General features: G+C 43.4%; 2 protein-coding genes across 2 annotated transcripts in view; one reads left to right on the forward strand and one right to left on the reverse strand.

The window, feature by feature from the left end:
• Nucleotides 1-17,313: 17,313 nt before the first annotated feature.
• Nucleotides 17,314-46,634, forward strand: LOC310789221 (uncharacterized protein). Its single transcript, XM_083650809.1, has 7 exons — nucleotides 17,314-18,071; nucleotides 27,402-27,563; nucleotides 36,096-36,258; nucleotides 38,710-38,852; nucleotides 40,094-40,215; nucleotides 42,467-42,571; nucleotides 44,609-46,634. Exons 1-6 carry the CDS (start codon nucleotides 17,334-17,336, stop codon nucleotides 42,561-42,563), a joined length of 1,425 nt encoding a protein of 474 aa, XP_083506935.1. The 5' UTR covers nucleotides 17,314-17,333; the 3' UTR covers nucleotides 42,564-42,571; nucleotides 44,609-46,634.
• Nucleotides 46,635-52,102: 5,468 nt separating this feature from the next.
• Nucleotides 52,103-72,089, reverse strand: part of prkg2l (protein kinase cGMP-dependent 2, like) — a gene marked incomplete at both ends in the record, with an annotated part of 20,551 nt that continues 564 nt past the window's right edge. Inside the window, 18 exons of the mRNA XM_083650821.1 lie at nucleotides 52,103-52,198; nucleotides 53,294-53,360; nucleotides 54,537-54,599; nucleotides 55,506-55,628; nucleotides 56,137-56,300; nucleotides 56,414-56,555; nucleotides 57,029-57,118; nucleotides 59,207-59,343; nucleotides 60,203-60,350; nucleotides 61,794-61,892; nucleotides 62,732-62,800; nucleotides 63,850-63,944; nucleotides 64,167-64,244; nucleotides 64,360-64,423; nucleotides 65,607-65,712; nucleotides 67,125-67,238; nucleotides 67,846-68,012; nucleotides 70,876-71,235. Of these exons, the coding sequence (XP_083506947.1) occupies nucleotides 52,103-52,198; nucleotides 53,294-53,360; nucleotides 54,537-54,599; nucleotides 55,506-55,628; nucleotides 56,137-56,300; nucleotides 56,414-56,555; nucleotides 57,029-57,118; nucleotides 59,207-59,343; nucleotides 60,203-60,350; nucleotides 61,794-61,892; nucleotides 62,732-62,800; nucleotides 63,850-63,944; nucleotides 64,167-64,244; nucleotides 64,360-64,423; nucleotides 65,607-65,712; nucleotides 67,125-67,238; nucleotides 67,846-68,012; nucleotides 70,876-71,235 (2,182 nt within the window). The remainder of the gene's footprint in view (nucleotides 52,199-53,293; nucleotides 53,361-54,536; nucleotides 54,600-55,505; nucleotides 55,629-56,136; nucleotides 56,301-56,413; nucleotides 56,556-57,028; nucleotides 57,119-59,206; nucleotides 59,344-60,202; nucleotides 60,351-61,793; nucleotides 61,893-62,731; nucleotides 62,801-63,849; nucleotides 63,945-64,166; nucleotides 64,245-64,359; nucleotides 64,424-65,606; nucleotides 65,713-67,124; nucleotides 67,239-67,845; nucleotides 68,013-70,875; nucleotides 71,236-72,089) is intronic.

Below are 72,089 nucleotides of genomic sequence, written 5' to 3' on the forward strand. Positions count from 1 at the left end.
TCAGCTGGAGGAGATACAGTCACACACACCCTCTCCCTCTCACACACTGTCGGCAGCAGTCCCAGACAGGCCGGCAGGCAGGCAGGCAGGCGAGGAACACGGGCATCATGACCCTATTCGAGGACAACACATGCCTCTTCCACCGCTGAACTTCAGAGCAGGATACACTTCAATACTCAATGTCATGAGGAGCCTCTAAGGATTGGTTTTTTGGTTTGTTTATTTTTGTTTTTCCCAACATTTCCTGAACCTGAGGGATTATAAGCATAAAATGAGTGTGAAGAAGAGAAGAGCCGGGCTGGTCTTCAGCTGGCAGAAGTCTTTCTCCATCCTGGCACCTTGGAGGAAAGGTACAGTCACCTTTGTTCCTTTCATCATGTCTTCTTCACAGTGGCATCTCGTCCTGCCGGCTCGTCCTTCCTTCCTCACCAACCCTGTAATTTAAACGTCTGCCGGATGAGTAGCTGTGAGATGAGCCACAGCAGAGCTATCATTTCAACTCTCAAGGTGTTTTTCTCTTGATGTATGAGAACAACCAGCCAGCGCTCTATTTTAGGCTCCCCATCATCAGACAAATCCTCTCATCACAGCCTCCCCCCCCCCCCCCCCCCCATAGGCGTGAAACTGGTATTTATTTCCTCGGGCATCCGCAGGGCATTTGTCTCAGCAAACAGAGGGCTGAGTGATTAGCAGTCTGTGTGCCTCTCTGTTATGCTGACTGGCTGACAGGTTGAGCAAAGAACCTGAAGAACTTGATGCAGGTGCGTTTTCATCTCGACTGATCGTGCAGCCATCTTCAATCTGGCGTCTGGGCCTTTTGGCTGCCAGCCAAGACAGAAACTTAACTTCATACATCAACTTAACTTCACTTAATATAACATAACTTAAACCAATTCAACCTTTTAAAGATACCATTATTCATTTCTCTAAAGCAAGCCCCTTAAGGTGTAAAGACCTTCACCAACTGGTCCCCCCATATCTCACTGAGGTCCTCTCTCCCACTACCTACCAACCCTCCCTGGTCCCTCAGGCCCACCTCAGCTGGCCTTCTCTCCACCCCCACACACCCAAGGCTCTGGAACTCCCTCCCCCGAGACATCAGAGAGACTCTTGAGTCCCTCACGGTCTTTCAATCACGCCTCAAGACCCATCTCTTCTCCTCTGACCCTCACCTAACCGTGTCGCCTTCCCCGAAAAGCACTATATAAGTCCCATGTATAATAATAATAATAATAATAATAATAATAATAATAATAATAATAATAATAATAATAATAATAATACATTTATTTGTATTATTATTGTTGTTGTTAACAAAGTTCAGTTCTTTGTATGCCAGCCGAAAGGCCTTTGGCTGGAGTGGGAGCCCCAACTGAAGATTGGCGTCACATGACTCCGAGCTCGGCTCTGCTCTGTCCACTTAAAAAGAGTTTCATTGGGTTCTCACACAGCAGATTTTCTAAAGGGCAATAAAGCAAAACCACGCAAACATTCATTCCATTCGGGAGGGAGGGAGGGAGGGAGGGAGGGAGGGAGACTGCAATTAAACTTTTAAGCTCTTATTCTTCATCTGCTCAGGCTGCGGATGACTTTAAAACAAGTTTTTCTGCTGTGCATAAAAACTGTGATTTGTTACAGTAAATGAAAATGGAGAGTTGTAAAAAGTCTGTGCTGTGGTTTCCATTTAGAAACAGAGATCAAGAAGAGCACACATAGCACAGCCTCCTCCTCCATCATGTGTCTACTGTAACAGCACATACAGCACAGCCTCCTCCATCATGTGTCTACTGTAACAGCACATACAGCACAGCCTCCTCCATCATGTGTCTACTGTAACAGACAGCACAGCCTCCTCCATCATGTGTCTACTGTAACAGACAGCACAGCCTCCTCCATCATGTGTCTACTGTAACAGCACATACAGCACAGCCTCCTCCATCATGTGTCTACTGTAACAGCACATACAGCACAGCCTCCTCCATCATGTGTCTACTGTAACAGCACAGCCTCCTCCATCATGTGTCTACTGTAACAGCACAGCCTCCTCCATCATGTGTCTACTGTAACAGGAGAGCAGCATTGCCTATCTGCTTTCAAAGCATGAGGGCGAAATGTGCAGCCACTTCAAACAACAATGCAAGCCAAGGGTCCAGACTAATTGTCAGGCAACGGCGATATGTCCATCCTGTATGTCCGCTTGACAAAAAGAACCAAGACAGTTGGCGAAAGCTACATTAAACCAGTCGTGCTTGTATGATTTTGATATGTTTTAGTAAGGGTCACAAAAATAAACCAATTTCAATTACAGGCTTGTAGCCATTGATAACTCCGATGTAATCTAAAAACTGGAATAGCCCTCTATAGTAAGTAAGTAAAACATGTTTGATTTTTTTTTTTTTTTTTTTTCAGATAATGTGATTTATAATTACATTCACTGGCTATTATCGCATTCTCAGTGTTGTAACATTTAGTACATTGACAGTGTAAAGATCTTATCTGGCACTTGATTACTTTTCATGTTTTATTTGATGACCCACTGAGAGTAGCATTTTGTAACATTTTGGCAGGTTACTACATTATCAGTTGCCACAAGGCCTCATTACTTTAATTGCAGAATTAATTGTCCTAATTAAGCAGTGTCAATTATGTGGAAGTGTTATTTTCAAGTGATTTTGTCCGTGTATGACAACATCTGAAATCAATGCAAAGTGCATCAAAGTGATCCACACACAGAAAGGGCTCATTATAATGTGGGCATCAGGTTCCTCAGCATTCCACCTGTGAGAGCCTGGGTCAGACATCAGTGTACAGTGCGACCCTCCACACCCGCCGCCGGCGCTTTGTTACGCGAGGGATGATAAATCTGCTCATTGTTGCGGCCGTGAAGGAGCCTCTATGCGCTACTTTGACGGCAATCACGTTGTTTGCCAATGAGACTCCGAACAGGGACAAGAGGCCCATTGTAAAGCGAGCGCGCTTACATTGTGTACAGTACAGCGGGGGAACGGCTTCCCAGTGGTGTGTTCCTGTGTATCCCTGTTGTCATTCGATCAACGTTTGGGTTTCAGGAGGAGGCAACGAGATGATATCATCAGCCGGGATGAAATAACACTACGATTCTGCTGTCAAAGGGGACAAACAATGAGAAAACATGGAATTCGATCTTTATTCCATGAGGTGGCACAAAACCACGAAAAGCAACTAGAAATGTTTGAAAAATGACCCTTTTTAAACCCCCCCCGTTTATCAGTTTTGTGACTAATACCCAGAAATATGCCAAACTGAGCTGGATGCAGTGGAATTCTGTGATAGACAGGATTACCGTGTGGAGAAGAGCTGTCAGAGGTGATTCAGACCTCAAGAATTTAGAAGGCAGTAAGCATGTTATGTGTCACACATGTTGAAGACGGAGGAAGCGGGTTAGCTCATCGTCTGATGATCTGACCAGGCAAACCTCCGCTGCTGCTGCTGCTGCTGCTGCTGCTGCTGCTGCTGTGGCGGCACTGCTGGCGATGTTCAGTGCTTTGGAAATAACCTTTTCAAAGACATTGTCATTTTAGCTAATAATGATGGCTTAATTTGATTTAAAAGTGTACAGTACTTGTTGTTGCAGTGTGTTACAGTTTTGCGTTTGGCTCATTTAGGTTTGGGCTCGCAAACAAAAGTCACGTGGACACAAGTAGCTTGTTCATTGGTCAGAGTTTTTGGTGTGATCAGCCTTAGAGATGAAAGTTAAAAACACATACATACACAACACAGAAATAGCTAACGACAAGCTGACCACTGTGGTTTACCCTCAGTGTGTTTTGTTATGCTCGGCTTTCCAAGCATGAGGAACTGCGATGGCTATCATGTCAACAACATCAATCTCCTTATACCCACAATGCCTTTGTATTTTGGGTTGTTTTCTGCATTTTCTTTCAACGTTCTCACTCCTCCTAACGAATGGCACCACAGTTCTCTTGTTAGAGGACACCATGGTTTGATTGGCTTAATTGGTTGTGGCCAAACAAAGCAAAAATAAAGCAGTAAACGCTCCAGAGTTCCAATAAACCGCTCCCAAACATGCTTGGTGTGAACGCACCCTAAACACGGTGGGTATACAGTATATACAGGCCTTGTAGAGTGTCTAGTTGAAAACAGTTGTAGGGAAACAGGCTCCTTTTGGACCTCCATATGTCCTATATTTCGGAGGGGTGGGAAGTCAAACTTCAAACTGTCAGAGGAAATTAGCCTCGAGGAGTCTTGACTTGAGTTACAGCGCTCCTGCACATTCTTGCCTTATCCTAATGGTGTCTGATAGGAGAGAGCGGAGTTGGGGGGCCCCCCGTTAGGGGCCCCCCGTTACCGCGCGTTGATAAAAGGGGAGGGAGTCTGGTCAGCGTCCCTCCTTTGAGGGGTCGACGACGCCACGGTCAAGGAAGGAGGTGGGAAGCGGAGGGAAGATCCCGGCCGGCGGACGTGTTGAGAGACGAGCTGCTTCTCCTGGGGATAGATGGGGAGACGGGGGAGAAGGCGTGCGGTGGTATGTGCCACCTCATCGCACGTCTGGTTTGTGTCACCTGAGCTGTCCTGGCACCTTAGGGCACGAGGAGGAGAAGATGCTGCTGCTTTGTTTTGGAGTCCTTTGCCGAGCCTATAATTGCAGGTTGTGGGACCTTCATGATTAGCGCCTTCATGTTGAAAACAAAAGCTCTGGTTGATCATCTCAGTTTTGGGAATGTATTTAACAATAATAATAGTAGATTTTTGCAGCAAAAAACACTTTTTTTCCCTATAAAGTTGACAAGCCACTGACCATAACCCTAGATTTACACTTAACCTGCCATTAAAAAAAATCTTAAGAATGACTCATTGAAAAGTACTGATTTATTGCATGCTTGACGTGAACACCAATCAAATGTTGGCAAGTTCTTCTAGTCTCATTTTTCTACCAGACATTCTGGCAGGAGGCCAAGCTGTGTTTGATAAAGCAAACATAAAAACTTGTTTGACTACTAAATAAATGTCATTTGATGGCCTGAATGTAGTCGTAGGCATTACACTAACCAGGAGATGTTGTTATTCGCTTTTCTCTGCTCTAACTTTGATTTAGGAGCCCTTGAAATGTTTTACTGTGAGAACATGAGATTTATTTCACGTTCAACTGAACGGACCTTTGAAAATTGTGTTCAGCCCTGTGAGACGAGGGTAGAAACTGAGGACTAAAGACTAAAATTCATAAGTGACTTGATCCTGAATCTGTCATCGTCAGTCACTCAACAAGGACTGAAGATTAACATGGCGTTGATGTATTGAAGCAAACCAATAGCCACCCCCCCCCCCCCCCCCATTCGAAGTGTCCGGCTGGAGCTCCAGACAGAGGACCTGTGGTCAGTCTTCTTGACCAGTGACCACCCAGAGTGCTAACGGGGAGCTGACATACCCATAATCCACTTGGGCCGTAAAAATAGCCGGCTTGTCACGGCCTGTTTACGACCTCTCCGCTCAGGATCTAAGGGGCCAACTGAGCCAACAGTGTAGCCCCAGGACTTACACATGCCTTGGCTCCAGCCCCTCAGGACCTCCCAAAACCTCCTGAAACCTGTCTTCTGCATTAGGAAACAGCCAGGTGACACACCTGCTGCTGCTGCTGCGCAAAATAAACGCTAGAATGGAAAATGCTATAAAGGAGTTGAGGGAAATACGCCCATGAGTCCTCGGGCGCAACTGGAAAACTATTTCAGTGGAATGTGAAGTTTGGCTGTAGAGAGGAGAGTTTCGAATGTAGAAGGTATGATGTTATTTGCATCTGAATCTGCGCCTATACTGTACTGGCTGGTCGTTACGAAAACGGGTGTGAATGCCCAGAAATCCAGTGAAGATAGGAACAAGAGGAGCTCACACGTATAGAACCAATCAATCATCATATAGGCTAGATGCAGCAATCTTCAATCGCCGCCTGGTCCAATCAGGCGCCAGCTGGCTGCAGTTCAACCTCTTTCAGATATCATTAGTTTCTCTAAAGCAGAGGTTTTCAAAGTGGGAGGCGGGCCTCCCCAGGGGGTCTCCAAGCAGTTTCAGGGGAGGCTCAGTGAATGGAAGTGGAGAAAAAATATGACATTAGTTAAATTAGTTAGTTAGTAAAAGGAGATCACATAGAATAGCCTAAATGTGTGTGATTTGGTTAAAGAGATAGTTCAGAGATACGGTAGTTTGGGGGAATTTGTCGGTTTTTCCCACCGTCCCAGAGTCAGAAACTACGAAATGCCATCAGAAAGAGACTTTTCTATGTATTTGGTGTCGTTTGAACTAAGTATGTCAAACAGCAATATCAGACTATCTTGGCCCAATTGCTGAGTACCTGGGATCAAACAACACAATCATGATCCCATAGGCATCCAGGAATTGAGCGAGGGAGGCTCCTTTTTCCAGGCTTTGTCTTGGGGGAGGCCCACAGTCTCAGACTTTGAAAACCCCTGCTCTAAAGCAACGTCGCTTATGGTGTAACAAAGTTCATGCCTTTTAGCTGGCGGCTGAAAGACCTTCGGGCTGCAACTAACGATTATTTTCATAATCGATTAATCTGTCGATTATCTTCTTGATGAATGGATTAGTTGTTTGGTCTATAAAATGTCAGAAAATGGTAGCAAATGACGATCAGTGTTTCCCAAAGCCCAAGATGACGCCCTCAAGTGTCTTGTTTTGTCCACAACTCAAAGATAATATCAGTTTACTGTCATACAGGAGTAAAGAAACCAGAAAATATTCACATTTAAGAAGCTGGAATGAGAGAATTTTGACCTTTTCTTTTAAAATTGTACTCAACATGATTAATCCATTGTCAAAATAGTTGTCGATTAATTTTCTGTCAATCGAACTAATCGATTAATCGTTGCAGCTCTAGGCTGGGAGCACCAAGAGTGATCAAGTGCAAAACGTGCAGAACGTCCACCATCAGCGTAAAAAGCGTGCAGCATTCTTCCTCTGCTGATCTCAGTTTGAGACGTGTTTCGTTCCATCATGTGTGAGTTGGAGCTCCCTCTGCATGCAGTCATCTGTCATGTTCCACACATAAATCATATTTGTGTTGGGAGCCCAGCCATGACAGAGAAAGCAGGATTGGAATGTGGAGTCTGGCCGCAAAATCCCCTACGGGAGTTTCTATGGGCAAAGTTGTATTGCACACACACACAAATAGGGCGCGCGCACACACACACACACACACACACACACACACACACACACACACACACACACACACACACACACACACACACACACACACACATGCACTGAAACACATAGGCCTACTGTATAGCCCACCAACACTCACACATATACAGCCACATTCAATCAAGAACACACATTTAACCTATTATAATTTACGCACACTCTAGAAGAGAATATGTACTTGGCGGCCACTTTATTAGGTACGTCTAGCTAGTGGTTTTGGTTGGTCCCCGTTTTGCCTCCAGAGCAGGCTGAGCTGGTGGCTCAGTGCTTAGCACTGTTGCCTCACAGCAAGAAGGTCCCGGGTTCGAACCCCAGTCCGTCCCAGGTCGTTTCTGTGTGGAGTTTGTATGTATGTAGACATGTATGTTAGGGTTAATACTCATGTCAGTGCCCCTGACCAAGCTACTGGCAAAAATAACTGGAGTTGGTCCCCGGGCGCTGCACTGCGGCTGCCCACTGCACCTAGTTCTAGGAAGGTTCCTAGTAGAGGATGGGTCGAATGCAGAGGATGAATTTCCCCATGAGGATAAATAAACTTAACTTACCGTAACTTAACTAACTTGAATTATTCAAGGCCTGAATTCAACAAGGTGCTGGAAATGTTCCAGAAGGATCTCGGTCCATGCTGACTTGATAGCGCGTGACTCAGTTCCTTCGGTGGCCCATCCATGCGGTGAACATCCATTTCCACCTCATCCGACTGAACTAAAGTCACTTAGGTCATGTTCCTGGAAACGTCTTGAGACAATGGAGCATAAATCTGCTGGAAACATCCATTTGGCAAAGGATGGACTGGAGATGAAGGGATGCACCTGGTCAGCAACGATGCTTACTGTATGCTGATGCTCGCTTGGCCCGCAGGCTGCCTGCATGCAGCCCCCGACCTCACTGGGTCACCTCACTGCATGGGTCAATTTCTTTTCTTTCTTACAAGGCGGATGTTTTTGGTTAGGTTTACGTTAGACAACCAAAATCTGTGTTTTTATTTTACTGTACAACCCAGAACCTGGCGCTATAATGGCATTAGCATTGTCCATCCACATACTGTTTAACGTTAGCATTTGAGCTAACGCTATTGTAACAAACTATATCCAGGATGCACATTGCACATGCAACATTACTAATCTGATTAATATCACATATTTGGGTGACCCCACCAAATTGCTGTAGCGGGCAGTTTTAAAGCTAGAGCAAAGTTTCTGGTGCCATCTGAATGGAAGAATTACTCAATTTTAATCTGGAAAATATAAATGTTGCTATGATCAACTTTGATTACCAGTCCTTTTCATCAAATTAGTAGCTATAATTGGGAGTGATGGTGTTACAGTAGTAGGCTAACTGGTGGAAGTGCACGGTCACAATCTAGTAGGTAGCAAGGAATTTTTTGTGTGGCCCTCTCTATCATCAAAGTTGCCCATCCCTGACCTAGATGCTCTGAAGGTGTGAACTGTTTGCATCAATGGACTTAATACAGTGGTCTGTGAGATGTTTGTGTCCTTATTCCCAGTACCCACTGGCCTCTTTGAACCCCTGGATGCAGGCTGCGTTTTCCCACTATGAGGGAGTGGGGGGGCCTTCCAGGCAGCTTAAAGCTTTGTTCTCATAGTGTGGACCCACGCTGCAGGCATCTGAGAGGGCAACAGGCTAATCCACTGACTTTACCCAAACACCCCTATTGCTGAAAACAGGGCGAGAAAATACTCTGGCTCACTCAAACAACAATACGAGCAGTGCCTGGAATGTGAAATGCATATGATGGGAAATGGCGCAAGGTCGTTTTTAGTTAAGGTGACCAGACGTCCCAGATTTTCAGGGACAGTCCCCGTTTTTGGTCACCTGTCCCCGACTGGAGCTGTCCCCCGAAAATGTCCCCGATTTTCTACTGCCCATCGACAGCCGACATTACTACATCTTTCAGATGCTCCAGTGGGAGTGAAGATGCTTATATATCATGCAACTTTACAATCACAAACTAGAGACCTATAGGGCATTCAGGGGATGTATGTTCTTCCAAGGTATATTGACAATAAGGGGGTTTCTGAGCAATTTCCAGAACAGAAGTGGCCAGAAGCCACTCAATCACCAAAACATTCAAATGTTACAGAAATCTCCAAATGTCAAAAGTTTTTGATAGCAAATCACAGCATGAATTATTCTAATGTTCCTCAAGGGCTTGGTATCAGTCGGCTTGCACCATAGTTTATTACAGTAGTAATAAACAGTTACACAACAGTACTACAACAGTTTCATGGTCACAAAATGCATGAAACCGGAATTGTCCGCCTTTTTTGATTTCATAAAATAATATTGGATATTTTAATGATAGGCCTGTATATTGACTGCCGAACTGGAAATGTCCTCGATTTTCATTTCAGAAATCTGGTCACCTTATTTTTTAGTCAGAGAGGAGGCTTAGGATGAGTCTGGGGGGAGGGGGGGGGGGGGGGGGGGTGACCGTCGGTAATTATATGTTGTGGGATCTAGTCAGGCATAGCGACTGGAAACAGGCTGACTCAGCCACTGGAGACAATTACAGGATAGAAGATCTGTTTGTGTTTTTTTGGGGGATGGATGAGGCCAGCTGGATCAGGCCGACACCTGTACGGCTGATGGTGATTGCATGGAAGGGATTGCAGGAGGGAGGGGCGGAGATCGTATCACAATAGCGAGAAGTCAGATTACACGGCTGAGTTGGCGAGGTGACTTCAGTGTGTAATTAAAGTCAACCCGGTCTCCTTCTTATTGTTTGCCGGTAATTCACAGAAGCAGGCGGTCACACGAGGGGGAAAAAAAAGGTGCAAGAGAAGAGAAGCCAACGTGGAATCAGTGGTGTATAAAGTACTCGAAAGCCATACTTGAGAGTAAAAGTACAGATGTCTTCCCAGAAAAAGACTTTGGTAAAAGTCAAAGTCACTATTACTTGAGTAAAAGTCTTAAAGTAGCTGATATTTTCTGTACTTGAAATTTGGAGCACTGATGATTGCTTGCAGGCTACCCAATTTCTTCTGATTTTACTTTGTAACTAAGATGCTTGGGGGAAATGTAGTGGAGTAAAAGTATCCATTTTATTTGGGAAATGTAGTGGAGTAAAAGTGAAAGTTGACAGAAATATAAATACTCAAGTAAAGTACAGATACTCTGAAAAAATACTTAAGTACTGTATACTCCGTTACATTACACCACTGCGTGGAATGGAGAGGAGAGTGAAAAGTCATATGTGGAGTTTAGTCTCTTGAGGAGAAATATGGGTAACACTTTACAATACTGTAGCACAAAACATGTGTAGTTACTAAGGAACGAGTCAGGAACAAACCATTAGTTCATGAATAGTTAATAATTAGTTCATGAATAGTTAATAGGTAGTTCCTTAATGGTAGTTACTTAAGAACTGACCATTAACTGACCAGTAAGTAATGATTACTTCCTTAGAAAAAAATATATTTTCTTTCATGAGTAGTTAATGGGTAGTTCCTTAATGATCCTTAATGGTAGTTACTTAAGAAGAGACTATTAGTTACCATGTTAACAAACCAGTAAGTAATGATTACTTCCTTAGAAAAAAATATATTTTCTTTCATGAGTAGTTAATAGGTAGTTCCTTAATGACCCTTAATGGTAAGAACAGACTATTAGTTACCATATAGTTGTTACTAGGGAATGAATCATTAGTTCATGATTAGATGTTGCTATTCAGCTTGTAAACAAAATTGAGAAGGGAGCTCCTTGAATTTTTCAAAAATAGTATTTAATCCCGAAGTAATATATTCGTGTACACAGCAGTGTTACAAACAGAATATTCAACTTGTGCCACACGGCTGATTTGTCGTTTAACCTCTTATAGAGGAGCTTTTTCACATTCGCTTTCAGATTCCTGCTTTTTGGAGAAGAAATTCTTGGGGTGTGCTGTCACTGGAAATAGATCGGCTTGCTCTTAATGCTGTTAATTGGGAAAAGATGGCTTGGATATAGAGACACTATAAATGACTTCTACAGAGCTGTAGCATTACTGTATGGCAGCTGTCTTTACAGAAACCAGACACTGTGTAGACAATGTGGTCTGTTATTATGAATGAAGCATGTTAAGACTATGTCGGATTAGTCCGTTTCGGTGACAGTTTTATTGCCTCATAGTCACTCTTGACGCATTGCGAAACCAACTGAATGAAAATGAACAAAACGATCAAACGAAACTGAACATGTCCTTCTGTTGAATTGAATATTGTCAAAGTCTTGTTGTTTGACCGTAACATGATAGAAGTGTTTGAAAAACATCACCTCCTATCAGTGTTGGGGGTAACGCATTACAAAAGTAACATATTACATGTAATATATTACTTTTAGCAGTAACTCAGTAATATAAACTTATTACCAATAGGATTTCAGTAATATAATACCAGCTACTTTGTCAGTAACACAAGTTACAAATTGAGTTTTTTTTATTTTATTTTTTAAATCAAAGCACCTATTTAAATAAAGATACAATCATTTTCTAATCAAATTGTGAGGTTTTTATGCAAATAACCTGTGAGGATGGCGAACAGGAGAAGAGGCAGACTTCAAGTTCACCACAAAATGTTTATTGTGGGGAAACTGGCAATTTCCATCTTGAGTTGCAACAAAAAGGGGGAAAAAATACTAAATTGGGTTGAAAGCAAAAGACAATAACTCAGAACAAAGCCAGAATGAAGACACCAGAACTTACACTGGAACCCTTAGCCTAGGCTAAACCCATCCAAAACGTGGGCCCTAGCTATCAGGCCAGAAGTCCTGTCCATTCCTGATAATGGAAAAAGTGAATCCTCTCACACGGGTGCTTGCCTGTTAAATAGCCCAAGCCCCTCCTACAAACACAGGACCGACAATCAGTGTCAATTAAAGAACCAACAGATCAAGGATTACATTCCATACAATAATTTGTTACATTAGTACCGCTGAATAACTGGATGACCAATCAAATATATTGCAATGTCCCAATCAATGTTCTAAGACACTCAAAATAGACATACATTTTATTCTACTCAAATCACTTGGTACAATCCACTACCCCTCTCTTCCAATGAGGGTGGACTCCCCCGCCTCAGTTTCACACACCAGGCCTAAATGAAGAATTGTCAAGTGTTAATTAGCACCAACTGCACCACTGTAGTGAGACAGACTACAATGAATAAAATGTCACAAGCAAACACCAACTCAACAGTATAATTCTATAGGGCATGGGTGTCCCCATGACACAACCGTTATAGATGACAATAACAAAGGAAAAGGATAACATTTAGAATTTTGGACGATTTACACTGACTTCAAGACGGTTGACATTATTTTTCGGGATGGTTCCGGGACGGCGATGTCATTCTGCTGCTGCTGTTATTTTTGTGAAAGTAATGCAAAAGTAGTGTAATAAGTAACGAGTTGCTCTACACAGACAGTAATATTGTAAAGTTACTAGTTACTTTCAAATGAAAGTAACTAGTAAAATGTAGTGTATTACATTTTGAAAGTAACTTGCCCAACACTGCTATAAGACAGTGTGAAGGAGAAGTGGCTGTGTTCCAACTATCTCGACTGCTGAAAGATAAAATCCCGAATTAATTCAGGGGAAAAGTATGGGAAGGGGGGAAAACACATATCCATTTCATATCTGGCTAAGGTGGCCACTGACCTACATTCTGTTGTTAGTATTTTTGCACCAGCGCATGCCTCTATTATAATCATACTGCAAGGTGCTTTACAATATATTGCATTATTGAGATTCCAGGCAGCTTGGTGAGTTGCTGCTTGATCCCTCTGGTAAGAGGAATCAGATCTACAGGTTGTTAATTGAAAATCCATGGGGATTTAAAGGGACAGCTCACCCTCAAATCCAAAATACATATTTTCCCTCTCACCTGTAGTGCTGTTTATCCATCTATATCGTTTTCTATTAGTTGCCTGCGTTTTGGATATATCAGCTGCAGAGTTTCTACCTTCTCTCCAATACAATGGAACTGGATGGCACTCGGCTTGTGGTGCTCAAAGTGCCAAAGAAATACATTTGATAAACTCAACAGCAATGTCTCTTTCCAGAAACCATGCCCCCGTTACTCAAGATAATCCACAGACCTTGTTATGAGCCGTTTCACGTACAAACTATTTTCTTTTGACCGAACACCCGCTAGCTGCTAGCTAGTTGATGAGACTGCATAGGAGCAGCTAGGGCAGCAGCAGCTAGTGGAGTAGTTTGGTCAAAAGAAAATAGTTCCGACATGAAAACTGCTCACCACAAATTCTGCTGTGCATTATATTGAGTAACCGGGTCATGATTTCTGGAAAGAGAGATTGCTATTAAGTTTTTCAAATGTATTTTTTTGGTGCTTCGAGCACCACAAGTCGAGTGCCATCCAGTTCCATTGTATTGGAGAGAAGGCATCCATACGGCCGATAACTCCAAAACTCAGGCAACTAACACAAAACAATAGATGGATAAATAGCACTGCAGGTGTGAGGGAAAAATATGTATTTTGGATTTTAGGGTGAGCTGTCCCTTTAAGGATGCAGATTGCCTTCTATTCATGAACAATGATCGACCGAGTACAGCCAGCATCAAAAAGTTCTCCTTAATGAGCTGCGTTCAACAGTAACCTTCAGGTGTCACTCAATCGTTTCATAAAATTTAAAGCAGGCTGAATGACACTTCAAGTGAAGGAGCCATACTCTGGCATACATCTGGAATTTTGCAGTTTACTTGTTTGTAAATAAACCTCACTGTCAAAGGTATAAATACATGTTTAACGTATTATTTTAATGTGTGACTGTATTCAATCATCAGTTAGTTGACCACAAGTTGAGTGCAAATCTTTTAGTTGTAATTGACCAATTCCTCTCCGTGCCTGCCAGTGGTGGTTATTCTAGCTATTGCTGTTGTTCTGTTAACCCTATAATCTCCAGCCTGTGTAAAATCCAACAGTTCTCATTATACATTGATGATAACATGACGGACTGCAGGCTGACTTGATACAGCCAATTAGGAGATGATCAGGACCTGCTGGAGACGGTGGACATGATATCTCCCCTTAGGGTTTACATCCTTATCAAGGCTGTCTGTTTGCAGCAATAGACCCTTTTCACGGGGGCCATTTTGTGTCGAAAAGGCAGGGTAAACAGGTGTAAGCAAAACACTAATGAGGGTTTCCAGCTTCCACGATTGGAAGTTGGAAACCCTCATTAGTGTTTTGCTTGCAAACTGTGTTTACCCTGCCTTTCCGACACAAAATGGCCCTTGGCAAAATGGTCTATACTCCGAGAGTTGCTATAGTTAACTTTCTCCCATACTTTGTTGGTGCAGTTGCATTTAGAATTGGTTGCCATTGTTTTATTTTATACCCACTATTGCTTTGGAGAGAATGTCCATGCTTTATCCTCCTTTGGGCTGGAAGGCGTAATTTAATGTTTCCCTCTACGAATTTTGTATTTCACAACTATTGTTTGTATGTCTGATGACTCCTCTATTGAGGAACGCCATTTATATCATACTGTGGCTTTGAGGTATTTGCTCCAGAGACTGTCAATTGTGAATGACGCTGCCTTGGAAGTAAACACACAGTTGGCCGTGTCATTCATGATAAGGTAGTGAGGTCATTAGTGAGGTCATTAGGAAGCACAACAGAGCACAGTGGTGATGATGTTGCTCAAACTGTTGAACTCGCAATACTTTTTTTCCCAGAATTCAGCAAAAACAGGAAATGGGTTCTGTAGCCTCGGCAGAAACAGGAATGTTTTGAGAAACGACAGCTCAATTTGAGCCATTTGGACTTTTTCTTCCCCATATATATAGCAGCAGCAGCATGAGACAGACTCCAGCGACACAGCCTCACCACATCCAACCTCTACAAAAGACAATCAATGAGTGAAATAAATAAAATAAACACTAGACTGACTGTACAGTTCAGATAGGCCCCATCCGAACTTGAGGGAATGAAAAGGCGAAACAGCATCGAATACGCTGCCTTGATGAGGCCATGAAACAATGACACAATACAGTTACAGTCTTACGAATTCAAAATGGTATTCATTATAAAAGGCAATGTTAAAGTCTCTCATACTTTTTCTCTCCATGAAAATACAGTAATACATTCTGTTTGGTCCTGAATTGATTTTGTTAGTGTGTGCAATTTTATCTTTGGTAAACATAAGGTGTTATTCAAAACAGTGGATGTGCATATAAGCTGTTTAAAACAATGTTAAGGTCTTTTGCATTGCCTTGGACCACTCTGGGAAAACACAGGCCTTGTTTAGAATAGGAAGAGACCTGGTCCAGAACCTTTAGAAGCTGATACATCCCAACCAACCGCTGTGCTATCAGTGTTTTGGCAGAGCTGCTATCCTATCCAACAACAGCGTTATCACAACAGTTTGCGCGCGTCCGTGGTGTGTGTGTGTGTGTGTGTGTGTGTGTGTGTGTGTGTGTGTGTGCGTGCGTGTGTGCGTGCGTGCGTGCGTGCATGTGTGTGTGTGTGTGTGTGGTGGGGGGGGTGGGGGGGGGGGGGTCATGGGGGGGGGGGGTCATGGGTGCGTCACTGTTTTGTTGACAAGAGATCTTTGTCTGAACATCTGTTGCACATAAAGGTTACAGTTACAGTTATCTGATTTTCTTGCAATCAGATCAACAACAAGTGTTGTTTGATTTGTATCGGCCTCAATCAAAGACATTTCGCCGGATGACATTGTCAGTGAATCAAAACACTCTTGTGCCAAGTTACAGTCAAAGTGGTAACTGATCCTGGTGAGTGACATCACTTCCTTCCAATCAGATGGCAGCAGCCGACGTCTTGTCGGAAGTTCGAGCCAATCACGCCTGAATCATGTCTGCCTCCGCCCTCACAATCACAACATCCTGCCTCGTTTCAAACCACACGGAAGGAATTGCACCGTGATTGTCCTCTCACACACGGTGCCCCAGCTATGGATCTTTCACAGCGCAATTCTGAGTTTGCTTTGCAGCGACCTACTATCAGTAACCAAAAGACTTCCACGTCCTTTCCAATTCCCACAACATGCTTTCAGAAAATTCCCCCTTAGAGGACCCCCGTCCCCCCCCCCCCCCCCTGTTTTCTAAAGTTCCCCTCAGGAGAGGATAAAAGCGTCGGATTTACAACTTCAAAGAACATTTAATCTCATATTTGCCTTGGCCAGATCTCCACTTCACCCGGCGGGACGTCGCCAAACCCCCTCTATTGTCGAGGTGTGATCTAACAGTCTGGGATTATATTATTCCCAAAAGGTGCTTAGAACCTGCCTTTAATTTGCAGCATTAGACATTGCACACACAAAACAGCCCCAAGCTTAATCAGAACCCCAACATTTCCCAGGGGAAAGTGGGACAGCGATCTGCATTATTGAAATGTAAAAGTTTAAGACGGTAAAGAATGGCATTTGAGTGACAGCGAGACATATCAAATTGCCCACGGCGAGAAAGAGGAGAGGACACATATGACTGCTCCCTGTAATGGTATTAAGTGGAGCTGCAGATCAAAGCTGGACAGTCAGGTAGGGGGACACAGGCAAATTGTATGGGTCTCTGTGGTATTTGCGTTAAAGAATGCAGGATTGTATAAATGCCAGTCCTCAGGTTTCACGCATGCATACTCTGCTGTCACTAGATGTATATTTTGACAGCGCATCTGATCTGTGTCATTCATGGTCAAAGGGATTGGACATGCATTGTGAGTTCTTTTGAACAAAAACACCCATCGTCCCCACTCATGCAGAACATGACGGCATGGTTGAAATACTCAAGTCTTCAATTTTGTCCTTAACATATTCTTCTCGCAGGTAGAACACCCTTGAAACTGATGATAAGTCAGACAGATATTATATGATATGGCCACGTTTTAAATGCCTTCAGTCTAAAGCCTCTGGCAGGCCTAAGCAACGCTTGAACTTTGGCTCAAACTCAGGTATTTCAAGGTCTTTCATTTCATTTGAGGTAATTAAAAGAAATGTGAGTCAGTTGTGGAAACATTACAAACTGGCAGCCCAGGTAGAGTACGCAGAAGGATCTAGTAGAGTAATGCTATGTTTCTTTCTCTGTCTTAACAGGAAAAGAGGACATGGTAGTGGACGGCGAGGTTGTCCTCACCAAAATGAAGCTCTTCAACAACTTTCACGAGACGCTCTTGATGGCAGACGACTCTGCTTCCACCATCTCTACGGTGTCGGTTTCTGAGCAGGACATCTCAGAACCTGCCAAAGCCTCCCAGGTGATGAATTCCCGCCTTGACAACATGTCTGGGCAGCCTCTGCTGGACTCCAGCTCGGACTACCTGTCGACCATTTTCACAGACTCTCAGCTGCCCAGGTTGTACAAGTTTGAGTCGGAGGACTCCGGAGTGGAGCTGCCCAGTGGAGCCAACTCTCCGTCCACACCTACAGGCTCCGAGCAGAGCTTTGTGGTTCACAGCCGAGGGTCGTCCTGCGACTCCTGCCACTTGAACTGTGAACCCGAGACACTACTCACCCATGAGCAGAGCTCTGAGATGAAACGGGCAGAGGACGCAATGGATAATTCTCCAAGTACAACCATGGACACTCAGGAGAACGTGCTCATAGCATCAGGGGAACTGGATGAGGACATGAATAGGGAGCAATGCAGAGCTTTGGGAAGCACCCGTGAAACAGACGAAGAGAAGTCTGAGCAGCTGGAGGAGAGCGACAGTGTGACTGAAAGGGCCGACTCAGAAGATACAAGCCCGAGGAGCCGATCTCCAACAGGGCCCTGCGATGATGCGACGGGCAATGACTTTGAGCAACCGGCTCTAAGGAAGAGCACCACGAGTGACAGTCTTGAGGAGTACATGGAGGAATGCTGCAGGCTCAGTGAGGTGAGAAGAACCTCATGTTCAAATCATGTTTTGATCTCCAACTCTCAAATACACCACATTGATATGGCCCGTGAACACGTATAGAAGTCATTTCCCTAGGTCAGTTTCTAAGCTGCTTGAATCACTGATGTCTGAAGCTAAAGTCAGAAGATTGTGATATTGTTTTTGTTTTGATTTTTAAACTAACACTTTCAAGAGGATACCAAAAACGCATGCTATTTAAGCATACTGATCATTTGCACTCATGGATGTAACATGTCTTGTATCACAGTGCTTACAGAAGTGTTGAATTACAGAGGGATATTTATTTAGGTTTCTTCCAGACTTGAGGAAAGCCCTCAAAGATAGTTACGCCCTCTGTCATTATCTCCAATTTTAAACCCTTCCCAGCCTCTGTCACCAAATACTTATCTCACTACCAGTGAACTGCCAGGTTCTCCAAGTCAGTCTATTTCCCATTATTTCTCAGTGTGATTAAGTCTTTAAGTGCAGATCCCAAAAATTGTGGATATCTTCTCAAAACTAGCTGTTCAAGAAATGCATGTAATAAGGCTCAGCCCCTATACCCGTATTCTTGCTTTGACCTCCTCCTAACCTAGAGAGCCACGACAAAAAGCAACTGTGCTCATTGGTGAGGACCTGCAGTGGCATGTTTCCTGATCAAAGCTTGCCAATAAGGTTGGTGCTTTCATTCATGTGAGAGGAAAAAGGAGGCATTTTCTTCTTCACGTCCAAAGAGGTTTGAGAAAACAAAGTGCGCTCTACTAGGAGAGCACCTGACAGCTGGGGAGGCTGCAAAGTCATAATCACCTGTTTGATACCCTGAAAACATCATTCATAGTCAAGCCTCAGGTCTGTCTTTCATTACAGGCAGCTATTAGAATGAGAAGATGATACAGCTGTAAGCTTGTTTCCACATGAATGCTTGCTATTGTTTTAGACTTTAGTGGGACAAATCAGTATTTTATTGTGGAAATCATACTTTTGATCTGGTTCCCAAAAAAAGACAACATGATTTCGAGAGGTTTAAGAAGACGAAATTTACACCTTTGGTACATTTTTTCTATTGCCATTTTCTAACATTTTGAAGTGGTGAAGATGAATGGCCAAAATATTCTGCATTTTTTTTTCAGAAAAATGTATCCTATCATCGCATTTGGTAAAATGATGCCCATCATGATGACTTTAATAACCTTCAGCCAAGGGCACAAATGTATATTGCCTAGGCGGCCCTAGATTATATTATAGGTCCTTCCTCCTTTGACAATCAACCAATCAATCAATCAATCAATCAATCAATCAATCAATCAATCAATCAGTCTGCCGACTAAAACATTCAGTTCTGATCCTTGAGTGGGAGATTGACATCCACAGCTATGGCTATGCATTTCTCTTCAATTTCGCATCATATAATTTGAGCAGACTCAAAATAATCCTAGACCATACTTACAAAGCTATATACTTCAGCACATCCTTCCCATGTCTCCCTCAAAGACCTTTCACAACAATGTCAAGTTCAAAGGCCTCGCTGAAGACAAGGCTTTTCTTCTTGCGGCAGATCAGACACATGAAGCACGAGAGGCAGCTCCACACGCAGGCGCAGGGTGTTACAGGTTCTCATGGACCTGCGCATGTCATGCAGCACCTGTTCATCTGTGCTGAGTGACTGCGGAGATCTCCATGGTGATATTGTCGCCGACCGCCGGCCCCTCTCTCATCTGGGCCCTCCCTGTTTTCCAAGGCCAAAGCTTGGCGGTCTACCTGGACGCATCAAACAGGTGTCAAATAGCTCAAATTACTCACATATTTAGCCAGATAAAGGCCCTTTGATAGGTCCTTGGGGCCCCTGCGAGGTAACGGCGGGTGGCAGTGGTTTTCAGGGGGGCCACCATGGCCAAGTTTACAGGTAGTCAGGTGGTATGGCCCCACCGTCATCATTGTGACTTGTCACCACAGCTAATAATGTAATTCCTTTGCCTGCTAAATGGGACTCTGTGAGAAGAGAGATATTGTGAGGGACTTTTTTCCCCCTCCTGCCTCGAAGATGTGAACATCAAAGACTTTGGTGTGTCTTTATCCCCATCCCTTTCCTCTCCAGCTCTTTCCCCCTTTCTCAACATCCAGTTTTTGACAGCAAGACGGACACATGGTGGCGCCGTAGGCAGTTTACCTCTGTTACCATGACAAGAAAACGCCAACGCAAACACGTTCTGGAGGCCTCGCGGTTCAGCTGTGGAGATACTGTACACTCAGTCGTATTTCCAACATCAGGCGGAAACATATGGATCTGTTTAGCTGTACGTCTGATCTCACACTCGCTATCCATATTGGGGAAAACCACCCGGCATTCAAAGCATACTTTCCTCATCAGTGTGAAATATAGCGCAATTAAAACACAAAGCCTGGACGCTCTTTTGAAATTGCGCTTCTGGTTTACTTGAATTCCTCAGTCAGCTGGAAAACATGAATGTGAACAAACAGCGCTTGATGCGCGACGTCTGCCAGCACATTTGTTTCATTCACTTCTATGCGTAGGTGAAGAAGTGTTTTATCTGGAACACAGAAAAGCTTTTGATGGTTGCAGCCTGATGGAGGATTGGCAAACAACAACAGACAGAGAAATGGGCCTTTGTAGCGAATGCGTGATGTGTCAGAGGTGGAAGAAGCCTGGAGGAGGCGGCGCAAACACGCCTCTACTTTCTCCCACAGGTCACGTACTGACCCACTTCTCCATCCACGCTTCCCTGCAATAAATTCTCTGAAAACTTTCCCGTCAGAGCCAAAGCAAGACAAAAGAGCGAATCCAGGCACGTAGCAGCTTCTCCCCTGGGTCCTTTGAAAGATATACTGCAGGGAAGTCAGTCAAGAATACTATCTTCTCCTCCACAGATTGCGCGATGAAAAAAAACAAAACAGGGGTCTGGATGGGAGAACCCGGCAGGCGTGAACCGGTCGTACCTTTCTCCCTATCTGGATGCACAACCCACATCTGGGGCTTCATTCCTTTCCAACACTGTCATGTTTAGGAAAGTATTTTGGATGCAGCAGAGCTGATGGAAACATCTGAAAGTGAAGGCCAGAAGAGGCCTCGGTTTTCCACACTGATCTTGGATGTTGTTGTATGCTCATATTTGCTGATTTGATATGATAAGGGGGTATAAAGCCATGGTGACAGTGAGGGAATTTCACAGCATGGATGGCTGTTTATTTTGAAAAAACATCTGGGTAATGGCCACGGTAAATAAAACGCTGTATCTCGCTAATTGAAAAACAGCTTTCTTTCACACTATCACATTCCAGCGGATATGATAAAAGCAACAAAGGAGACAGTGTGAAAAATCTGCTGCCACACACAGAAAAAGGAGGCGATTTTCGTCTTAGATGTAAATCTCAGGCACAAGATAGCCACATATCGTTTAAATGTAGCCTACACTTTAATTACTAAATGTACTAAAATTACTTTTAGGCGACTTCCTGGAAAACATAGTATCTTTATTAGCTTTAAGAGCTGCTACAGGTTCCCACTTTTAAGATAATGCTATAGTGGCTGACTTTCACTCAACATAGTGTATGCTAACGTGTTAGCAAGGGGCCGACTATCACTCAACATAGTGTATGCTAATGTATTAGCAAGGGGCCGACTATCACTCAACATAGTGTATGCTAACGTGTTAGCAAGGGGCCGTCTATCACTCAACATAGTGTATGCTAAAGCAAGGGGCCGTCTATCACTCAACATAGTGTATGCTAACGTGTTAGCAAGGGGCCGTCTATCACTCAACATAGTGTATGCTAAAGCAAGGAGCCGACTATCACTCAACATAGTATATGCTAAAGTGTTAGCAAGGGGCCGACTATCACTCAACATAGTGTATGCTAATGTCTTAGCAAGGAGCCGCCTATCACTCTGTTTGCTAATGCGTTAACAAGGAGCCGACTATCACTCAACATAGTGGATGCTAACGTGTTAGCAAGGAGCCGACTATCACTCAACATAGTGGATGCTAACGTGTTAGCAAGGGACTATCACTCAACATAGTGTATGCTAAAGTGTTAGCAAGGGGCGGACTATCACTCAACATAGTGTATGCTAACGTGTTAGCAAGGAGCCGACTATCACTCAACATAGTGTACGCTAACGTGTTAGCAAGGAGCAGCTAACTATCACTCAACATAGTGTATGCTGATGTGTTAGCATGGAGCTGACTACTCAACATAGTGTATGCTAAAGTGTTAGCATGGAGCATGGACCCAGTGATCCCTCAGGGACATTGATGAATTGAGTGTCTATATTTTTCCCACCACATACCAAAAAGCCATCTCCCAAAAACCTGCTGGATTCCTGTCGGCCACATAGCCTTTGACCGAGGCCATTCCCTCATGTAACACATTGTTGTCCATATTGACTCACAGGGCGAGAGGAAATTCAGAGGAAGGGGAGCAGGGTGTGTGTGTGTTTGTTTATGTGTTTGCCTTTTCCAAAATTGGTTTGTGCGCGCAAAAGGGGGCATTCCTGGACCCCACTCTCTCTTCCCGTTCCTGGACCCCTCATCACGGCCGCAGGGTCTCTGGGGGCCTTGGATAAGATCAGCCCCTGCCCTGCTAACACTGTCCCGGGTCAGGAAGACCGTCTCATACCCCTCCCCATAACCACTAGCCCAGACAAAGAAAGGGTCATCTCCTGGAAGGGATAACTTCCTTATCTTAATAAGCCACCAATAAACTACTACAGATCTAGATCTATAGCCTAGATGTAGTAAAGAGCCCCTGGGGACTGATGGTGCACCAGGTCAGCATATCCACCTGCTAGTAATTAGAGTAAGAACGATATATCAGTTTAACAATATACAGGGCCGATTTTGGCCTTAAATGAACATTGACATTTACGATCCAGTCAGTGTTGTGACCTCTCTGACGTGATGGATATAATAATAATCATAATCATAATCATAATCATACTATTTGATTGCATTTATATAGCACCTTTCTAGATACTCAAAGCGCTTCACATATTAGGGGACCTGACTCATCCACCACCGATGAAGAAGTTTGTTTGATTATATAGGTATTATTTAAAAATTGATAAATGCTACTGGTTGTCTATGGGCAGACCTTAACCTGAATTCTAATCTCACATTTTTATTAGATTCCACACAAGAATTTGTTTGATCGTTATTATTCTTATACTAGATTTCAATGGAGAGATTTGTATCCCATGGTCTTGCCAAAGAAGAACATTTTAGGGGGAAATTCAGCAGCTTCACTAAACAAATATTGGCTATCAATAACCAAAATCAGTCTAAATCTAAAGGTATTAAACATAATACATAATCTGTCAATAAAGTTTGAAATTCAAAATGTATTTCTAAGCATAAATGCTATAGCAAATGGCAGTGTGAAAGAAAGCTATGCAATAAAAAATGATTGCAGGAACTGGTTCACGGTCAAGAGCATGTGTGATCTACAGAGGGCTTCTCCATCAGAGGAAATGAGTGATGTCAGTCTTCCAGCCTGTTATGGCTTGTGTCCCATTGTTTTCCCAGCATTTCCATCCAGCTCCCATGCTCCCCAACTGGAGTTTCACCATCAGCAACACGGGAAAGGGCCTTCCGAGGAGGGGGAAAAGACCCCGACCTGAGCTCACATCCTGCTTTTGTTGGGACACTTTTAGGAATGTTGATGGATGATATAAATATTTGCTCAAAATTTCCTTTTTGGATTTCTGAAAAATGTGAACACCTGCACCACCCGGGCGAGTGGTGGCACGCAGGACGCCACAGCAAACACAGTAGACTGTCAACCAGCTCTGAGTGATGCCGTAACAAAAACGTTTGAACTCAGCAGAGACTTTCAGTCCAGCACTGCCCGGCCAAAAGCCACTTCTTAAAGCAATATTCCACTTTAACAGGGGTGTTATTTGGCACTTGACTGCCCAGATGAGGCACAGAAATAGACTGAAAACTGACATTGAACCGTCCAATCCGTCCAATGTTTTAGAACATAATTTCACCAAATAGCATTTTTATTAGAGAACATAGACGGAGGAAACATTAGCAGAAATAGTTCCTGTTGGGAGACCAGATCTACCTTTTTTTATATTAAGTTTGGTGTAAAGCAAGGATAAAAATGCAAAATGAAGGACACATGGTTGCTTTGTTGCCTTAAAAGCAGGATGTTGTTGAATTTGTTCACCAACATGGTAAATGTCAGTTTTCAGGCTATTTCATGGCCTCATTCAACTGAATGGGAAGTAAAACATACAAACTAGTCCAGCTGCATCTGATCTTGGTGATTACAGTAGTCTACTGTGTATTGTGGTTTTCATGGTGGTTAAGTACTGAATATCCCCCATGTTAAAACTAAGTGGAATATTGCTTTAATCGTGTAACCAAATCTTACTAAAACCTATTGTAGGCTATGTTTGATCAAAGTCAAAACTTCCTCTCAATGGCAAAGTCGTCTCAAGATCATAGCCTATGTTTTTGTGTTTAAACACCTTCATTCCTTCACGGAGACGAGTCTGAATACAGGCAGGAGGTCGACCATCTGGTGACTTTGTGCAGTCAAAACAACCTGGTGCTAAATGCTCAAAAGACACAGGGGAGATGATTGTGGATTACAGGAGGAACACAGCCCCACCTTCCCCAATCACGCATGGGTGACTCCCCAGTCAACACTGTGGAGTCCTTCCGCTTGCTGGGGACCATCATCAGCCAGGACCTGAAATAGGAGCTGAACATCAGAGCTCTCATCAAGAAGGCAGAGGACAGAGGATGTACTTCGTGCAGCAGCTCAAGAAATCCAAAGTGCCAAAGGCAACGATGGTGCACTTCTACACCTCCATCGTTGAGGGCTTCCTTACCTCCTCCATCACCGCATGGGACGCTGCTGCCACTCTCAAGGACATTAACCACCGCTGTGCTGAGAAGGTGATCGGATGCAATCTGCCAACTCTTCAGGACCTGCACACCACCAGGAAATCATGGCCGATCCCTCCCACCCCGGACACAAACTCTTTGAAATGCTCCCCCTCGGCAAGAGGGTGAGGTCAGCAGCTGGACTGCACTCGCTACATTAAAGTGTTTTAGAACACGGCTCTCTCGAATACTCGATTCTGATTGGTCAATCAACAATATTCACCGGTCATTATTTCTCGACAACCGACCGCTGCTCTGCCACACCTGGATTAATCAGTTGGTAAGAGCATTTTGTCCGCAGACGCTACTAATTAGGCCAACCAGTTGCAGCTGTGGTGTCTTGTGTGCCAATTACGAATGAAACCGCTTTGTGTTGAAAACGCTATTAAAAAATCTATTTGAATAATTATTTTTGTCAGATTATTGAATGATTTAGTTGTAGGCCGTGTTCTAAGCGGGATAATGTATACTGAGCCGGTGATTACTGGAAATAATGACCTTCAGGTGAATATTAAGCCCTCCGCTGCGCGTCGGGCTAAATCATTCACCTGTCGGTCATTATTTCCACAGTAATCACCGGCTCAGTATACATTATCCCTTACATAGCTGCTTCTCCTACCAGAACTTTTTATTTATTATATTACTCTTGTTAACTACATCATGCACCGCTTGGACTGTAAATTCCTATTTAAATGCATACTCAACAATCCTCCTATATTGTATATATTGGCCTGCACTTGCAATTTTTGCAATTTTGTCTTTTACATCTTCTTTTTGTCTTCTGAATATTGATATGACCGCTACGCTGCATACTTACACTTAAATTCCTCCATGTAATCTTTACATAATTGGGGCAATAAAAGTTATTCTGATTGCGATTTCCACCATGCCTAAATGCATGTTGGTATGTGATGATTATGCAACGAAGCCAGGAGTTCACTGTGTCACTGATAAGCTTTTTCATTTCGTATCCCTCCTGGATAATGTGAGCATACTGTAGATTTATTGCGAGACTCGCTGACTGTGGCAATGGAATGCTTTTAGAAGTTCTCACACAGTAAAACTGACTTCAGGTTATGTGATTTGCTATAACAGGGTTTTTTGGAAGCCGTCACACATCCTGATAAGAAGAGTCCAACGTGCGGCAGACAACAGAATGTGTTAACGTGCTGAATAACAGTGGTTATTATCATTCCTGACAAGTTACATCAATTCTGCTGACATCACATACGAGTTCAGACAACACAATCGTTAAACTATAGGGAGCAACTCTTTGATCCCACCTCTGCTTTTTTTTTTTTTTACCTGTATTTACCCAGGACACGCTGACTAAGCACATTTCATTTTTCAACAAAACCCAGCCTTATATTTACATGCTTAGGCTATAGTCTTCTAATGTTGGCCACAGAACCGCTCTACTGCAGCAGCTGGGAGTCAGGTCAGCTGCCTTGCTCGAGGGCACCTTCATGGCAGTCGGTGGAAAAGATTTTTCCGGACTGCCTAGGTCCTCTATACCTTCCACTTCATCATTGGATGACATCAGGGGTGGACTGGGATCATAATTCAGGCCGGGCAATAGATACCAAGCAGGCCAGGCCGATACGGGCCGACGCGCGTGCCGGCGTCCGAAGGGCGGCGCCGAAAAATTTGGGCCGTTTGAAGCTCAATTTGGGCCGTTTGAAGCCAGATTTGGGCCGTTTGAAGCCCAATTTGGGTCGTTTAAAGCCAGATTTGGGCCGTTTGAAGCCCAATTTGGGCTGTTTGAAGCCCAATTTGGGCCGTTTGAAGCCCAATTTGGGCCAAGTCCAATTTTACAATGAGATGCACCCACTTTAAACCTGAATAAAGTAATAAAACCACTAGTAAACCAGTAGGCGGCGCCTGGCCTGCTGTTCAGTGAGTGGCCTGGCCTGGCCTGGCCTGCAATTATTTATTTATTTATTTATTTATTTATTTATTTATTTATTTATTTATTTATTTATTTATTTTGCAGGCCAGGCCACCGGGCATTTGCCCGACGTGCCCAATTATGCAGTCCGCCCCTGGATGACATTACTGAACTTACTTTCCGCCGGTTGCTGCTCCATCCTCTGCTGATCTGGGGAGAGCCGTAGACTAGCACCATGCTTCCGCCGACACATGCACAGTTGCCAGCCACTTCTTTTCACCTGACGGCGGGGAGCTTCACCGGCAGGACGTAGCACGTGGGAGGATCACGCTATTCCCACCAGTTCCCTTCCATTCTGAACAGGCGCCCCGACCGACCAGAGGAGGCGCTAGTGCAAGCCCATATATCATTCTAGCGTAAACGATGACTAATGGCTGTTCTACCATGGCTTGTTACTGCCGATGTAGATGTGTAGATTGTGTAGATGTACATTGTCTTGACTACTGATACGTTCTGGTTCCACAGGTACAGCAGGCGAGCTCCAACCCTCTTGGCTCAGGCCTGGGCTACCTGGAGCACATCTGCCAGCTCATCGAGAAGATTGGCCAGCTTCAGGAGACCAACCTCCATCTGCAGAGACAGATCTGTGGCCTGCAGAAGGACAACAGGATGAACAAGACTAAAGAGGTGTGTGTTCTCTAAGATCCACAGAAGAATAGAAAAGATTTTCAAAACGTTAAACTCAAACTTAAAGGCAAAGTAAAGTATCAATAATACGTTTAATTAAATAGTAAACAATATGTTGCCAGGGACAATATACTGTAGCCAAAGTGATTAAAGGGGTGAATACTTTTGAATTTACTTCACGATCATATACTGTTAGAATTCTGCTATTTTAATTTTGTACTTGGATTTCCACAAAAAGTACTTGGCACAGGTTTCAATCCCTGTGAATATGTTTTGAGTTTATTTTGTAGCTCATGAAAATGTGCAAAACTTCAAGTCGTTAAAATGCTTTTTAGAACCACTGCAGTCAGGCCGGTGATTCTGGGTCAGGGGCGTATCTACGGGTGGGCCTGGGTAGGCACAGGCCCACCCACTTCTTGCCCTGGCCCACCCCAAAATTTTTTTTTTTTTTTTTTTTTTTTTTTATTGGTTGTTTTCTAGAGGCAAACTTGCTGCTGCATTGCTAGCCAATGGTTTTGTTACTTTTGTAAAAACGCAGGGCACATCATCTCCAGAGTCTAATGCATGACAACTTCATGACATCTAGGAATTTTGTTCTCTCTGTGGATAAATAAACCAGAGGGCGTCTTGTTGAACTTGAAGCAGCCTCAGTGTTGTTATTTTTTAAACTCACAGCAGTATATGGATCAGTGGTTCTAATTTCTGTATAAAGTAACAGTATACACACAAGTATAAGCATTCATGTATGCAACATTTGGCACCTATATGTAACCTTTTAACACGTTGACTGCCACTGACGTATTAATACGTCAAAAAAAATCCAGCGGTTCACTGCCATTGACGTATTAATACGATTAATACCTAAAAATCGATTTATTTTTTTTGACGGTGCTACGTGGATCAATGCCCCCCGCGTCTCCTATGGAGATATTGGAAGTATTGAATGTGTATAATCTATTTTACCGACCAGCTAGGTGGCGACGGTCCTCTCCCGACAGAGAGAAGTCAACCAAAAGCAGCCGCCTCCCGCGGCTGCTTCCTCCATTCTCAAGGAAATGGCTTGGCGATTTTACAGTCAGAAACGAACGAGCCTCATTCTCATACTGTAGGCGGGGACGCTTTCGCGCTGCTGCGGTGGGGGGTTCCAGAAATGGTTTGGGTGGGCAGCATAAAGCCTAGAGTCGCACGGGGCTTCATCGGGGCTCTCAAACCCAAGAGACGAGTGAGACCTATCCACACTCGCTGCCAGGGAGGGAGGGTGCTCAAACTCGCTGCCAGGGAGGGAGGCTGCTCAAACTCGCTGCAGCAGCAGCAGCAGAACACTCGCTTGTGACAAACGCAGGCTGAAAGCCACTAGACACGCCTACGGAGGGAGGAGTTGAAGGAGAGGGCGTTCGGAACTATATTGTTTGGATGTCTGATCTCTCACTGATGCCAAAAATAAATGGTTAAAGTGACTGTTCTGCCTGTTTGATTGAATTTCACAAAACTGCGATTATCTCAGCTTTCACTCTCAGACGCTAAAACCATGCTGTACTCAACGGCTAATATCTACATAACTACTAACTCTACAAACTAACTCTTTTAGACAGAGAAAGCACACATTCTATTAGTACTTTTGTGAACTTTGTGTTGACAAACTCCAAGCAGAAAAGAATGCTCGGCTCTTGTAAAATGAGCCAGAATCCTCAAAAAAACGGCTTGGCAAAAGCTACCTACAGCAAAAAAAAAACGGCTGGCAGTCAATGTGTTAAGGTTGAGATAATTGTATTATTATTATATGGTCCAAATATTTCAGTAAAGCACTTGAAACACTTGAAATATTCTTGCTTGGGTGGTATCATTCTACTTGAAATGATGGTCAAATGCATTATTTTTAGTAAAATAACACATCAAATTTTTTGGGCGGCCGGCCTTTGGCCGGCCACCCGAGTGGGCCCGGCCTTTGGCCGGGCATCTGCACCCCTTCCTATCCAGGCCCACCCAATTTGATCCAGGCCCACCTATAATTCAATTTCTGCATACGCCCCTGTTCTGGGTCTTTAGACCTTCAAACATTATGTTACTCTGCCATCCTTTCCCAATGTGAACGGACGGGATAAATTAATAGAACAGCTGTGATCAGCTCGCTGTACGTCTGTTGTGCCACATATGGGACACACATTTGGTAAGCATGTTGAAGAGATGCATATGTGTTTAGTGCAACTGGAGGCAGTTAACTAACTTCCTGCCACCTGTCATGAGACATAAGCTACACATGGAGAAAATATATAATAGTGCTGATATGCTATATTTAAGTGATAATCTGTAATATATATAGAAAAATGTCTCCATCTTTGGTGTTCTGCACTGCATTTCCCGGGAACAGCCTGTCAATCACACAACATATCCAGTCTTTGAGCAAAACAGACTTTTATTTATGACTATGCCACAGATTTCTTTAACTATTAACTCAAAAAGTGCAATGCTTGATTAAACTGAGCATGTTATCTACAGCCCTCTAATTATTCCAGCAATCTCTGTCTGTGTGTGTGTGTGTGTGTGTGTGTGTGTGTGTGTGTGTGTGTGTGTGTGTGTGTGTGTGTGTGTGTGTGTGTGTGTGTGTGTGTGTGTGTGTGTGTGTGTGTGTGTGTGTGTCCTTCACAACTGTTCTTCTGATCTACTTCACACTTGGCAGTTGTAACTGCTGGGGACCTAAGGAGCAGGCTGCATTCGTAATAATTAAAATCAAATATTTATTAAATACCCATCTCCATTTCAAACTAGAAAACATTGTGTAAATCTTCCACCAATGAGTGAAAGATTTTCCATTTGGATTCATTTGTCCTATTCCAACACATTATGAAGGAGCAAAATGCTGTTCAAATTGTCATCAAAAAAGAGACAGACTAAATAAAGAGTGACTTACAACTACAACCCAGATTTTTTGAGTGAAGAAAAACTTCTGACCTATTGCAGAGAACCACCACTGTAGTAATAAACACAAAGAGAATACTTTCATGGCCTTGTAAAATTAAGTCCATGTGCTATAGAGAGCCAAAGTGGAACATCACTTCCTGCATCAGCACTGTACCAGAGATTTTCATTCTCCATTTATTTTCCCATAGACATTTAGTAAAATGCTTAGTTGTACTTGTTCAAACCAAACGGTTCAGATATACTTAAGAAACAGGAGAGATCGCATAACATTTCACTCGGACCAAAACGTAAAAGAAATGTGGGTTTAAAGAAAATAGTTTTTCAATGTTGTTTTTTACAGTTTTCTATGGTCTCTCCTGATTCTAAATATAGCTGAACCGTTTGGTTTGACCAAGTAAAACTATTTTTAAGAGCATTTTATGAAATGTCTATGGGAAAATAAATTGCGGAAGAAAATGACTGGTACAGTGCTGAAGCAGGAAGTGACGTTCACTTTGCCTCTCTTTCGAATGACATTCACCACTGCATGAAGAAATAACATCTATTGAAATGCAACGGCAAAAGCCAACATCAGCAGGGAATTAGGACAAATGTGTGTTTTTCTTTAGTAAGCAACATTAGTATTCCAGTAAGTACTCGTAAAAACGTTTTGAATTTGGCACAGTGAATGTGTGTAAGCTATAAAAATCCAAGCGCTGCAGCTGTCTTCACTCACTTGGATTGTGTTTTGTCAGAACTGTTGTTGTTGTTCTCATGCCAGCATCGTGCCAGCGTAACCCTGCGGGAGGCATTTTCAGCATGTGCGAAGAGAAAATAAAGCCTGTCGGGTTCACTGGCTCCAAAGACAAAGCTCGTCAAGTTTATCTTAGTCTCGCTGGCCAGCCTCTCTCCTTTCCGTCTGAGGAGTCTGGCGCCGCAGGTCTCCATAACTGGGATAAACCCTCCCCTGCTCTACTCTGCTCTCCCATTGGAGCGACTGTTCGGTGGCAGCCGGATGTCCGCTCCCGGCTTATTACAAGCTCTGTCATTGGCTCCGACCATGTCAATCAGAGCGGCTTCCGCTCCCTCCTCCCTGTGTGTCGCTGTAAATAGTGCCCTGCCGCCGCAGTGAAAACAGCAACGCTAACTAGCTAGCAAGCTAACGGCAGAAACCTACACGCTAGCTCGTTGCTACACGCTGAAAACGGCAAGTTGGATTGTTTGAAACTATTTTCCAAGGGCACTGCCGCTAAGCGCCGCCCATCGCAATCCCACTACGGAGACCTGCGGCGCCAGACTCCTCGGACGGAAGGGAGAGGAGGCTGGCCAGCGAGACTAAGTTGATCTAAGCTCAAACCGCCACAGAAATCTAATTTCGCACGGTCGCTTCCCACCTGGGCATCCGACACCAACATCTTGGGTCACACTGCCTTTGTTCGCGTTGTGTCATGTCTGCCTCCTCACTCTTGTGACATTGGACTGGATCTCTAAATAAGAAGAATGTTATTTTCCTCTTTGAGGTCTTTGCAGAATACAGGATCGCCGGGGACGGGGGGGACGGGGGGGGGGGGGACGGGGGGGGGGGGGGTGGTCACAAAGCCTGGACTGAAACTACCCCAGTCAGTTCGGGCCCGGGGGCCGGAAAGGCTTTCCACTGGAGCAATGGGTGAACCCAGCAGGAGTCCAGCACTTCAAAGCCTTCAAAAATGGGCCGAGAAACCAAGTGAAAGACAGAGAGAGAAAGAGAGAGACGTCTCGATTTCATTCATCTCACTTCTTACACAACCAACCTTTCTGAAGTTTATAGGGATCCTCATACCTTTACATATCTAAGGAATATCTTGACCATCACAGCCGGGTCGGCACCTCAGAGTCGAAAGTACCCTGACCCTGCCCTGGGAGATGGACCACACCGGCTGCTTTCCCAGGCCCGGGCCCCTGAGAGATGGACCACACCGGCTGCTCTCCCAGGACCCCCCCCCCCCCCCCCCCCCCCCCCCCCCCCCCCCCCCCGCCCCGCTGGGACATTCTCAATGGCAAGGCGCACGAGTAGAGACAGAGATGACACATCAAACGCTCAGGCACCGGCCCAGGCTGGGACAATGTCGGAGGTCTTTGAATGGGGCCGTACTGACAGCCGGAGCTGCTCTGACATCTCTGGTCCAGCACTCACATCAGCACCAGAAGCACAGCTGGAGACATGGATGGCAGGCAGAGGACAGACAATAACCACCTTTATGTTTTTAAGAACAGTCTAATTTGTTAGACCACTGCGGGGACATTTCAATACCATGGACATTTGAATTAGGGTTAGACAGTTAAGGGGTACTGCTAAATTCATTGCATTTCGCAAAGTATACATGAAAAAGGTTAAGGTTAAATACAGAGCTATTTAGCAGCTATATTCCAAAAGTATTGGTATCAATTGAATCAGCAGAATGGTCTAATTTCTAGACCATACAGCGGCAAAGAGCAAGTTTTCCAGGTGAGGGAAAATCGCTAACCCAAATATAGGCTACAGTGACAGATGCACTGATATGGAAATTCATTCATTGAGTGTGGATGTTAGATTAGTGATTTATCAGTGAAAAGTCTACTACACTGTGACATCAAATACAACAATGCAGTGGTCAAGAGTACATTTCCACGGTCACCAGACCTTTGCCCAAAATGTAAGATATGACTCGAGCACTGATACAGAAACACATTTAAAATGTCATATCTGACTAGAGCTCTGATACAGAAACACATTTAAAATGTCATATATGACTAGAGCTCTGATACAGATACACAATCAGCAAGGAGAAAGAATTGGCCCATTTTGGTGAATGCAGACATCCTGCTCCCCTCTTCTCAAACTTGATCTTCTCCTTCTTCTCCGTTTCCTTCACAAAGACGACTTGCCAAAAGCTGTCTCTTCAATTACTGGGGGACAGGAAGTGTTGGACGGGACATTCCATAGTGTTGCTTTCCCCTTGACTGGCTGCATAATACCTCCAACAGCCTAATCCTTCACTGAGAGGTCAAGGGTCATTGCTCAAGCGTGGGCGGCCCCTCTGAGTCTCTAAAGGTGGGATGGACCTCCTTATGAAGGCTAAGTACACACGATATTCTATCACTATCACTCCACAAACATAGTGATGCTAAAGTGTTAGCATTGCTCAACATGGACAATGGTGCTCTACTGGTGACTCATGGATGATTTTGGTGTCTGCCTGTCTGTCTGTCTGTCTGTCTGTCTGTCTGTCTGTCTGTCTGTCTGTCTGTCTGATGTCTGTCTGTCTGTCTGTCTGTCTGTCTGTCTGTCTGTAGTCTGTCTGTCTGCCTGCCTGCCTGTTTCTTTGTTTCAAGAATTTTGGCCGGCCATGCCGTTTTACGTGCGATCGGGCTGAAACTTTCAGGGGGTGTAAAGAGGATTTTTTTAATTATTAGGGCAGATTAATTGCCCTAAGGCTGATTGCCCTAAGGCTAAGGCTGATTGCCCTAAGGCTGAGGCTATAGTTCAGTGATGATGTCATCAGTGATGATCTCAGTGATGTCATCAGTCTGAGGCTAGAAGTAGTAGTAAGTAGGTAGAATCGGGGAGAGGAGAGGGAGAGAGAAATGAGGAGAGGGACCGAGGGAGAGAGAGGAGAGGGAGAGAGACTGAGGGAGAGAGAGGAGAGGGAGCGGGAGAGGGAGAGGGAGAGAGAGGGGGGAGAGACTGAGGGAGAGAGAGGAGAGGGAGCGGGAGAGGGAGAGGGAGAGAGAGAGAGGGGGGAGAGACTGAGGGAGAGAGAGAGAGGGAGACATTGGGCGTGCGCCAATAGGGCAGGCGAGGCCACGCAGCAGCCGAGCTGTGGGCGAGGCCGCGCAGCGGCCGAGCTGTGTATGCGAGCTGCAGGGCGCGCGAGCCCGTGCAGCGGGTGAGGCCTAGTTGTCTAAATGCTGTTTCAGTTCCACCCTGACAAGATCCGGTGGCAAAATTTCACGATTTGTCATTTTTGTGGAATTTTTGGGGGCATGAGAATGGTCATATTTAAAGAATCTCAGCACAAAAGCGCTCTGCAGCCTCAATGCAAAAATACTGGCGGTGGGCTTCAAAAGGCTGAATCAGTGGAACCCTGGTCCTTAGAGGGAGGAATGTTTGGTCAGAGTGAAACCTGGTCAGGGGCTTGCTTCCTGGCAGTGGGCATGTCGTAACAGAGGGAAGAGCTCGTCTACCAGAGGGACGTCCAGAGGTTTTAGAAAAACAAAAGCAGAGCAGCAGAGCATGACTCCTTACCCGCCATTTTCTGGGAATATAAACGACCAGCTTATGCAACAGTGATGGAAGACTAAGAGGGGGGCTTCAGAGCTGACACTGGGGAGTGTGAGTGTGTGTGTGTGTGTGTGTGCGCGTGTGTGTGTGAGTGTGTGTGTGTGTGTGTGTGTGTGTGTGTGTGTAGGCTGATGTGCTGACTGATATGTTGTTATAGAGGCACCTTGCCTCCACTGTAGGCGAAAGGTAACTCTAGAACAGGGAAGGAGATTATTTAGCGAAAAATCAGGAAATTACTTCACTTAAATGAGCCGCGTGGGTTGCATGTTGAAGCTGTGCAGGTGGTGTGTGTGTGTGTGTGTGTGTGTGTGTGTGTGTGTGTGTGTGTGTGTGTGTGTGTGTGTGTGTGTGTGTGTGTGTGTGTGTGTGTGTGTGTGTGTGTGTGTGCGCACAGTTGTGTGTGTTACCCACATGTGCTCACTTGACTATGACCAAGAAAAAACGTTTTCGGGCGACACTAAATATGATTCCACACAATGGAGCAGGAAAAAACACGCCTCATCCCCCTGGCTTTAATCTGCACTTCTGTGGCGCATTTGCGTAGTTTGAACTATTATGGGATTTTTCATAGAAGCGATATGTCGTAAGTTCCCTTCCAGCTAGGATGGCCGGATGTGAACTTCAATCAGATCAGCCGCTGCTCTGAAATGACTCAGTCTTTTGTTATTGTTCCCTTTGTTTTTACTCGTCACTTCAATCGAAAGAAAGAGGAAAAGACTGACCAGATGAACACACACACACACACACACACACACACACACACACACACACACACACACACACACACACACACACACACACACACACACACACACTTGATACAGACCCAGTATTGGCAGCGAAACCCAACGCAAAACAACAAAGCAAATCAGAACGATGAATCAAAACCCAAATATCACACGGGTTCTTAACAAACCTGGCTTCGGGTTCTGCTGCCAAGTTAACATAGTTGCTCATAATATGTCGCTCCTGAGTCTTTACCAGATGCTCGGCCACTCTGCCAAAATATGTTGTGTTTTGGACGACCATTGGCCGTTAAAAGAGATTTTCACTTAATGCACCTTTTGCTGCCAAAGCCCATTATAATTCCTCTTCAAACTCCATTCCAGTACCTGTAATGAACAGCAAGGCAGGCTGGCACAGCTCAGATTTCATTTTATTCATGAAAATGGAGAGAGAGAGAGAGTGCCAACTTTACATGTTGTCAATAGCTGCTCCTTCTCTCTTAATAAAAATGGCTACTTGAAATCAACAGAAATGCATTTAAAAAAAATGACTGTGTACCGCAGGTGAGATCACCATGTGACTCTTTCTTTCTTTGTCTTTCTGAATAGGACTTTTTCCAGCAGCACTGTAGCTGTGGTGCGGCCAGCCTGGCCTTCCATGATGTCCAGAAGAGACCCTCCAGAGGGGATTACCTGTCATCCAGTGGTACCCTCTCTGACCTGTCCACCATCCCCGAGATCACCCGACATCCGCTCATCTCCACCAGGAGAGGTAACGTGCCAAAGTGCTTTGCACAAGTTTGCTATATTCATGACCTGTTGCCTTACATCACTCGACATCACACTTATTGTATAGAATGTAAATAGCCGTTAACTTGCTTTATGTACCTTTGATCGCTGTCCTCTGTTTGTTCGTTTTAGCTTATATGCATACATTTTCTTTGTCCTTTCTAAGTGCATTGAGAGCAACGTACAGTATAGGCTACCAGAGACAAATTACTTGTATGTCTACATCCTTGGCCAATAAAGCTGATTCAGATTCAGATTCAGATTCTGATTCTGATTCTGATTCTGATTCTGATTCTGATTCTGATTCTGATTCTGATTCTAATTCTGATTCTGATTCTGAAACCTGGGTTCAAACATGGTGAGCAACTTCAGGGTTCTCGAATCCAATAGCATTTCCACCAAGGTCCCGGCGCATTCTGATGTATAGAATATAGTCATTGAGTTTTAGATGAGCTGTAACAGACATGTGAGCTTTAGTGCCACTTTATCAGGTACACCTATCCAGTGATCAGCTAGCTGCTCATCTGTTGCTACAGTCCTAATGGGACCAACAGCTTTGTGAGTTGTGAGGTGTTCTTTGCACACCACTGTTGTAAAAAAAAAAAAGGATGCTATTGGAGCATTTGTGGCCTTTCTGTCAGATCAGTCTAAACAAGTCTGCCCATTCTTCTCTGAGATCTCTCTGCTTTATGGCACCATGCATTGTCTGGGAGCTGCAGCTGCTTCTGTGATGTCTGAGGGCACTGGGTTAGATAGGAGTGTCGTGTCGTGTCCAGCACCAACAATCACCGCAGTCACTGTCGCTTAGATCATGCCTCTTCTAAAACTAAAGCACTTAAGTTACCATCCTTTTTGAGTTGCTGGCTCACAAGCAGGTGTACACTAATGAAGTGGCCTATATTTCGAGCTCTCTTTCAATGGACACTTCATCCACAAACTCCACTTCTATCAGGCATTTGTGGTGAGAATATAATTATACAGCGGGAGCAAAGTGACCCTAGGGGTTATTGAGACCATGCCATATTAACCTGACCATTTCATTACGAGCAGGATCAGCGCTTAATAACCTGCTCCGGCGGGACGCATCGCCACACGCCCATAAAACCACATATTCATGTTTTAGAATCAACATTTGTCCCGACGCTTTCCCGAAATGGATCTAATAGGTTTGTTTTAAAAAGCTTTCGCCCTCCTTGGGTTTCACACCCAGACCCCCCTGACCCCCGTAGCAACCCCCCACCCCCACCCCCAGGTGTGTTTTTCAGCCCGGACGTTTACCTTGTCATCGTACGCCATTCCGGGCGATGTTAGCCACTTACCAACGCCGTCATCTCCCTAAATGTTATGACGGTTGTGTTTTCGGAGCGGCTCACGTTGCCTGAGGCGGTGCCGGGTGACAAGTCGGTGGTCCCGGGGGTCCCAGGGGGGGAAGGGGGGGGACTGTGGGGGGTGCAGGAAGATGGAATTATTACTCGAGCGGGACAAGGGGGGAAATTCCTGGCATCCTGCTTATGACGGGAACATAGAATGTCCCGCGGACTCTGGAATGCCTCGCTCCTTCCTCTGATGGGCAGGAAACTGGATCTGGAGAAGAGGTTGAGGAGCGCAGGAGAGAGATGGGGCCCCCGGGCAGAGGTGCAGCCAATGTGGGAGTAGATACAGCTAGTAGTAGGCTTTCCTCTCTATGCTCAGGTTTTAATTCAGGATTGTAGGTGTTCAAGCTTTACTGCTGTCGATAGAGGAACCTATGAATTATGGAGAATTGAAGAGATGATCGTTGAGTGTTTTCTATTGGGTTTCTGTGTGTGGAGGCTTTTGTTGGAGGTGCACTTTGGTTTTATTGTTGCGGCGTTCAATGAACAAGGCACAAGTTCCTGTCGCCCCCCCCCCAAAAAAACACAAAGCATTTATTTATTTATTTATTCATTTATTCATTTATTCATTTATTCATTTATTTATTCATTCATTTATTTATTTATTTATTTATGTATTTATTTATTTATTTATTTATTTATTTATTTATTTATTTATTTATTTTAAAAACATACTCCAACATGTTTGGCCCAGGATGTGGCTTTGGTCAGTGGAAAGCGTGAGCTGTTGTGATAACAGAGGAGTGTTTGCGTGCACGTGGGAGGTGGGTAGGAGGAGGGTGCGGTTGGTGGAAACGGAGGCAAAAAGCAGGCCTCCACTGAGACCACTGATTTCCATCACCATTTGTCAAAATAGCCTTCACTCCCCTCTCCACATGCGAGCAACCTCTACAACACATGTGAACCAAATCTCCCTCTATCTGCTCATAAGTGTCCAGTTAAAGCTGTAATATGCAACTTTTTTTCTTCTTTTTTTTTTTTTGCCATCTGCTTCTTCAAAGCTTCTAACAAACTGTAACCGCTTGTTTGTCTGTGCTTTGGGTTTTTCTCCTCGTGTTCAGATGTGTGCAGTGAGGGCTTATGCCAGCCGTTGGCACCCATACCGCTGTGGAGGAGAGGGCTGAACCGGAGGAGTTACACTGAGGGGGAGGTCCGCTTCCTCGGCGACAGCACCGAGAGGCTCTCCATGCCCCACCACCGAAGGGTGAGTCATATTAAAGGTCCAGTGCAGCAAGACCAATCTCATCATATATATCTTGACAAAGATATTTTAATTTGGTCATTTTAATTTAATATTAATTACAATTTGACTGAAGTGGATATGATGAGAAAACAGTAAGGGAGTTGTATGTGAGTGAGCGAGTACGGCAGAGACTGGGAAAGAAGAGAGAGAGAGAGAGAGAGACAGAGAGACAGAGACAGAGAGAGAGAGAGAGAGAGAGAGAGAGAGACCCATATTTCTCCTTTGGCTTTTACTTTCTACTTAGCATGGAATTTGACATGTGGCATTAAAGGGATAGTTCACATTTTTTTAAACCTAGCCCCATTTGCTACTTACCAATATGATGATGTTGATTGGTAGAGTTCTTTCTCAGCACAATCCATGCTGTTCCTCATAGTGGCTCTGGAAAGTTGGGCAACAAACAAATTCAAGGTCAATGCGGGGTCACGCTCCTGTATGTACAAGCTGACTGAAGCTCACTGACATTTCCTTTGTGTGCACTGTGGGTGAAAATGTGAACTATTCCTTTAAAATGTTATAATATTTAATGATTTGCACGATTCACATACCTTTAAAAAAAAAGAAAGAAAAAAGAAAGTACTGTGAACGTTGGCTGCTTCCAACAACAAATGGGTGGTACTGAGTATGTCGACACTCCCTTAACTCACTGAAAATTAGCTGAACATAGAGAAAGAGCCACGAAAAGCAGCTGTAACAAATCAGTTGAACCATCCACAGCTGAACAAATAACACTCCTGTTCAAAATCATCGGAGTTAAATTCATCACACTGGATCATTAAGTCAGTCCCCCCCAAACTCACTGCACATTCACATCTGATGATTACAATCCAAATGGCAAAACTACAGCGGCATGAAACCTCTCGACGTGATGATACATGACGAATGCGCTAATTTATTGGCGCCGAACGGGGAGATCCTCCCTTCGCTACTGACTTGTTGACGTTTTGGAGAGAGTCGTTCACCCGGCAACAGCGATATCTTCCATGACACATGGTGGTTTCTCGGTTACTGCGCTTTCTAACAATCGAGACCCTTGCGGAGGGAGATCCCAGTAAAAACTCCTCCTAGTAATAGTTGCAGACATGACCGTTAGTTTTTCAGAGGTAGCCTACAGCTCGGTGTTTCTCTGTTGTTGTCGTAACCTATCATTATAATTAGATTGATTAAAACAAATGATCATTCCTGGGTATCTTTGTGGACAGGTGAGTGAAAACTACACATGGGGCCGAGTCAAAGACCTGGTGAAGAAAACTAAGTCGAGGAACCAGAGCAGGCTGGGACTGACCTCCACCTCGCTGAAGTTGTCCTGTCCCCAGCTCTACAGGTGAGGCAACAACAACAACAACACTGTGAATACAACACAGGCTACAGTATCATTACTGTTGTCTGAATACATCATCATTCCCATGATGCCAGGGTCTTTGCCAGGCATGGTCTCTCATCTGACCCACTATGCCCCTGTACTTCCCTTATGCCTTTATACACTGTGCATCATTGCTTCAGAATCTGAAAATATTACCCAAGCACTGATTCCTTGGCCGTTTCCTTGGTAACCGCTCATCAAATCCAAGTTGTTACTGGATGCTGGAACTTGCCCAATTCATGAATCCACTAGCATTTCAACAAAGCCATCAATTATTTCGTCATCTTTGGTGGGTTTGCCTATTACAGTTCCATTACCTCACCTAGGCTAATACAAATAATACTAATTCTTGAAAACCAAAGTATCTTTTTCCTCAGAAAGAGGAGTTTGATGTCTTTGGCAGCTTGTCAAGAGGTTTTTCTTTTCTAAAATTCTGAGATTCTTTAGAAGAGATACAAACTAGTTTTGCATTGATTGTGTGAAATCAATGACTTGAATGATATTTTTATGGATACCTTACCAATTGAGATCGTCAAAACTATCTGCATCTCATTACTTGTGCTTTGTTAAGCATTTGCTGTATTGTTTGCCAAGGGAAACACAATCCAGCTCAAGAGGCATATTTATAATTACTATGGCCAGTGAAGAAGAAAAACAACAATGACAAAGATTTATTTCCACTCCACCAAAAGTATTGTTATATTCTCAGTCTGTAAAGACATTACAGCCAATATCCTTGAACAAATATATGGTCTTGATCAAATATGATCTTTTCACATATATCAGACACTTCATGTTAACATGTTGATGTTAACATTTCTAACTACAGTATGTCCAAAATCTCACAATATGGATAGATTATAAAAACAAAACAGGCATTCCTCAGAGCTAGAGAGATAATATAAATGTTTTGACTGCCAGCGACCATCTTTCGATGCTGTATCTGCACTGAGCATGAAAACAGACTTGAATATTTTTGTCCTAATACACACACAAAATAAACCATATTAATCCTGTTGAACTCTGAAATAAGTCAGATGCTTGGAACATTGAGCAGCATTGGCAGGTGTCTTTGTTAAACATACTGTAAGTGATAAGGGATCATATGAATATGAACAACGATGGAATATCTTACCCACATTTTTGTATTGGCTTTATAGTGACAGTGGCTCCATGTTGGTAGCTCATAAGAAAAAAGTATTAGCTAATCGAAATAAGAATTGATCAAAATAAAAATAAAAACTCAGCCACGAAAGCCTCTTGTCATCCTGTTTTGATTTTAAACACTTTTCTTTCATGTTTGTGACAGGCTAATAGTCTAATCTCTTTCCAAACTGTAAAAAGCAGACCTCTGTTTTTGCGGTGGCAGTTGGTGTCTTGTACTTTTTGTTTGTTGTGGTGGCACTTTGGTGTCTTGTACCTTTGGGCTGAAATGGAAAAAGCTCCAAAAACCAGTGAAAAGGAGCTGCACTTCTCATTGATTGAAGAAAACAAAAAAGAAATGCCTAAAGCAGAAGGAATGTCAGTTATTTTACTCTGATGAATACAAGCCAGCATGATTGCAGCAAAGAGAGAGAGAGAGAGGGGGGGGGGACTTTGGGGTTATTTTGAGGTGGAAAGCGTTGACAACTTCGGTGACTTTGGGCGAGGAGCGAACCGTGACAGCTTCCTGGCAAATCATGCCTGAGGGAACAGTTCCCTCCACTTTTTTCGCCCGGGGGGAGGGCGGGTGTGTCTGTAGACGAATTGTGGTATTTCTTTGTTTGAGAGGCTGTAGTAGTACATAGGAATTTGGTGGGAGGTTGAGGGCCGCAGGAAAGAACAGTTCTCTCTCTGGCCCTTCAACATATCCTTCTATCCACGACTGGGGCTTGGCACCGACCCAGGCGAGCACTGAGCAGAGGAGGAGGAGGGGGGGTGGTCGGACTGTCAGGCCTGAGGTATGCCTGGAGGAGTAGGAGAATTGCCCCATGGATTTGAACTGAGGTCTGGTGAGATATCATGGCTGCCGGCCAGGATTCATTAGAGAGAACGCCGCCTTCCAAGAGAGAAGGTGGTCATGTCGATTTGAGATGAAACAACAATAAATGTGCTCTTGAACTCTGTTCTGTAACAGCTGAGCTGGGCTGCTTCCATGCACTTCGATAAAAGACTATGACTCCCGGAAATACTGTGGAAAGTCAGCAGTAACGGTGTCTGTTCTTCTCCGCAGGCCTGATCTGGGACCAGTGGAGCTTCCTGGTAGAAACAGAAACTCCATGATCGCCTTGGGCCACCAGAGCAAACTGGACTTCACTTGGCTACAATAACCCTGAAGGTAGAGACAGTACTACAGTACTACAGTACTACGTCTCATCTTTGCTGACAGTGCCAAATACGATGTGGCATTGTAACAGCTTAATATACACTGATATAGAGCCAATACATTCAGACCATCTAAGCTGAACATGAAAGCATTTTAGAATAGTGTTTTATTTTTATTTGAGAAAAGTAAGTGAGAATAGTGGAATAGTAATAATAGTGGAACTGGAATAAACTTCTTTATTATTTGCAAAGTAAAGTGATTCTTGTTTTGTGCCATAAAGCAAAATCTCCTGTCAAATCTGACCGACTGTCGCACAATGCAGTGTAGAGGCTGACAGTCTTCTCAGTGGTGCTCTTGTTTACGATACTTATACTAAATTCATGTGGTCATTATTTATTGATGTTAAAATGATACATACATACATACATAGCACAAGCACATTTAACTGGCTAAAATGATTGCTATTCATACTGGATTCCCCAGCATTGTTCTATGAACTGCCAAGTAAAAGGGTATATTCTGTGAAATTCCCCTAAGAAATGTTATACCAGAAATTGTAATACTATAGAGAGGAGAGGGCGAGAGAGAGGGGGTAGAGACTGAGGGAGAGATCACTGATGATGTCATCAGTGGTGTCATACATACGCATTGTGACATCACTGATGATGTCATCAGTGACAGACACACACGAGAGAGACTGAGGGAGAGAGAGGAGAGGGAGAGAGAGAGGGGGAGAGAGAGGGGGAGAGGAGAGGGAGCGAGACTGAGGGAGAGGGAGAGAGATGAGAGGGAGAGAGAGAAGGGGGGAGAGACTGAGGGAGAAAGAGAGGGAGACATTGCGCGTGCGAGGCCACGCAGCGGCCGAGCTGCAGGGCGGGCGAGCCCGCGCGGCGGGCAAGCCTAGGAATCGAGCGCGCGAGATGCCAAGTACTGAAAATTGGCAGTCCAGCTTAAAGGAACACTCTGCCCATTTTCAACCAGCTTTGTATCATTAGAACATCAGTAGTATATCAGAAAACTGTAAACGGTTTTGAAGTCTGTCATTTAATTTGACAGTTATTGAGTGTTAAAGTGTGGACCAGTGACATCACTGGTCCACACTAACTCAAATGAATAACTCATTAACTCAAATCAACTCTCAATAACTGTCAAACTAGATGAATGGTGAATAGTTTGACAGTTATTGAGAGTTGATTTGAGTTAATGAGTTATTAATTTGAGTTAGTGTGGACCAGTGATGTCACTGGTCCACACTTTAACACTCAATAACTGTCAAATTAAATGACAGACTTCAAAACCGTTTACAGTTTTCTGATATACTACTGATGTTCTAATGATACAAAGCTGGTTGAAAATGGGCGGAGTGTCCCTTTAATGCTCATAATGCTGTTGATATATGGCAAACATATTGAGGCAATGGGCACAGGCAATGTTTTCAGTTTTATGGGAGTTGGCAGATTGGTCTAAATCACTATAAGACTATAAGGAACAACATTATTTATTTATTTATTAAAAAGTACTGTATTGGCATAATAAGAATATGTGTTTTCTACTGTCTGTATAAATACTACAGTGTATATACCTAAACACTGTATACCAGCAGTCTATGCAATCTAATATATGAAGAATCCAGAAGTTCTCCTGACATGACATCATTACAATTATTTGTGTACAAAGAGTGCAGGAGTTGAATTCACAGCTAATGTGAGAAATAATAGTTTAAGTTAAAATTTCACAATAATATAACTCTTGCCTCCTTTTATTAATTACTGCCTAATAAACAGACTTTTTCCAGACAGTCTCATAGCGCGCAGCTATAGAGTGACGTGTCTCATTGGCTGAACTCGGTGCCTCCATCCAAATTGGAGATAAAACCCCTGATGTTCGCCCACCTCGCACATGAGAAGTTCAATATGGAGGCGGAGAGCGTGCATTTCACTGCCTCACTGTGATTTACTGCCCAGGTTTCTCCTGGACCTCTTCACAAGAGCGAAGAGGCAACACTTTTCTACTCTCTGCCCACACTGAGCTTCTTTGTCTGCTCCTCAGATACGCTCCAGATGGCCTCAAGTGGGAAGAGGAGGAGGAGGAGGAGGACACCATGAAGCTGTACAGAGATTCGAGACTGGAAAAGAAATGGCGGATGATGGCATGAAGAAGAGGAGGAGACAAATACGGAGGACAAAAGTTCTAGAACGAGGGATGATGTTGCACGTTAAGGGAGCAGTGGTGCGTTCATGTATATGGAAATTATTCTAAATATGATATTCTGGTGTGTGTTTTTTTTCGGTGATGCTCATATTATGAAAATAAGATGCTGATGTGTTCTCTTAGTTCATTCTGTCAAACAGTAACATCATCTAAACCAAGATATTTCTATAACTGCACTACACATACTGTAGTAGCCATTTGCAATGTTGTAATATTCATTCACCTGTAAAAAAAAAAAAAAAAAAAAAAAGCTGGTCAAATCAGATTTGTTTGAACAGTCATATGCTTTTGATACTATTTAGACATACAGGTTTCCATTAGAGTGCTGCGAAATGTAGATAAAAACCGGTCCAACTAATGTGAAACATATACATACCTGTACCTTTTCAGTTTGTATTATTGTACTCATGTGTATACTATGTACACACAAATGGTAGACTGCATTATATAGTGTGTGTGTGTGTGTGTGTGTGTGTGTGTGTGTGTGTGTGTGTGTGTGTGTGTGTGTGTGTGTGTGTGTGTGTGTGCGTGTGCGTGTGCGTGTGCGTGTGCGTGTGTGTTGTGTTGTGTAACTCAAGTGCATGTGGATTCCATGCAGAGTTAAGTGCGTCTGCATGGTGGAGCAGATATGCCCCCATGAATTCCAGCCTCTATGGATAATACATCATGTTAACATATGAGCTCAAGACAACACTTCAGATACAAACCTCAGTGCCTCAGTGCCTCTGATCTTACATAACTTTTAGCATTTTTCTCCAGATATGAAAATCTCCATCAGTCAAGCAGCAGGTTTTTGCGTAACATTTTCCTTTTTAATTTCCTACTCCTAAATGCTGACGATAGTGAGGCCGTCAAGGAACATGAATATTTTCATATGGACCAGTTGCCAGATTAAAGTGTCGGCATTGTACGTTTTTAGAATCCAAAGAAATGTAACATTATGGACGTTTATGAACAAAAGTACGTAGCATTTTTACATTTCTGGATACGTGAATAATTAACGTTACACACGACGACCTACGACATAAGTCAAAGCCGCGGTATGGGAATAGGCTTTCCCGACTTCTAACTTTCTCGTTGTCAGAGCTGGTTCGAATCCCAACACAAACCCTAACCCCAACAAAGCTGCTTTTGTTGCCTAAATCCAAGTTGTTTTATTTGCCTAAACCCAACCAAGATGTTTTACTTTGCTTGTTTTACTTACTTTTAGTCGTGGCTCCCATGACAAATTACCGGGCCGGTGGCCGGGAGTTGAGGTAGCCGAGGCTCCCGCAATTCGCTAACGGGCCGAGGCGGTAACCAGGAAGTAGCGGTGTCTTGAGGGCCTTTTCTCCACCAGGCTTCTATAATTGGAGAGGAAATCTTTTCCCGCAGAAATAACTTTGTTAACCCATTGATACCTGATGCAGCATTTGCGTGTATATCCCTCATTTGTGTGTGTATCCCTTTAAGACCGCTTAAAGGGATACACACACAAATGCTGCATCAGGTATCAATGGGTTAAGAGCCTAGAGGGCTTTTAGTGAATTGCATTATGGCAAGAGATGAACAGCAGCTGCTCTTTTGAGAGCTATTTTTACAAGACAAGATTCTCCTAGTTTACAAGATGCTAATCCCACATCAGAGGGTGAAAAGAACAAAGTAAATCATAACTAAAGCTGGTAATACTTTAGCAATATTGTATTGGTATTATGAGAACAGCACAACACCATGGGATACTTCACAGTATGCTATCTCAACGTACTCCAAAGGAATAACAGTGTACTTATACTGTATAATAATGTGCTTCTCCGAATACTCTGAATACTCAAATAAATATAGAAGGGATGTATGTTGCATTGTTTTTTTTTATTTTGTATGTAAATTACAGCTGATGTTTTTTCAGTATGGGATCTTACTGTGTGACTTAAGACACCGGTATCTGTATATGTATTGTATATTTCCAGTATGCATATTGCATCATTATTCAAATTTATTTTTCAAAATAAAGTTGAATCAACGTAAGGTGTTTATGTCACGTGTGCTTTTGTTCATAACATTGATTGGGCTCATGTGGCCACTTTATGAATTGAATGAATGGTGACAGCAGATACACAGTACAACACCATGCAGAGATGAACAAAAGGGAACATTCTGTGATCTTTGTAGTCAAGAAGAAGAAGAAAAATAAATAAATATGTTACTAATTTATCCAGTGTATGGGAATTGTTCCTCTCATTCAGTTTAGCACATCGAAGACAGTTTACTGTAGCTTGGATTTTACTGACACACTATTATCTTGAAAGACTTATGAGTGCAGAAAAAAGGGAAACTAAAGGAGTGCCAAAGTCATATAAGGACATTTAATATTCCTGTGAGCACAGATGGATCATCTAGTGTCAGAGTGGAGTACTGAAAGAAATGGAAGAATAAATGGTAAATGGCCTGCATTTATATAGCGCTTTTATCCAAAGCGCTTTACAGTCAGTAGGGACATTCACCTATTCACACACGCAGGGTGCTGGCACACCATCAGGAGCAATTAGGGGTTCAGTATCTTGCCCAAGGACACTTTGACACGCAGACTGGAGGAGCCGGGAATCGAACCACCGACCTCTTTCATCAAAAGAGATTGGTGATGACCCGCTCTACCTCCTGAGCTACAGCTGCACAAGAAGAACTAAGGAGAAAGTGATGTCTATTTCAGGTTTTTTCTCAAATACCACAAAATATGACACAGTATGCATATTCTAACACATCCTCTGCTTTTTAAACTTTTTGGATCAACTTTAAATTTGCTCGCATAATTGTATCAAAGATGGTTATTGTGTCTCATCCTGACAGTGCATTTCATGTAGGTCCATCAGTGTATCTAGATGAAAGCAAAGAATCCAGGCAGGAATGCACACTGACATTGTAGGAGTAAACAATTTTAAACATGAGCCCTTCAGCTTCAGAGAGCTGCAAGCAAACATTGCTTTAGATGAGGAATTCTAACATAACTCCCTGATTTCAGGGCGTTTAAAGGGTTAGATTGATGTGGGTTTTGAAATACCAATATTGATACTGATATTTTAGCATTGTAGCTAATGATAGTTGATAATTTGTTGCAATATTGAATATCTTTAAACTTGTTCTCTATCATGTAGCCGACAAATATTTCCTACAAAGCACAATCTTGAATAGTCACATCAAGGCTGCTCAACAACATGACAATTTGAATGACAGTGACAGTCAACTGAGATCAATCATGCAGAGAGATATACAGTAGCTGGTGAATCAGATGGATGAAGAAGTCACATGGCCTTATTGGTGTGAGCCACCGAACCTACGCAGTCAGGTGACTATATAGGAAGTGACTTTGAGGAAAAAGGCAAAGGAAACCCAGATTTTCTACTCTGGTTCCACCCTGAGCCTCTGTTATATACAAAAACATAACTACCACTACCACAACTACTACTTAAAGGTCTACTACCACTACTACTACTACTAATACTAGCCTACTAGTACTAGTACCACTAATACTAATATAATCTTCTGATTCATTATTAGCATCAATATGTAGGTGGTCAAAAGATGAAATGGCACTTTGACCCCTCCTGGTGTCACATTATAATGTCTGCATGCAGTATTCTTGTTATACTGTATCATACCCATCCTGACATCTTCTGGTGGCCAGCAGTAATGCACCTACTGCACTTTCCCCATTCAGTGTTATGGTTCAAATGTGTGTGTGTTTTCTTATGAATGTGGAATAAACCACTGTTCAAACATGACCATCTGCAGACAAGCTACTGTCACCAATACTGTGGTGAGGATTGCATTTGAAGACAGTTAGCCTCCAGTCTGCAGAGGGCGCTGTAGCTGGTGTTTCTAGTTACACTATGAGTTTCCTGTTAATGACTAGCATCCCCCACCCCTTCATTATAAAGACTGGAAGGTGCTCTCCCTGAAGGGGAGAGAGACCAGCTGTGATCATGTATGGTAAGGTCTGCTTCAAATTGTTCTCTGGAATATGTATTTAAACTTTACAACTTTGTAATTATTTATAAGATAAAGGTATCAATAGCTTTGTCTCTTGACAATATTATTTTATTTAAGAAAAAAATATTTAGGGTAATAATAAAGGGTTAATAATACATTTTTACTGGAATTCCAATCATAAGTAACACAATGACAGAATGCGACTATTTTGCTCATGGGTTTCATACTCTTTCTGTAATAAAACATCTAAAAGTGGGATGACCTTCCAACTCTTCTGGCCCTGTCTTGCAGGAGCCTAGTGTTGGGGTCGTTAGGTTGATTGGGTCCACCTGGGCCCGGTGCACTAATTTGGTTGGCTTAATGCTGCATTCAATTATAACTCGGAAGTCACAAATTCCCACTTGCTACTAGCAAAATAGGTCAAGGCTCGTCACGAAAGCTAAAATCTTTTCAGATGGGGGACACTGGGACCAAATCTTTTTAGTTAAAAAAAAATGTTTAGGGGTCCTTGATGTGAAAAGGTTGAGAACCATTGCCTGGCCACACCAAAAACCTCAGTAGGCTACTCTGGGAATGACGGCCCAACAGCCCAACAAACTCTCACAGCCTTCTGTGACAGAATTGCAGCTTTAAACAGACTGAATATGCATTGTTCACTTTGGAGGGGAAAGAAACAAGCTGATTGTTTGCCAGCATCCACAGAATCCACCTCCAGAGGAATTCAGGAGCAAATGTGGCAGATGCATATAGACATTTCAGCGCATAATTTGTGCACCACCAACTGGGCCATTACACCCACTAGAACACACAGCAAGCTGCGTGAGGCAAAAAGACAATAGTACATTCACAGTTCATTCAACGACAAAAACAAACGGGAGTTAACAGCTCCCGATCACGACTTTTTCCCCATCTTGCACCAAAATGGTGGAACGAGCTTCCCTCTACAATAAGAACGGCCGAATCACTACCCATTTTCAAAAAACAGTTAAAAACCCATCTTTTCAGACTTCATGTTGCCCCCCTGTAAACCCTCTCTAGCTCCTGTGCACTTTGATTCTTATGCACTTTTATCTCTTCTCTCTTCTATCTTGCTATCCTCCTATTCTTCTTATCCGCACCTCTATTGTCTGTAAATATGTTTTAATTTAATTGCTGTTTATACATTTGTTTGTGTAAAACTTTTATTTCTTTTTTCTTTTTATTGCTGTACTGTGTTATAACCTGGTTGTATGTCGCTTTGGATAAAGGCGTCTGGCAAATATCAATAAAGTAAAGTAAAAGTAAAGTAATTTCACCAAGATACAGTAACACATTTGATGTGAAACAGCATTGATACCCAGGAGGCCAGAGTCATTGTAGCATACAAGTCATAAAGTTGAGGTTGAGGAATCAGTTTTGGGCATCAGTTTGATATTGATTGATATTGATATTGTTATGATTGCTGAGTAGGTAAGTCAATGTAATATAGGCCTATGTTGTGTTTATCAAATAAACATTCATCAAATGACTGTGCAGATAGGCTATCAAATGATATCTTGAGTATGTAACATCCACCAAATGCAGCAGAATAATAATCACACAAACACCATTAAAAACAGTAGCCTGTAATATGGCACAATTAGGTAACTATTGTTAGTATTTCCAATACAAGCGTCACTAGATTCATTCATTCATTCATTCATCTTCTTTTTACCAACCAGGTAGGTTACTGAGAACGCATTATCTTTTACGATAACGACCTGATTATCAAAATGAATGACACCAGACATCTGAAACAAATATGTAAAAGTAAATGGTAAATTGCTCATACTGTAAGCTGAGGGCAGATTTTTAATGTAACCATTTTGTTTCAGACCAGATTTGGGAGGAAATATTGTGTCATTTTGACATTAAGTGCACGTTCAAGATCGGCAATAGGGCGATTTGGCACTTGAAGTCAATCAATCCTTTGTGTTGAATTTTTAAGTCATTTTTGTTGCCAGGCAGCAGTGGATGGAGTAGCTCTTCAAAACCTGATTCACCAGATGGGTGAGTTTAATCTGCAGGCCAGTAAGATTCAAACACGCGGGAGGACAGGTAATGCTTTTGTGAGCATGCACAGAATTGAGTAAAAAGCACAGACACTCAAGGCTGACTACATAGGGTCCCATTAAGCTGCAGTTTGTTTACCAACACTGATCCCTCGTATAAAGCAATGCATTGGCCTAACCCTACTCATTTGGCAATATTTTTCTTTGATAGTCATATCAATAAAGTCATTGAATGAGGATGCCCAAAGTAGGAAGTTCCTGAAAAAGTTAGACATCACATGTCCTTTGTTATATTATCAAAGAGCAAGTAGCAGCACTCAGGCATGGTATTTTGAGGGAAAGTAAGCTGATCATGGCACATGAGTGAGTTTAAAATGCTAAAGCCCTGCTTGTGAAACGATACATATTTGGGTAGCGTTGCACCTGTAAACAGTCTGCAACAGGTGGTAGCGTTGCACCTGTAAACAGTCTGCAGCAGGTGGTAGCGTTGCAGCTGTAAACAGTCTGCAGCAGGTGGTTGCACCTGTAAACAGTCTGCAGCAGGTGGTTGCACCTGTAAACAGTCTGCAGCAGGTGGTAGCGTTGCAGCTGTAAACAGTCTGCAGCAGGTGGTTGCACCTGTAAACAGTCTGCAGCAGGTGGTTGCACCTGTAAACAGTCTGCAGCAGGTGGTAGCGTTGCACCTGTAAACGGTCTGCAGCAGGTGGTTGCACCTGTAAACAGTCTGCAGCAGGTGGTAGCGTTGCACCTGTAAACAGTCTGCAGCAGGTGGTAGCGTTGCACCTGTAAACGGTCTGCAGCAGGTGGTTGCACCTGTAAACAGTCTGCAGCAGGTGGTAGCGTTGCACCTGTAAACAGTCTGCAGCAGGTGGTAGCGTTGCACCTGTAAACAGTCTGCAGCAGGTGGTAGCGTTGCACCTGTAAACAGTCTGCAGCAGGTGGTAGCGTTGCACCTGTAAACAGTCTGCAGCAGGTGTAGCGTTGCACCTGTAAACAGTCTGCAGCAGGTGGTAGCGTTGCACCTGTAAACAGTCTGCAGCAGGTGGTAGCGTTGCACCTGTAAACAGTCTGCAGCAGGTGGTAGCGTTGCACCTGTAAACAGTCTGCAGCAGGTGGTTGCACCTGTAAACAGTCTACAGCAGGTGTCTGAGGTTGGATTTACAAAGTATTTAAAAAAAGCAAGAGAAAAAGATTTCAACAGTTTGGAGCCTGGCTGGGCGACCCATATCATTCTCTATGTAGACTTCAGTGTGGGTGACATTGAGGATTCGGAGCATCGGATCCATTGCAGCTGTTCAGATCCAGTGTGGTTTGGCAGGTCCTGGAGGTGGCAGGATCCTCAGAAGTCTTTATCCCAGCCAGACAGCTCATCCGGAGGTTCCTCTAAGTCAGGAGGGAACTTGTCAAAGTGACTGTGGTCCAACGGCCCCTTCACCTGCAAGAATAATAACAATACAAATTTAAAATTACAACTATGAGAATTAAACTTGGTCAGCATGTGAAAATTCACAACTTCTACATTGGCATACCAGTAGTCACGTTTTGCTCTCAACGCACGTTCTTACCATGGCAAGGGGACTACTTGAATTTGCATAATGGCTTTTTGACACAGAGTACTATTCATTCAATGCAAGAGTGCCACTTTTTGCTTTAAGAAAAAAAAAACTTTTTGCTTTATGAACTATAATACGATTTTGTTCAGAGTGTCTATTAAAATGCATGCTCTAATGTTCATTTATAGTACTGTAGTAAGAAAAATGAGTGAGTAGACGGTTAAAAAGGCAGTGTGAGCAGAGGTCTGATGTGTGGGTTATCTGTGTGAGACTTATCAGGAAGATTTTGAGTTTGGATTTGAAGGAGTTAGGAGATGATGTTTGGCAATATTGATATAGGTGTTCCATAGTATGGTACCTCTATAGCGTATTGAGGTGTTAGTAGTATTAGTAGTGTGACAGTGTGGGGGGGGGCTAAGATGATATATGAGTGTCTTGTATTATCTGTATGCGTGTTAGAATTTTGTTGAATACAATGATACAATTATTACAATTAGTATACAATTAATAAAATCAAGCAAACAAAATGTAATAACTTTAACTATAAATCTTCCCGCATTAGCTATGATTTTAATCTCCCATCATTGTCGTCGTTATAGGCAAATTAGTTTTAACATCATGCAACCTCTGGGTTCTTCATCTAGTAGTTTATGGACTGCTGCTGTATATATTAGCGATACATGTAGCTAAATCTTTTTCATGATTGTAAGACAACACATAAATACATTGATGCATCAGCAGTGCATGTATGACTGTATAATATGATAAAAGCAATGTTTGCTAACATTACAGTATTCTCCATAGAGGAGATGAAGGCAGCTGAAGCTAATCAACTTGGGATCACATTCGCACTGATCATTATTTAGCTTAATATGTCTACACCATAAACTGATTATTATTTAGCTTAATATGTCTTCACCATGAATGCACAATCTGTGCTTGTTTCTAGTTGTGGAACATGAAAGTATTTAGTTCACCTCTCTCCTCAGTGGTGACAGGAGCTTCTGACGTCTCAGACCCTCCCAGTTGAAGCCCTGGAACCACCTACGACAAATCACACACTTTGAACTACAGTACAACTCCCATTGTAAGAAATCTATTATAATCCAACTGTAAAAAATAAAATAAAAATAAAGAATGTGGATGAAATTAGTATCTTTAAGAAACGAATATAGAAATATTAAAGCTGTAGTAGAGATATGATGAGATAAAACATTAATGATTGGGGCAGCTCAGGAGGTAGAGTGGGTCATCCACTATTAATCACTTTGGATAAAAGAGGTTGGTGGTTCGATCCCCGGCTCCTCCAGTCCTTATGTCGTTAAGTCCGTGGGCAAGATACTGAACCCTAAATTGCTCCCAATTGTGCCAGCACCCTGCGTGGTACAGTAGCTTGCTGTCGTTGGTGTATGAATGTGTGTATGAATGTAGGTATACATTGTAAAACACTTTGTATAGAAGCGCTATATAGAGTAAATGCACTCCATTTACCATGATTCTTGTGGGGAAATTGGGTCATTGCAGCAGCGAAACAGTAATAGGATATAGCAAAGAAAAAATTACAGTTGAACATAGTGAAATAAAGAAAAATGAATGTATGAAATTTAAATATAGCACATGCATTATCAAATAAGTGAGAAAGGCTGTTTATTCCATTGGTCCAACACCAAAGAAAGACGTGCAGGTGCCTAGCACTCTAATTATCCCACAGCGCTGGCCAGCAGGCCCGCCGGGGTCAGAAGATGTCAGGACACTCACTCACTCATGGATGTTTGGTGAAAGGTGCGAGGATAGGGAATGGCTAGGGATGGGAAGGTCCTAGAGAGTCGAGATTCAAGGGGTGGGCATAGGGAGTGACTAGGGGGGTGTGGGTGGTGGGAGGGGGGCAAGGAAGGGGTGGGGCTAGGGAAAAGGGGCTGTAGCTACAGATAGGAAGGTCGTAGAGAGTCAGGATTCAAGGAGTAGGTAAGGGGTGTGGCTAGGGGGGTTTGGGCGGTGGGGGGGTCGAGGAAGGGGTGGGGCTGGGTTAAAGGGGCTGTATCTAGGTTGTAATGAGTCGGATTAGGCATGCATGAAATTAGTTAATCAAACCAAGCAATATGGATTCAAAATGAATGTGAGGCCAATAGGAAAATAGCCTGGTCTCTGTATATATTTGAAACTAAGCTACATTGTGGTACAATGAAAGAGGGATTGAAATCATTTGACGAGTAAACGTACTTGTGTTTCTTGATGTCGATGATGCCGTTCTTTTTGTTGCCAAGCCTCTCCACAGGGTTGAGCCTGAGGGGAGAGAGGGATGTGCATTTGTGTGTGTATCCCTTTAAGACGGCGAACCGCGTTATATGCGGTTCGCGGTCTTAAAGGGATACACACACAAATGATGGATATACACGCAAATGCTGCATCAGGTATCAATGGGTTAAATTAGCCTAAACCACACGAAAGATAAACATGGAGGTGGGTGATGAATGTGGATGCGATCCACATCAGTACGACTGAGGTCTTGTGTCTGGTGTAACATCACTGCAGGATAATGATCAACTAATTATTTTAAATGATACTGCCTGGTCTGTTACCACAGAACCAATTACACAGGGATTTACTGAGTTGCCCTTGTTACCTCTATTCAAATCAAATCATTCATCAGCAGAGGTGTGGCAAAGTCAACTGTGCTCCTATAAAGTGCTTTTGCTCCTCGTGTCTCAAATTAAGTCCCATGTGTCAATGTAGATTACCAACAAATCAAGAGTCCATTATCAATTTAATATCTGCCAGAAAACTAAATATCTAGGACAAAGCAATATGGTTTTAATAGGATAAATACTTGGTAAGAACATCATGAGCATTTGGTTTCTGTAATCAGTTTCAACTTCAATAAAACCAATCATTCCATCCAAATTCAGAAAATAGAATTTAAATTCAGTCGTCTGCTGGAACAAATCTCATCACTTTCAATCTAAGTCACAAACACAAGATCTCAAGTCAAGACTTTAGAAATATTTTCCAAGTCATCAAAGTACAACCAGAATCTAAATCAAGTATCAAGTCTTCTCTTCATGCATCAAGTCAATTCTCAGCAAAACTGTGACTCCGGTCTGACTTGAGTCCAGGTCATGTGACTCAAGTCCCCACCTCTGTTCATAGGAGTTTTCCCAGTATCTGAGCGGGATCTGTCACTCAACGTACTTGCAGAGTCTCCTGATGAGGTCATCTGGACGCTTCCCTATTCTCTTGGGGAAGTCCACCTTCTCAATGCCATGCAGGACCATGGTGTAGATCTTTATAGGGTCTGAGCCAGCAAAGGGTGGACTGGTGAGAAAACGCAGCAAAAGGGTCAAACTGCAGTGCTAACCTTGCAAGGCAGCTGGATTTGCACAATATCATATGAGACCAGATCATATGACAAACAAACCCAGGTCAGGTTCTCTTTCTCAATAGCTTATTATTATTATTATTATTATTATTATTATTATTATTATTATTATTATAATATATTAAACACATCCGAGACTGCACCGATCTGCCCCAGTTCAAATCTTTAGGCAAAACCCACCTATTCAGAACTGCTTTTAATGTTTGATTAGCCTACCTGTTGTGTCGTGTGATATTTATGCTATATAATATATGTTTTTAAGGTGTTGTCTTTGATCTTTTAACCCATGTACTGTAAAGTGTCTTTTGAGTACTGATGCAGCGGCAGTTATCGCTCGCAGCAAACTGCAGAAGTCCTAGAGAGCAGCTTTAGGTTTGTCCTTCATCAATTGACCCTCTGGAATGCAAATGAAGCCGCTAAGATATTCCACTTTATCGGACTTACTTGCCAGTCAGTAGCTCAAAGATGAGGATGCCCAGGGACCAGCAATCGGCCCCAAAGTCATGGCCTTTGTTCATGACGACCTCTGGGGCCACATACTCTGGTGTCCCACAGAAGGTCCAGGTCTTCTTCCCCAGGCCAATCTTCTTAGCGAAGCCAAAGTCTGCCTGAGGAAAGAGAAAAAAGAGGGAGAATGCAAAAAAGGCATAGAGACTCTACCACTCAAACCACACCACTCGCCACTAAATGTTAGGTGGTGACAACCAAACAAGTCCCTTACCATTTTGACATAACCCTCAGCATCTAGTAGGAGGTTTTCAGGTTTCAGGTCTCTATAGACGATGCCCCTCGTGTGGAGGTAATCGAAGGCCTCCAAGACACAGCCAGTGCAAAACCTGGATGTGGGCTCGTCAAAGAAACTCCTGGTAGGTAAGGAAAAGATCAAGAGAATATTCATAATGTATTTTATGAATATATAGCGAAAGAACAGACTAGCATGACCAATGTCAAGACAACTACCCCAGCTCAATATCGAGCATAAGCACTTGACTATCTCTTTCATCAATTAAAGCTGAGTGATTCCCTGCCTAGCAACACGAGGGTCGCAGGTTCGCACCCCCGTGTTACCTCCGGCTTGGTCGGGCGTCCATACAGGCACGATTGGCTGTGTCTGCCGGTGGGAAGCCGGATTAAGGGTATGTGTCCCGGTCGCTGCACTAGCGCCTCCTCTGGTCGGTCGGGGCGCCTGTTCGGGGTGGAAGGGAACTGGTGTTAATAGCGTGATCCTCCCACGTACTATGTAGGCTACATTTGGAGCCGCCAAAGTGCTACGTTGCCTTATGCAGCTTGTGATATTTTCAGGTGCTGTAATAGGTGCAAAAGGACCTACACTCACATGTCGCGCAGCACACTCCACAGCTCTCCACCAAGACACACCTCCAGCAGCATGTAGACAAACTTAGCATCCCGAAATGTTCTGAACAACCTGCAGTGCAGACACACGCATCGAAGAGATTCTTCAGTAACACTTGTGTGGAATTACACCAAGATTATAATCCAATTAGCAACATAAAAACGTTTCATACAATAAAACAATCAGACAAACATCAGAAAATTAGATTCAATTTACTATCATGTCATAAAATAAATCTTTTGAAACATTGTGTTTATCGGGCTTTTATTATAATAATTATCATGCGCTCGTATGCAAAAAAAAATTACAGCCCATGACAATGTTAAAGGGACACTCCACTCCACTGAAAAACAATGCTGATGCATTTTGTACATAATCTCACACAACAGAAAACTAAACAGTTTTGCAGACATTCATTTAGTCTGACACTTATTGAGAGTTGATTTGAGTTAAGCTGTGGACCAGTGATGTCATTCATACACAAATGACATCACTGGTATCTGTGATGGTATGTGCAAAAAAACAACTCGGCATTGGAAATTGGTGGTGTTCCTTTAAGCTTGTGAATATAATATCCTATAGGCTGAACCTTCTTTGAACACTGACCCTAACACCATGAGAAAAGCTTTTAAGCGATCTAAAAAGGAAAAAGTCAGTGATAGGGGGAGGATAGTATTAGTGAAAGAAAACGCAGAATGATCAAGACATTTTGGCTGAACTTCTCCATTGAGTGACATCAACAGCATTGCTTGCCCCAGGCTTTTGTCTCTGAAAGTCACATGCTGGACAAATCAAATAGTGAGTGTACCCAGCAGTGGTGGGACGCAGGAATTAGCAGCATTCTCTCGACGGGCTCCTTAGCAACTACACTGGGAAACCCCACATGTAGACCAGGGCCCCACTTTCTTTAGGGGACATGCTTAAAAGAAAAGCCAGTTATTTTTCCTGTGAACACTTTATAGCAGTGGTGGCCTAAAAGGTTAGAGAAGCGAGCTTGTGACCGGAAGGTCGTCGGTTCAATCCCCCAGAGCAGGTCACTGGGGGCTGGGTTTACTCAGGCTATCGGGCTTCGGTCTTCCCTAACCAATAGAGACCATGGTAGTCTATATAGAGACTAGTAGTAGTCATACATAACAGAAAGAAACAGACACAGCAGGCTATCTGTACTTTGGCTACTAAATTTGGCAGTTGTAAAACAATTATATCAACGAGAAACGGATTGTCAAAACAAATTTTACCATTGATGAAAAAGGTGACTTGGACATAACAAGCAAGCTATGAATCAATCTATCAACATCCCCCTAGCTATCAACCGCTAGGCCAGACTGCACCGGGACATTTCCTTGGGCGGCTGGCCGAGCAGGGAGATAAAGCCCAGACAGATAAAGCTCCAGCAGGCAGCGATCTCTCGCAGGCAAGACTGACTGACAGCAGCGTTAGCCAATCGGCACCCGTGATTGGATTTTCAACCGTAGAAAAATGATGCCAGACCAAGAACAGCCAAATCCACAACTGTGGAGTCGGCGTGGCTTCGAAGGTCTGGAGCCAGGCTAGGACTTTTGCGCTATAGGGTGTAATGCATCATGCAAACATAACTGGATGTTTGTGAACTGTGTCTCATTCACATTGTACAATATGGCCTATAATTACCTTCATCCTATAATGGACTTGACAAGTTTATAAAGATTATCAGAGGACCCCCCCCACCCACACACACACACACACACTAATGGACTTCTCCCTGTATTGAGGCTAACACCACACCTGCTGTTTACCATGATGTGTGTGGCTCACACCTGACTACACACACACACACACACACACACACACGTAATGGACTTCTCCCTGTATTGAGGCTAACACCACACCTGCTGTTTACCATGATGTGTGTGGCTCACACCTGACTACACACACACACACACACACACACACACACACACACACACACACACGTAATGGACTTCTCCCTGTATTGAGGCTGACACCACACCTGCTGTTTATCATGATGTGTGTGGCTCACACCTGACTACACACACACACACACACACACACACACACACACACACACACACACACACACACACACACACGTAATGGACTTCTCCCTGTATTGAGGCTAACACCACACCTGCTGTTTACCATGATGTGTGTGGCTCACACCTGACTAGAAACGCTGAGCTTGTTTGCTGCAGGATGTTCTTCTCGGAGTAGATGTGCTCTTGCTGTCTGGTGTCCACAATGTGCTTCTTCTTGATGCACTTCAGAGCGAACGTGATGTTCTCGTCCTTCAGCTTCACCTGAGAAACAGGGACGACGGCCTCGATGAGCAGAGCAAGGCACTAGCAATCATTTTTGCGGTGAGATCCCAACCAGAAACGACCCATAGAAACATAATGATGTATGCAGGTGGATTGTATGAAGCATCCACCAAATATTGGACAAAATGTGTTTTGTGTGTATGTTGCATATTTAGAATATTTACAAGAATATAGCATCAAATAAATAAATAAATAAATATAAAATCTTATACTAAAAATGTAATTAGAGAGATAATGGGACCCTGAGACCCTGAAATGAACATGCTTCTTGGGTTCTCACATTGTGAATCAGGTCAAAAACGGTTAAAACCTAGATGTAATGCACACAAACAAGCTCCAAAGGTGGGCAGAGGCACATCTGACTGTAAAAATGTGCAACAATTTCATGGAAAAAAGAAAAGAAAACTTTGCTACTAGCTTTTCCATTTGCTGTTTGAAACAGCTGGTGTCTGGTAGCCCCCGCCTCTTTCCTGGGAAAAATACACAAGAAGTAATCCGTTATACATTTCCCATTTGTTTGTAATAAATGGAAGAAAATCGAAGTGGTTAGCATGAGTCGTGATAGCCGCCATGGCTGAACAGACCTACAGGAAGTCAGTCAATCAACAGAAAGTCCAAGGCAAAAGGCGTCACAGTACTGGACACAGTTTGATTGACAGGTGATCTCTGGGAAGACCAGTGTATAGTTCTTAGTTTTTAGTGACACATATGGCGACGAAATTAATAAAAGAAAACATCTTGCAGACCACCACTTTAACAAAAAGGCATACAATGAAATGGCTATAAACCAATCAGCCTCATTCAGACTCTATCAGCATTTGGTATACGAAGTTCTCACCAGCTCCACACGTCCAAATCCTCCCATGCCCAGTGTAGCTATGACCTGGAGCTCTTGAAAAGGTCGGTGGTGGGGCAGGAGAGCTGTCCTCTCCTTCAGCCTCCTCAGCTCCTGGGCATGTGCAGAGTCCATCTGAGGGGACTGGGGCCTGAGAGAGCACAGAACAAGGATGTATCTTCATCATCATCATCATTCAGCAATTGTGACATCACTGATGATGTCATAGACATTGTGACATCATTGTGTGATGTCATCAGTGAGTAATGTCATCTGTTATGCAAAGTTGAGCAATTGTGCGCAGCGCATGCCAATAGGCAGGCGAGGCCACGCAGCAGCCGAGCTGCGGGCAAGGCTGCACTGCGTATGCGAGCTGCAGGGCCAGCTTGGCAAACTGGAGGGCGGACGAGCACCTAGGGATCGAGCGTGTTGTGTGTGTGTGTGTGTGTGTGTGTGTGTGTGTGTGTGTGTGTGTGTGTGTGTGTGTGTGTGTGTGTGTGTGTGCGTGCGTGCGTGTGTGTGCATGTGCGTGGTTTAGTCTGCACTTGTGATAGATGCAATTCGGGTATAGCAGAATAAATTCATGGTCTCTGTGCTAAGATTAAAAAGATCATACAGTCATGGGAACAATTGATAAAAAAAGTATGTTTAGAATAATTAAAAGCAGTAAAAACTCATATTTTGTTAAAAGGCACTAAAAGGGTTAAAATGCTTGGGAACAATTGATAAAGTAGCCTATGTTTAGAATAATTAAAAGCAGTAAAAACTCATATTATTTGGATATACCAGAATAACACAAAGCATTTGTTTGATATTGATTTCAGTTGTGTTGTGGGCATTTTCATGTTGTGGTGTTTCATCGTTGTAGTTATGTTTAGTCATTTGTAGGGATGTCAAAGAAGCTGAACATGGTGGCAGAATATTTCACAAACAGTAGTAATTACTGGAGGGTACCAGCAGGCGGCGCCAAGGCGCTTGGAGGGATATTATGGGACGCACTGCTTCCGCCCTTCAGACAAAAATACACTTTGATCTGGTAAAGCAGCGTCATCTCTTCTTTCCACCACACATATCCCCCTTTTAAAGGTATTTATCCCTCATGGTAACGTTTGATATTGTCTAGTATGTTTTGTGAATGTATGTATGCCCTCGGGAAACTGTTGTAGTGTGACATGTACAGTCCATGCATTGTTAAGGAATGCACTAAATGCAGTTAATTACCTGAGGAGGAGCGAAGCTAATGTAGCTAAGCTAACGTTAGCCACCGGCGGCAGCTGTCTGGTGCAGTGTTAGAACCGTGTGCAAAGCTAACTAGCATGTTAGTTACTGGTGCTTTATTGTATGAGTGAGTTTATATGAATAAGTTACTGGCTTACCTGTACATTCCAATAGTAATATTTTAGTATGGTCTATTATTGATGTAGCTATAGTATATTCTATTTTACTTATATTGTTTTTCAGTAACTTAGTAATAATATCCACTGTGACATTTGTATGTGCAGTACAGGTATGTTTCTGTGACTTAAAGACAAAAATACACTTTGATCTGGGAAACCATAACATATCCCCCTTTTACAGGACTTTACACACTCACAGAGCATTTCTCCTCTCATCGCTTCGGGAAAGCTCTTCCACATATTGCTTCAGGTAAGCCTGCAGCTCTTCGTAGGTTCCCACCGTCTGGTTGAAGTTGCTGGAGAAAGGCAGCAATATAAGTTTTACATACAGTACAGTAGTCCATGGTCAGAGAGCAACCTCCTGTCTGGATCAGGGAGGGGAAACTTTGATGATATAGAGAGGGCCACAATAAAATGTCCTCGCTATCAGAGGGCCAGATAGTGACCGTGCACTTCCAGTAGCCTACTGTAACACCATCACTCCCAATGATAGCTACTAATTTGAGGAAAAGGACAAAATATATACTGGTAATAATCAAAGTTTATTATACAAACATTTATATATTTCATATTCAAATGCATTTAGTAATGCTTCTATTAATTTAATTAACTTAACGGGGGGGGAGGGATATACCAATATTTCAGTGCAATTGAGTCTCAAAAATCATTATTCAATAATGGTACAAAAGTTAACACCATCAGGTTCAAACCCCCTCATCTACGTATATATCGTCAGGTTTGGGAAGCCTATGTCCTTGTCACTGCCACTGGGATGCCAAAACCCAGCCAGTGCACGGCTTGTTCGGCCCCTCAAATACAGTAAGTCTTTGTAGAATGGAGTCGTATTGAATGACATGTATAATGTTAATGAGTGAATGCAATGCCTCACCTGATTGGAAATGGGAATAGAGATGCAATTAATTGTTAATTGGCAAAAAATAATTATTATTATGCTTATTTATTTTTGGGGAATTGTGAATGATATTACTGATTTTCCAAGGCCTTCTCTACAATGTCAGCGACGGCTGTTAAACGGCCACACCTGCCCATCCAAATTCAACTAGTGCCGGTGTGGGCCCCTTAAATACCGGTCCAACAACCCTAGAGCATAACCAAGGATAATGCAGCTACTCACTCTCGGTCCACGGCCAAGCACTGTGTGTCGTTCTCACTGCAGACGATGTTGGCTGAGCGTACATCTTCACTGTCAACATACACGTAGTAAAGTTCAGTCAAACACATGAAACCTGCATGTACAGCACTGATATTTTATGATTCCACTGTGTGATAAAACGGTCAACGTCTTTGCCAGCCTACTAACACGTTAAAACAACCCACAGCTTATGAATATGGTCAAACAAACTGGGTGGAAAAGTATGTTAAACTCTCAGCCAGAGGACTGTCTGTCTGCAACATGAAGGATCAGTATTGTTTGCTGAGGGGAGATCACTTCACACTGACTGGCTGAAGTAGGAAGCAAAAGGCACAGCGTGTCCCGAGTAGAAAGGGGAATGTTGATATTCCCCCTCCCCTTTCCTTAATGGTGGAATGACCTTCTTGTTCAGGATAACCTTATATAAACCTATTCTGAGTCCTCCTGTGTAAGAGCGTCAGCTAAACGCCTTACATAGATTTGATGAAAATTAATTAATTGATTGATTGGTCTTCGCAGCAGCAGAAAGTAAAATATATAAAAGTAAAGAGTGCTCAATGTAATACAAGACATTACACCAAAAAACTGTGAAACAATACAAGTAAATACATAATAGTCTTGAAAGGTTTGAAGCGGATGTGCGAGTGTTCAGCGCTATTCAGTTGTACTGTGTACAGATGTACTGTGTACAGATGTACTGTGTACAGTTGTACTGTGTAGTGTGTACAGATGTACTGTGTACAGATGGGAGAACAAATATACAGAAACGTGTCCAAAGATGCAATAAGATACTTCCAGTAAATTATTCATACTGCAACAACAAAAAGGAGAAGAGCTTAATATAGCTAAAGAAAGGCTATTGTATTTGTATCTAAGGCACTGCTGGGAAACGCACCAAATGATACGAAGAGATGCATTTTCAAAATCAGTTTGGATTTGACTGTCAAAACCTACTGTGTCCCTAGACTTTAATTCTTGCAACTATCTTACTCTACTCTCCATAATAATAACCATAACCATAATGGCTTCACATTATGAATACACTGTGCTTGACATGCTTGACTATTTAGTGAGTCTGTACCATGTAGGTTGGTTTGTACCTGATGAGGGCTTTCTCTCCAAAGTAGTCTCCTACCCCCAGAGTCTTGATTTCCCGTGGTTCAGTAAAACCCTCTGTGGTCTGGGTGACTGATACCTATAGGCAGAAACCATCAGAATTAGCACAGCACTAACTGCTTTTAGATCTTAGTGTTGGATTGTTCTCTGATGTGTTCTTGAGTGTGGTTTTTATTACTTTATTTAGTCTGGCTTCTAAAGTCTGTCTGAAGTTAAAAGAAAACAGGTTGTAAGATGCTTCATGGTTTTCAGATAGTCAAAGTGATATGTACTGGGGCGGACGAGAGAAAGAAAATCTCACCTCTCCTTTTGCGATAATAAAGAAAGTGTTCCCCTCTTCACCCTCTCGAATAATATACTCCCCTTTATTGAAATAGTCCTAAAAAAGACAGAAGGTCAAACAGTTTCATTGTAAAACAGACACTGTATTGAATCACACGTGTAAAGAAAATGGAAATATGTACAAAGACAAATCGTGATTTGTGCAGACTTACAACTTCAAGACAGTCGACGATCTTAGCTAGCTTCTCCTCAGGTAGTTCTCTGAGTAGAGACACACTGTCGGAGAAATACATGAAGTACAGTAATTCATTAGTGGCGTAGCATAACTACCAAATGGTTTAAAAATGTAATCCTGTTAATGTAATAAATTGCTGGATAACATCAGATTAGATTAGATTCTGGCAATTCGTACCTCAAATCAAGTGTAACATTTTGAACTAACGACGTAATAATAGTTCACAGGCTTTTTTGACTCATTTAAATTGATTTTTATCAGTTGCTTCAAGGGGTGAATATGTATAATTGGTGTACATTTATTTGTCATTAGCAAGGCAATGTTTGAGCCGTCAGTTGACGCGGGTAAATATGAATGAAAAGTACTATTTGCTTGTGTGATTTAGATTAGAAAATGTTACAATAAAGAGAAAACATCGCATGGATGCAACTGGGACGTATCCTCAGTGATGTACCCTGGGGTCATAGGATGTTTCGGGTCTCGCAACATCATACACCCTCGCCCAGGTGACCCAGCCGGGGCTGGCCAAGCCCCAACTTACGTCCCCAGTAGCTACCCACAGTCAGCCCTATAGGAAGGGTCGAAGGTGGTCACGCGGTCAGGGCCACTCAATCCGCTGCTCCGGAACTACTCTGCCAGGACCGGGGGGGGGGGGGGGGGGGCTCTGGTACGTAGAGGGACCGGGCTCTGTGGGTTGCCGGCCGGGCCGGGCTCCTCCCTCGTCTCACCAGGTCTAGGACCTGTGCGCTGCACCAGACTCCCTCACTCCAAACATCTCATTCCGAGGTGATGGTATCTTGGTGGATACCATGCAGTACCAGTACTTGGTGGCACTGCAGACTCCACTTGCGGCTTGAATGGCCCTCCTAAAAGGTCTCTCATGGATTGTTGGGCTTCTTCCTCACGGAAGACGCAGGCTGGGGCGCTAACCCATACTGCTCCCGGGTGCCGTCCCTGTTCCGGCTGTCAACTGTCTCTCCAGTGGTCACTAGTCTTTCCTGGTTGTCACGTAGTCTATTCCTATGAGTCACTGTGAGTCATGAGTGAGTCATTACAATACTACAATTACAATACTAGTTTGTATCATCTGGTCGAAGTCGTGGACATTTGAAAAGCTGAGCTATTGCAATTTTAAATCCAAAACAGCCATCAGTGGAGCGGTACAAACACCAGCTTGCGTCTAGTTGAGACGTGGCGTGGCTGACAGCCTCTCAGGCTTTGTACCTGCGCAGGAAGCTGAAGCACTCTTCATGTCGAGCCTGGGTGCTTCTCATCATGATGGTCTGGAACGTCTGACGATCCAACGCCCACATCTGAGCCTGGGACACAGCTGGACCACAATGGAACCCTTAACATCCTTTTATGGTCTACTACCTCTCATCACATTATCAGTGTTATTATGAGAATGGTGAAGGATTCTCATAAATAAGCTTGTTTCATCGGACATACAAGAGTTACACTGATATGTGCCCATATTTTCCCTTACTGAGAATCAAATATCTACCTTTGATATGACGATTATGATTCAGTTTGATCAATTGTACATAATTTATTGTACAATTGATCAATCAATTGTCGATAGCAGTGATACTCAACCCGAGGCTCTAGAGCCACATGCGGCTCCTTTATGGGTAGTTGTGGCTCTTTTAAGTCCTACTTTAAATAAATAAATAAAATTCTGAGAATAAATAATGTGAGGAAAGGGACTTTTTGGGATTGTGGCTCTTGCAAAGTTTATTTTATTTTATTATTTTGGTCATTGTGGCTCTTGAATAGGGAAAAGGTTGAGTACCACTGGTCTATAGGAAGACGTTCACCTGAACTGTTTCTAATGAGACATTTTGATCAGATTCCACACAAGTATCCATGGTAGTAGTGGTGGTGGTGGTGGTAGTATGCTGGGTTTCAATGGAAAAATGCTATTTCAGAGGGTTTTCCATTCTGACAAGAATAAAAGTTTGAGGGAAACACTGAATACTTATATCAATTTAATATTAATATCAATTTCAATCCCCAAATATCACCGTTGATATTGGCCTTCAAAAACCATATTGTCCTATGGGTCCTACAATTACAGTATCTGAAAACAGCTTGCCATACAATTATTTTGTATTATTATTATTATTATTATTATTATTATTATTATTATTATTATTATTACCTTAATGGAAATGTTTCAAATAAAATGTAATTATACCACGGTAGAGGATTAGGGCCACACGTGAAAAAGTGTTTATAGTCATCATTTTAAATTTAAACTCAAAATTCTGAGATGAGATTTCAGAATTTTAGAATTCTAACTTTATTCTCGGAATTCTGACTTTAAACTCTGAACTCAAATGAGGTTTTCACATGTGACCGGAATCCTCTTCCGTATACTAAAATATTTTTGTCAGTGTTCATATCAATATCGGTCTAATAACCCTTGTATCTACACTATAGCACATATCGTATGAAATGGTCCAGTTGGGTCCAGCCAGTTTGTAGTATGGCATTATGACAGACTAGCATTGAAGTGAAAATGTAATAGCTTCCCCTGTGAATTCTCATCTGCTCATGTACCGCGCAGCAGCTGGTCTCTCTTATCCATGGATATGGTTGTCAAACACATGATACACACTTGAACACTTGGGAATAAATGTATGTAGTAATCCCAATTGTGCGAGATAATGAGAGCTTAGAAATATATGACAGTGGATGGTGATTTGTTCTTCTTAAAGGGGAAGTGCTGCTGTGACTCACCTTTAACGGTCGCTGTTCGCTTACAGTTGTACAGTATGGCCAGCTCTCCGAACGCCGTCCCGGGACGCATCTCCCCCAGCAGTTTACCATTCTGGATGACCTCTAGTAACCCCTCTGCAATGTGGAAAACGGAACACATGCAATCCAAGGTAATTTGATCATCTACATTTGGAGTATATTGACCTTTGGGACGTGTTGTTTTATTTATCTATATATATCTATTTATCCATTCATTTGTTTGTCTGCAGGATATCACAAAAACGTATGAAGGGATTTGCATGAAACTTTGTGTAGTGGGGTCATGGGCCAATTTAGAAGCGGTTAACTTTCCACGCCCCCTGGCCAAAAGGGGGCGTGCCAATGGGTGTGGCCACTCACAAAAAGGCACCTAACTTCAAAACAGATTCACGTAACACCACGAAACATTGTAAAAAAGATTGGTTGCAGGAACAACAACCGTCAAAGAGCCATGGCTCCACAAATCTACGATCCAAAATTCTGATAAAATGGAGTGAATCTTGTCAACATTGACCCCAAATGCCACATCTTTGACAATAAAGCCTCAAAAACACCTCCTTGAAAGAAATACTCAACCAGGTCTTTGGTGCAATCATAAAGCAATATGCAAGGAAGAATATTTGATCTCCTGCTCAGAGATACAGTATCTCCGCTGTCAATATGTAACTCTGTGACCAAAGGAAATCAGATATGTTGATCCAACCTGCAAGTACGTAGAGGTAGTTTCCAGGTTGGCCCTCCTGGATGACGAGCTGTCCCTCGGTGTAGACCCTCTCGTACATACAGTCCACCATCTCCCTCATGTGCTGCGGTTCCAGCTTCTTCAGGAAGTCATTCTTCATGATGGCATCGTTGATGAGCTTCTTGGTGCTGAGGGAGGAGTGAAACACACAAATAAGTGCCAAAAAGTCACTTTCTAATTCTCAAGGTCAAAGGTTCTTTTGGCACAGGAAATCAATGTTCCCAAACTGCTCAGAGTGAATCAGTGTTGGAAAGGGATTATTTCGGGTCTTTATTTACCGTCTTTTAAAGAAATCAATCAATGCACTGTTTAGGACATGCAGTGCTGTACATGTAATGCCAATGGTTATTGATATTAACAGTAGTAGGAATAGCATTTGTTTTATCCTGGTGTCATCAGTGATGTCACTTGAGCAATTGTGCATTGTGACATCACTGATGATGTCATAGGCATTTGTGACATCAGTGATATAAGAGCGTGACATCATCAGTGATGTCACTCGAGCTATTGTGGTTTTTGGTTACACACTCAAGCAATTGTGACATCACTGATGATGTCATAGACATTGTGACATCATTGTGATGTCATCAGTGAGTGATGTCATCAGTGATGCAATTGTGCGCTGCGCATGCCAATAGCGCAGGCGAGGCCACGCAGTGGCTGAGCTGCGTACGCGAGCTGCAGGGCGGGCGAGGCCGTGCAGCGGGCGAGCCTAGGAATCGTGCGCGCGTAGCACGCGAGTTGCCTAGTTGTCACAAAATAGACTATTGGCAGCCTCAGTCTAAAAGCATGTGTTGGCATTAGCCTTCGAAAACCCATATGCCACAAGCAGATTAAAATAAATAAATAATTTTGAATAAATGAGTCAATGCACTGCACAACACTGTGTTTATACATCCTGCGGCCATGCAGGAACAGGTTGCTGCTGCTGCTGCTGCTGCTCACTACCAAATCTGGCAAATGTGGGTCCAAGAAAGCACATTAAACGCTCCCTGATTAGCACATCACACAGATGATGTGTCCGTCCATTAACCAAAGAAGGAGCCTGCTGAATGGACTTGAGGGTAGTGGCCAGGGGGGGGCAGCATGGCTGATGTCATTGAATCCTCTAATGACCCAGCCAGTGCGGTTAGAGCCCATCGATGGCCTTTTGTTTCCTTGTATGTCTTGCTATTATCCTGTGATGATAATACAGCCTTTCAGATCTGCAGACAGGGGGGATGGAGGGAGGAGGGATTAGGGGGGGTGGAGGGAGGAGGGGGGGGGGACAGGTACAAAAGCTGGGCCAGAGCTGTCTTGTCCTCCTGCCTGCATGACGTTTCCTTTGGAGGATCAGTTGATAGGATGCAGGAAACCAGCCCTCATTAGAAAATCAAAGATGTTTTGTGCGTTTCTGGAATGTGATGATTGCCATTATTTGGTGCAGCCCGTAGTCCAAAGCCGTATATGCTGAGTTCTGCATCCCTGTGGAGCATCCCCACCACATTTCGGGGCTGTTTTACCTTAAAAACAGGGATGCAAATCTCAGCAGGTACTGTACAAACCCGCCGAGATTTGCATCCCCCTCCATAAGCCAGGAGAGAGACCCCCAGGCCTCGAGGTCACCTGGACCCGGATTTTAAGCACCAAAGTCAGGCTTCATGAGAGAGTCCTAAGCATGGAAGTCACCTCGACATGGATTTGATGCATCAAAGTCTCCATGAGCCAGGACAGAACCCCCACTGGCCTGGAGGTCACATCTACCAGAAGGGGGGGAATTGAACACCAACTTTTCAAGAGTTGTGCGCCAGAGACAACTACGAGACTAATACCCCGTTCAAGACAACTCGGACCACCAGAGAAAATGGGTTCCGACCTGTAAAAAGGGAATTGAACGGTCATCCAGGCCAGAATTACAGCTCCGAAATTCGGGTATCATTCAGAGCTCCGCTTTGTCCGAGTTGACGTCGTATCATCCAAAATGTTGCATTACCGCCTCCACTTCCCAGAACCCTCCTTGGTTTTTTCCCCAATGTTTTCCCTCCGACCAGGAAGTGCAGCGTGAACGCAAATATGCCGGGGGGCGGAGGTTCCAAGTTGAAACTTCCGGCGGTCCGAGTTGTCATGAATGCGGTACCGTATAAGCCTCACAGGTACTGTCTGAGAGAGAGAGTGAGTGAGTGAGTGAGTGAGTCTGTCTATCCGTCTTTGAGTGTGTATGTGTGTCGTCTTATGTGTGTGTCCTTTGCATAACTCGAGAACCATTCGTCCAATCTGCTTCACACTTGGCAGGTGTGTTGCCGGGGGGACACCCATGAGGACATACAGTGTCGGATTTTGTGCAATTTGGGGATGCGACACATTCAATATTAATAAACTTTTGCATAAACAAGCGAACGGCGCAGCAGCGGGGCCAACGGGCACTGCACGAGTGACCTTATTGGCCCTCCACTCAGCAGGTATGAATATGAATTGCAGCAGCTGGTGCTGTCTGCCAATTAGGGTGCAGAGAAGTGCTTTTTTAGGCCAGGGATTATTAGACAATGTCCAGTGTTGACATTGCTTGGACACTCCAGCTCTTTTATTGAAATCATAAATACTCAGCGGTTGGCCCCCCCACCACCACCAGGCTTATCTTTTTATCATCAGTTTGTGATAATCCTCGTTGATGACGTGTCAGCTGTGGATGACGTGCCGCGCTCTCCACACCCTCCTCCTCTCCTCCGCGCAAAAGTAGAAGCAGGTCCAAGCATGGCTGCTCAAACGCGCTGCGGTGCCATTTTGGCAAAGCAGAGTCCCCTGAGCACTTGACTCCATAGACAAAATATTGAAAAGGAGAGTGAGCGCTATGCAAAAGACGTCGCCTGAAACTCATAGAATAAATACCCTTTTGACTATCTGCAAAACATCATGGACGTTGTTCTTATCCTGAGCCATAGTGTATTTTGAAACAAAATCATGAAAACTGAATAAGCTTGGAACATTGAGACATTTTTTTTTCCAATAACTTACTGGGAGCCTTTGTCAACATAAGCCCTCTCTATGGACACGTGCTTGGCTCTGAAGCCCCCGCAGAAGTTCTCCGAGGTGGGCTCGGCAGAGACCCCCTCCTTGGCTCTGAGCCTGCGGTGGACCTCCACGGCCACCCTGTGGAAGCGGCTGGGGCTCTGGTTGATGACGCTGAGCAGGCGCCCCGGCGGCGGCGGCGAGCGGCCCAGGTTGTTGTCGTTGTAGCCGATGGCGTCCTGCAGCTTGTCGATCTGGGAGACCTTTGCTTCCAGTTCCCTCTGGAGCTGCTGCAGCTGGAGCTCCTGGCTGCGGAACTCTTGGTCCCGGCGTGCCAGCTCCCCCTCTAAGTGGGCGATCCGCAACCTGAGGATCAGAATCAGTTGAATCATTGGCTACTTTTAAAGGTGCAATTAGGGCTGTGAATCTTCACTGGCCTCACGATTCGATTCGATTACGATTCAGAGGGCTACGATTCGATTCGATAACGATTATCGATGCATCTCGATGCATCTCGATGCATCTTAAATCGATGCATCACTTTTTTCCCCCAATACATGTTTTCTTTTCTTACTTCCTTTTTTCTCACTGTGTGGCTACTTTTAAAGTAAAAGTGCATTTAGAATTGCATTGTATTATGATCCATAATTAAAATAAACAACTGCATGTACTTCCATTATATTTTATTTGATAAAAATAAAAAATAAAAACTTTTTTAATAATCGATTTTTGACATTTGTGAATCGATGCAGAATCGTGCAGGTCTGCATCGCGATGCATCTTATAATCGATTATTTTTGACACCCCTAGATGCAATAAATTAGATTTTTTTGTGTGCCGCATATAGCACAAAATGACTGGATGGTTGATATGGCTGTTGATCAATAGGCTACCAATGATTCACCAGCTACTGAGATTTCTGACTTTCAACTTGTCATTTCAATTTCCGTTTCTCGTTCTCAAACCAAAGAAAGCACATCACATTAACAAAGCAGTTTTATTATTCCAGTATTTTGTGTTGTGACATACGACCTCTTCAGTAGGCTACAGTAGATGTTTCTCTTGGTGCTCTCTGTAATTAGCTATTTTACTGCTTGTGGAAATGGTTGTGTCAGGGTTAACAAGTAAAACAAGTGCAACAAAAGACAATACATGTCCAACGTCAATTTGACATCATGTAATATTCATCAATATCAATAGCACATACAGTACATTACATT

This window comes from Poromitra crassiceps (genome assembly GCF_964638095.1).
Source record: "Poromitra crassiceps genome assembly, chromosome: 14".
NCBI lineage: Eukaryota > Metazoa > Chordata > Actinopteri > Beryciformes > Melamphaidae > Poromitra > Poromitra crassiceps.

What these genes read in the sequence shown, in the direction of transcription:
- LOC310789221 (XM_083650809.1), top strand. Translation starts at nt 17,334, where the DNA reads ATGAAGCTCTTCAACAACTTTCACGAGACGCTCTTGATGGCAGACGAC. An exon ending in AATGCTGCAGGCTCAGTGAG is followed by an intron (nt 18,072 to 27,401) that starts GTGAGAAGAACC and finishes CTGGTTCCACAG; the next exon opens with GTACAGCAGGCGAGCTCCAA. An exon ending in GCTCATCTCCACCAGGAGAG is followed by an intron (nt 36,259 to 38,709) that starts GTAACGTGCCAA and finishes CCTCGTGTTCAG; the next exon opens with ATGTGTGCAGTGAGGGCTTA.